At 49.3% G+C, this 69,414-nt stretch overlaps 1 protein-coding gene across 1 annotated transcript; it reads right to left on the reverse strand.

Annotated features, from left to right (window-relative positions):
- Positions 1 to 18,531: 18,531 nt before the first annotated feature.
- Positions 18,532 to 44,214, reverse strand: SH3BP4 (SH3 domain binding protein 4). Its single transcript, XM_004390027.1, has 4 exons — positions 44,097 to 44,214; positions 33,741 to 36,100; positions 20,915 to 21,103; positions 18,532 to 18,756 (listed from the first exon to the last, which is right to left on the reverse strand). The coding sequence occupies exons 1-4, from the start codon at positions 44,212 to 44,214 to the stop codon at positions 18,532 to 18,534; spliced, it is 2,892 nt and encodes a 963-aa protein (XP_004390084.1).
- Between the last annotated feature and the right edge of the window lie 25,200 nt (positions 44,215 to 69,414).

Raw genomic sequence — 69,414 nt, forward strand, 5'->3', positions numbered from 1 at the left:
GGAGACAACTGTATAAATCAAGGAGCACCAAGAGATGCCTGGGGTTACCAGAAGCTAGCAGACAGGCATGGCACAGCTCCTCTCTCTGATCCCAAGAAGAAATCAACACGGCCGATACCCTGTATCAGACTCCCAGCCTCCAGAACTGTGAGACAATAAATTTCTATGCTTTATTGTACTTTGTTACAGCAGCTCTAAGAAACAAATGTAGTAAGTTGCTGCCTTTGGTAAAATATCATGGCAAAAATTTCTTAGAAATATGTCCCTCCCCTCCACAACCTCCACCAGAAGAAAAACAGCTCAATCAAGAAGTTTACTGGTGATTTGCTTGTTTCAGTTCAGACCATCAGCCGTCTGGGTCGTGTGTGAGAGAGATGGGGCTGACAGCTAATAATTTACAGAGAATTCTTTCAGTTAGAATTCAAGACAACATCATCGTATTAACAAGTTGGTATTGCTTCATTAGACCTGAATTCTCTATAAATGGAGATCTATTGCTTTAATGAAGGAGTTCTTGGGTGGCACAAACGGTTAAGCACAAGGCTGCTAACAGAAAGGTTGGTGAATCAAATCCACCCAGAGGCATCTCAGAAGACAGGCCTGGTGCTCTTCTTCCGAAACGCCACCTCTTTGAAAACCCTGTGGAGCAGTTCTACACTGCACACATGGGCTTGCCATGAGTTAGAATCGACTCGAAGGCAGCTGCTAGTGATGGTGGTAGTATTGCTTTATGTACAATTGCTCTTTGTACATTTAAAGATCTGTTTGGCCATTTGATTCAGGACTCCCTCTACAGCTCAACACTTTCATCTCCTACCTTCTTGGATTCAATCACTTCACTGGTCAGTAGTTCTGAGAACTCCTTCCATGTTATTCTGGTGTCCTGATGGTGTCTAGAGAAGGAGTCCAGGGACAAGACACCTTTGTTTTTTCCACCGTGAAGAACCTGGAGAAAAGTCTGCATACGGGCCAGGCTCATGGAATTTTTTATTGATAAGATAAGACGTGAACTGAGAGTCCACACTCAGAATCTGAACCTTGCCTGTGTCTGCAAGTGAATCAAGCACATTTGGTTGTTTTGTTGATTCTTTTCTTGGATGTCAGGTTTATTAAAACGATTGGCCTTTTGTCAGGAACCTCTCCCAGTGTCCCAGTCCTTGGATGCATTTTTATCAGAATTAAAGGGTTAAAAATCATGTCATAATCTTCACCTTTGATTTCAGTGGCACTAATGAAAGTCTGCGAGTTTTAACTCCTGGCTGCATTTACCCAGTGCAGCTATTAGGCCATTTTTTAGACCTATCTGCCTAACGATTCCATGCTTGCCAGCTCACTGGGAAAAAAATACCCACATTGTTGTTGTTGGGTGCCATCGAACGGATTCTAACCCATAGTGGCTTCATGTGACAGAGTAGAACTGCCCCAGAGGGTTTTCTTGGCTGTGATCTTTACGGGAGCAGATTGCCAGGTCTTTCTCCTGCAGAGCCACTGGGTAAGCTTGAACAGCCAACCTTTTGTTTAGCTATCCATATACCTGTTGCTGTCGAGAAGATTCTGACTCATAGTGACCCTATACTTCCGGGCAAATGTGGCAGACTCAACCTGAGGCCTCCACGATCTCCACTGGCCCTTATGCTTCCCTAGTAACAGAACCCCCGATTGCTTTATGATTACATTGTAACCGACTAGTAGAAACAATCCACACCTCAGTCTCCAGCCTCCCTTACAGCCAGGAAGTGACTATGTGACAGGTTGTTGTTGCGGGCCAGGCAGTTGATTCCAACTCATGGTGACCCTGTAGAACTGTGTGACAATAGCTGTAGCTAATGAAAAGCAATAGAATTCTACAGAGCACAGTATCCAGGAGGGCTCTTCTTTCCCTGGTGAAAAGAGACAGACTTAGCTGGTAGACACCATGCCCTTTGCCCTTTGCGCTTTCCCCTTCTTTTTGCCAGGAAAATGGACTGGATGCCTGGAGGTGCAGCAACCATCTCCACTATGGATGAAAGCCACACCCCAAGGATGACTGTGCAGGGAGACAGGAGGCTAGTTCCTGGAGCACCGGCGTCAGCTCCAGACTGCTCACCTCTGGACAACTTGTCACGTGAGAAACGTAAACCCCTTCCTCCATGAAGCCGCTCTGTCAGGTTTCTGCTACATTCAGCTGAGTGCAATCCTGGCGGATTGGTATAACAATGCTGTAATATATAGGATAAGGTTCTTGGGTAGCACAAACGGTTTGCACTCGATTACTAACCTAAAGGTTGATGGTTCAAACCCACCCAGTAGTGCCACGGAAGAAAGGCCTGACAATCTGCTTCCATAAAGATCACAGCCAAGAAAATCCTATGGAGCTCACTTCTACTCTCTAACACACGGGGTCGCCATGAGTTGGAATCGACTTGATGTCCATGCAATTAGTTTTTGTATTTTTTAATATATATGACAGACAAGATACATACTTGCTAAAAATATCTGGGCAAATGTGCCCTGGGCTCAGGCAGGCTGAATTTCATCCCAGCCTGCACCCTCGCCCCTGGCGACCACTCAGCTCATATCCATACCTGACTTCTGTTTGGCTCTTTGCTTTGGGGATCCTTGCTAATGTTCAGTACAACTTTGACTACTATAGTCTTTTATACTTAGATCCTCTTTCTCCTAACATCTAGGCTAGTGGTTGTTAAACTTTTATGGATCATGAACCTGCATGGTGTTAGATGCTCAGTCCTGCACCATCCTCACAATCGTTGTTTGAGCCCATCATTGCAGCCGCTGTGTCAATCCATCTTGTTGAGGGTCTTCCTCTTTTTTGATGACCTCCTACTTTACCAAGCATGACGTCCTTCTGCAGGGTCTGGTCCCTCCTGATAACACGTCCAAAGTGTGTGACACTTCATATGGTGTATTCAATATTCTTCACCAACACCATAATTCAACGGCAGCAATTCTTCTTTAGTCTTCCTTACTCATTGTCCAGCTTTTGCATGAAAATAAGGCGACTGAAAACACCATGGCTTGGGTCAGGCGCACCTTAGTCCTCAAAATGACATTTTTGCTTTTCAACACTTTAAAGAGGTCTTTTGTGGCAGATTTGTGTGGGGGAACCTGGTGGGAATCTAATAAAAAATCGGAATTTCCTCCTTAGAGGGTGCGCAGACAAACACACCTACAAAATACACACACCATTGTGAGGGGTTCACCCCATTACCAGCTACCAGTTGGCATGGCATTGGCCCCAACTTCATGCAGAAAAATGTTGGAGGTTGGAGTCCACCCAAAGGCACCTTGGAAGAAAGGCCTGGTGACATACTTCCAAAAAATCAGCCATTGAAAACCCTAATAAGCACAGTTCTACTCTGACTCACATGAGGGCGCCATGAGGGTTTCACAGACCCCGTAAAAGCCACCCCTGGGCCCTGGCTTGAAAGTCCTGTTCCAGGTATAAACAATCAATTTTGATTAGTAGCTTATATATGCCCACTTGGTTGATTAACTACATGTAAATTATGTGCTAGCTTGATTTTTAATTTTGCAAATTAGGGTATTCGTTCTATCCCTTGGGTGCTTCTATCCAATTCTAAACCGCTCCCATTTCATAAATTATTATCTATAGCAAAAAAGATAGAATTATGGAAATAACAGTAGCACAGAGTAAGAAATTTAAATGCATGAAAGGGGCGCAGTGGAAGCCCAGCCCCTCTCCTAACCCCATAGCTCCAGGCCCAGAGACACCACGGCCAAATTCTTGGGTGTCATTCTGGAAATCTTCGTGCACGTCCTTGTTTTTTTCTCGTCAAGTAAATGCGAGATTTTGTATACTCTCTGCTATTGTTTTTTTCACTCACTGCTTCTTGGAGATGCTTACAGATCCACCTTCTCCATTTGGTGACGGAATGGCGTTCTGTTGCATAAATGTACGGCAATTTATTTAATCGCCCCATTATGGATGGGCATTTATGTTGCAGCACATTTTAAAATCACCCTGGGTTCTTGGGGGCTGTTCAGCAGCCTCTGAGCTGTCTCTGTGCCAGCCCTGGGTGTGTGCAGAGAGAATACAAATTAACTGTATCTGTGTGGCCAAAGGGAATTAAAAACAAAAACCGCCCATTGCAAAGCCTTCCCCACGTCTCATCATTTCCACGTAACACGCTCCAGAATGATGATTTTTGGTATTCACCACTTTGAATAACAGCAGAGTCACATGTCCTTCTCTTGCTGTGGTTTTCACTCACAGCAAACCGTCACCTTGGCGTGGTGGTGAAGGGTTCGAGCAAGGCCCCTTGGGTTTGAGACTCAGCGCCACACTCCCTGGCTGTGTGACCTAGGGAAAGTCACTTAACCTCTCTGTGCCCCAGTTTTGCATCTGCAAAATATGGATAAGAATGGTAGCTACCTCACAGGGATGTAGTGAGGATCAAATGAATTAATATAGTGCTTGAATATACCATGGACTGCCAAAAGAATGAACAAATCTTTCTTGGAAGAAGTACATCCAGAATGCTCCTTAAAAGCAAGGATGGTGAGACTTCATCTCACGTACTTTGGACATGTTCTCAGGAGGGATCAGTCCCTGGAGAAGGGCATCATGCTTGGTAAACTGGAGGGTCGGTGAAAAAGAGGAAGACCCTCAACGAGATGGATCGACACAGTGGCTGCACCAATGGGCTCAAGCATAACAAGGATTGTGAGGATGGCACAGAACTGGGCAGTGTTTTGTTCTGTTGTACATGGGATCGTTGTGAGTCGGAACCCACCTGAGGGCACCTAACAACAACAATGGTGCTTAGGCCGTCGACATCCCAGAGTAAGTGTCGAGTAAACGCTGACTGTTACTGTTAGTCTAGACGGTCTTGGGGCCCATTTGTTCTGCAGTGGTGGTGGTGTGCAAGGCAGAAAAAGCCAGGAGGCTTGTCTCAGAGCCCTCCTTGACCCTTGGTGCAGGCACACACCCAGGTGTGCACACACGTGCATGCATGCACACATCCACGCGTGCACACGGGCATGCACAGGCCCATACACACATCACGTTCACATCTACCAGTTACCAGTTGACATCAAGCTATTCCGACTCACGGTGGCCCCGTAGGTGTCAGAGGAGAACTGTGCTCCGGAGGGTTTTCAATGGCTGATTTTTCAGAAGTAGATCACCAGGCCTTTCTTCCTAGGAGTCTCTGGGTGGAATCGAACCTCCAGCCTTTCAGTTAGCAGTAGAGCATTTAACTATTTGTGCCACCCAGGGACTCTTATGCACTTCCCAGGTACTTACAAAGGCCCATTGGAACTGCAGTGGTGCACGGCCGGACTTGTGCAAAGTCCTGCATGGGGAGAGCATCAACAAGATGTGAGAATCATCCAGCTGCCGACACGGAGCTTTCCACGGGGACAGGACCAGTACCCAGTTGTCAATGAGTCGACCCCATGTGTGTCTGAGTAGAACTGTGCTCCACAGGGCTTTCGATGGCTGATTTTTCTAAAGCAGATCACCAGGGCTTTCTTCCTGGTGGCACTGCTGGGTAGACTCAAACCGCCGACCTTTCAGGCACATTAACAGTTTGCACCACCATCAGGGACTCCACGGAGACAGAGCCAGCTGTAAATCCAAACAGGCGTGGGAATCAGCCCCTGAATAAGGAACTGGTGAGCCCCAAGCTTCCTCCTGGCCGACAGCACACTCTCTCCCGCTGTTTCCAGCTGGAGATAGAAACCGCTCTCCCAAAGAAAGCCGGGGTGGAGACAGGCAAAGAAAGGCACATCTGTTGCTAAGCACCAGCCGGCCCCCTCATCCCTCTCTGCGGGGCAGTTGAACACGGCCCAGTGACACAGTTTGCATCGGGGAAGATTTCCCGAAGACAATCTCCTGGAGTTTTAATTAAAGTTCAGCAGGAGGTGACAAAAAGTGGGACAATGACTGGAAGTTCTTCAGCACATGGAAGAGTCTGGAGCTGTGGCTGCTGAAATAATTAGAAATCCTAACACAGCACCCACACCCAGCCACTCCGCCCCAGAAATGGAGATCTTTTATGCTTATTGTCTCAGACAATTCTTTTCTGCGTGGTGTTTGAGCATAGAATTAAAAATTGAGCTTGTTTGCATCCTTTAGGGCACCTAAGAGTCACATGGGAAGCTTGCTAAAATGCAGATTCCTGGGCTCCACAAGCGTCTGATTCCATCGGCCTTGGAATCTGTATTGTTAGTAAGCTCCCTCTTGGACTCCACTTAAACAGGCCGGTGGCCACAGTAATTATGTTTTTAAAAAATGTTCTTAAATAGTTGAATTATTTCATTTTGTCCAAATCACCTCCTTCCAGAAAGACCTGGTGATCTGCTCCTGTAAAGATTACAGCCCATTAAACCTTACGGGGGCAGTTCTACTCTGTCATATGGGGCCCACATGAGTGGAAAATTGATTTGACAGCATCCAACCAAGAGATGTGAGTAGGAAGAAAGGCCTGGTGATCTACTGCTGAAAATTAGCCAGTGACTACCTTATGGATCACAACAGAACACGGTCTGACTCGCCTGCAGCTGGAAAGTCCAGTCGCTGGAGGGGGATGTCGTGTGTGCCGAAGTAGAAGGCCAGCGAGGGAGACCTTCAGTGAAGTGGATTGGCACCATAGCCATAACAATGGACATGCTGGACATCGTCAGGATGATGCAGGACCAGGCAGTGACTGTTGTCCGTGGGGTCACCATGAGTTGGAACCGACTCGACAACAACAGAGCTATGAGTAGAAGAAACCGTATGAGAATCCAAAATAACACTTACAGTTCAACCAGGGCGCTGTTTTGATCTGAATGACTTGGAAAATCCCCAAAGGAGATCACAGAACATTATACAAATCTGAATAATGCAAAGTAAGCTACTATATTTTGAAGATATTTAAAAAATAATGATATTCCTTAAACTGCCTTGTTTGAAGACAAGCATGAGTTCAATGCAAAACCCTCTCATTTAGGGAGGCAATACCATCAGACTTTACCGAAGGTATCCAGCAATATTGCAAGCAGGCTCCTGGAAAACGTTCCATGTCACAAACAGAAAATGGAGTAGCTTTTCCTTGGGCAGGGGTTTCTGAAGGCAAAACAGATTTATTTTTGCTTTGATACCTTGAGCTATCTCGTGCAGACCAGAATGACATCAGCCACCAGTACATCTCTGTCTATGTTCAAGTCACATAAATCTAGTATTTGAAAAATGATGGCTATTTCCCAGGTCCTGAGAAAAATACATGAATCTTCAAGGTTGGTGTGAATTAGTTTTAACTAGGTCAAGTACCCCAAGTCCCTCAATACACATTCACCACCTTTTCTGTCTTTAAGTTCTCAACTCATCTATCACAGACAGGATGTGATAACTAGGAATAGATAAAGGTGTTTTGCAAAATGCCCTGGAGAAGTGTAATCTGACTTAGCAAAGAGATTTTTAACACATAATTATATTCTCCTGAATTCACCAGTTACACAAAGACTACGTCTTCACCCAGTGCTTCTATACTGTATACACACACAGGGTGCATTTGGGTATTTCCATGTTAAAATTGGTTTTACTACAAATTCCTCACGGTATGTACCTTGAGTCTACCCAGGCTGAGAGTAAAAAATGAAAGTGATTTGCATTAATTTCTTAGTGCTGCTGTAGCCGAAACACCACAGGTAGGTGGTTTAAAGAAGAGAAATTTATTTTCTCACAGTCGAACAGGCTAGAAGTCCTCATTCAGGGGCATCGACTGTGAGGGAAGCTTTCTGTTGTCCCTGGGGGAAGGTCTTTCAGCTTCTGTAGCCCTGGCGTTCCTTGAGTCCTTGGTGATCTCCACATGCATTTATCTTCTTTCCCTGCATTTGACCTGGCTTCTTTGTGTCTCATCTGCTTTTTATATTTTGAAAGTTAGTAGGTTTAAAGTGAGGAATATTGAATATACCATGGACTGTCAGAAGAATGAATAAATCTGTCTTGAAAGAAGTACAACCGGAATGCTCCTTAGGAGCAAGGATGGTGAGACTACATCTCACATACTTTGGACTTGTTATCAGGAGGGACCAGTCCCTGGAGAAGGACTTCATGCTTGGTAAAGTAGAGGGTCAGCGAAAAAGAGGAAGACCCTCAACGAGATGGACTGACATAGTGGCTGCAACAATGGGCACAAGCATAGTAATGATTGTGAGGATGGCGCTGGACCGGGCAGTGTTTCGTTTTGTTGTACACGGGGTTGTTATGAGTCGGAACCGACTTGATGGCACCTAACAACAACAGGTTTAAAACACCCTGTACTGATATGTCTCGTTAACAAAGAAAACGCTATTGCCAAATGGGATTACACTCATAGATACGTTGTTATTTTTGTATGTCATTTGAGTTGATTCCAACTCATAGAGACCCTATAGGACAGAGTAGAACTGCCCCACAGAGTTTTTTTGGCTGTAATCTTGGCAGGTCGCCAGGTCTTTCTCCCAAGGAGTGGCTGGTGGATTCAAACCCCCCATCTTTTGGTAAGCAGCCGAGAGCTTAACCACTGTACAACCAGGGCTCTTTTAAAAGACATAGGGGTTCGGATTTCAACATGCATTTATTGGGGACACCATTCTATCCATAACAGTGACCCGCTCTTCAGATCCTTTCTCTTTGAGGCAAAAAGCGGGGCCCTGTGAGCACTGGGGTTGCCAGGCAACCACCCCACCCATCCCCCGCCTGCCTGCCACTCTCACTTGGCTCAAGGGTCAGAGCAGCTGTCCAGGGAAGACTGTGATCATCGAGGCTACGGACAGACACCCACCCAGTGCACCCACATCTGCTCTTCCCACCTAGGTGGGATAATCTACACCCGGGGTGTGAACTGATTTTGCACTTGGAGTGCAGAAAAATATGTAGATGTGTGAAAAATAAAGCAAGCCCTCGTTATTCCAAAGTGTGAGCTTCAGCTGCGCGAAACATACTCAATCTTATAGTGAAAGACTCGTGAACTAAAAGGGGCAGAGATAGAACTTTCTAGAAAAAACAAACAAACAACAGAATGGATTCTTTCCCCACAAAAAGTACACTTGTTTGATTTATAAAAAATAAATGACTACAATGTACACCCAACAGTATTCGGGTGCTAGTAACTGGCCACCATCCCCCCACATGCATTGCTCTGTGGTAGTCATTAGGATGAGCCCTGGTGGTGCAGTGCTTAAGAGCTCAGGCTGCTAATCAAAAGGTTGGCCGTTCGAATCCACCAGCCGCTCTTTGGAAACCCTATGGGGGCAGTTCTGTTCTGTCCTATAGGGTCTCTATGAATCAGAATCGACACAACAGAATGAAACCCTGCCCAGTCCTGCGCCAGCCTCACCATCATCGTTATTGCTTGAGCCCATTGTTGCAGCCCCTGTGTCAATCCATCTCATCGAGGATCTAACTCTTTCACAGGCCCTCTACTTGACCAAGCATGATGTCCTTCTCCAGGACTGATCCCTCCTGACAACATGTCCAGGTAAAGGGGCGGTGACGTTTTTACAAGGACTTTGGTTCTAAACTGGAGTCCCTGGGTGGTGCAAAGGCTTAATGCGCTCAGCTACTAACCTAAAGGTTGGTGTTCAAATCCCTCCAGAGGGACCACGGAAGAAAGGCCTGGCAATCGACTTCCAAAAAGCACAGCCCGCTCTGCTAACTCAGAACTGAAGCCACTCCCGTAGTCCACCTTTCAGCCAAAGATTAGACAGGCCGCTAAAACAAACAATCACACACGTGAGGAACCTGCTTCTTAGTTCAATCAAGTCTACAAGGCCAAATGGGCAACACGTGCCCAAAAGCAAAGACGAGAAGGCAGAAAGGGACAGGAGAACTGGATGAGTGAACACAGGGAACCCAGGGTGGAAAGGGAAACAGGGAGAGTGTGACAGATTGCGGGGATTGCAACCAATGTCACAAAACAATTTGTGTATAAATTTCTGAATGGAAAACTAATTTGTGCTGTAAACTTTCACCTAAAACACAATAAAAGTAAAACAAACCAAAAAAAAAAGAACCCAGCCATTGAAAACTCTACGGAGCAAAGTTCTACTCCGACACACGCGGGGTCGCCATGCGTCGGAATCGACTTGAGGGCAACTGGTTGGGTTTGGGCGTTGGCTCTAAATAGATGAATTTAAGGTGCAGCTGAAAGATTGTAGCCCCTGAATATGAAGGTCTTTGAAAGAGAGCAAGTGAGAAGAAGAGGTAGACAGTGACAAGCTATAGGGCTCTGAGGCATCATTTACCAATTTCTGCCTTTCCCATTCCAACCTTCTTGATTTTCGCCATACTGCCTACCATCAATATTATTATTTTTTAGATTCATTTTTTAAAAATGTTTAAAAACATTTAGCCTCATTCTACAAAACTGAAATGACAGGTTTACTGCTGGTATTTGCTTCTAATACACGTTAAGAGATGAAAGTTCTAACATAATTTAAAACTCTGCGTCCTTTCACCCCTGAGTCTATCCTGCATATCACGGTTTCGCGGGCACCAGGTTTTGGGAAATGCTGGCTTAGAGGGTGTCATGGATTGAATTGCGTCCCCCAAAAATAGCTGTCAACTTGGCTAGGCCGTGAGTCCCAGCATTGTGTGGTTGTCTACCATTTTGTCATCTGATGTGATTTTCCTGTGTGTTGTAAATTCTATTTCTATGATGTTAATGAGGTGGGATTAGCGGCAGTTATGTTAATGAGGCAGGACTCCATCTACAAGATTAGGTTGTGTCTGAAGCCAATCTCTTTTGAGATGTAAAAGAGAGAAGTGAGCAGAGAGACACGGGAACCTCACACCACCAAGGAAGCAGTGCTGGGAGCAGAACGCATCCTTTGGACCCAGGATCCCTGTGCTGAGAAGCTCCTAGACCAGAGGAAGACCGATGACAAGGACCTTCCTTCAGAGCCGACAGAGAGAGAAAGCCTCCCCCTGGATCTGGTGCCCTGAATTTGGACTTCTAGCCTTCTAGACTGTGAGAGAATAAACTTCTGTTTGATAAAGCCATCCACTTGTGGTATTTCTGTTATAGCAGCACGAGACGACAGAAGGAGAGGCTATGCCTAGAGCAGCGCCATCTGATAGAAATAGAACTTGGCCACAAAAGGGAACCACATATGTGATGTAAACCTTTCCAGCAGCCACATCTTTTCTTTAAAAAAGTAAGTGAACAGCCCAAATCAATCTCTCTTTCCAAAACACGAGGGTCCACTGAACTTCCCCAGGCTCTTGCCTTGGGCATTTGCTCTCATGCACTGGTTCCTATGCTGTGGATTTATATTTGCAATTTCTATTTCTAATTCCTGCTAATGCACAAGGGCACAGGGAGGCAGAGACAGCCCTGGGCTTGGCCACTCCTCCAGCTTGACCCCTCCAGGTAGTGTGACACTGGGCCTCAGTTTCCTCTTCCTGAGCCTCAGTTTCCTCACTTACAAAACCAAGATCATCAGGAAGGTTAAATAGGACAAACCTTTCGTAAACCACAGGCACTAAACAAAGGCTGGGTATCTGGCGGCACCACACTGACTCCCCAAATGCGGGTTATTTCTGATGCTGGAGTCTCTGGATGGTGCAAATGGTAACACTCTCGGCTGCTAACCAAAAGGTTGGAGGTTTGAGTCCACCCACAGTGCCTCAGTTGAAAGGCCTGCCTGTCTACGACTGAAAAATCAGCCACTGAAAACCCTATGAAGCACAGTTCTACTCTGACACATGTGGGGTCGCCATGAGTCAGGGTCCGCGGCTACTGGTCTGACTCTCTAACATGAGGCCATGCCAATCTATTTTATGTAAAACCAAATTGTATTACAGCATAAATCATGGACTGAATTGACAATGTTCCTCTCGTGCCAGGAAATGAAGCACTATGAGATGTAATTGCCCTTGGTGTACACTTCATCTAGTCCCATCCCCGCAACGCGTTCCTCTTTGACTCTTCTTAAAATCAGAGCTGGCATTCATGCATCCATTGGTGAACACGTTTTCACTCATCTTTTACACTGGTGGTAAACACAGCATGATGCCCATTTTATCCACTCCAATAGCCAAGCGATCTCATGTGTTGATAAGCATTTCTACCACGGAGATATGATCAATTCTCTCATGCAGCAGACATTTATCGGACCAGGCCCTTGGCATTCAGAAGTGAGGAAGTCCCTTTTGCTGTTCCCAAGGAGCTCGGGGTGTGATCCCGCCAGGTGGAGAAGGGTGGAAAGGTGTTACATCCAGGGAGCACAGAGCAAACGCAGGGAGGACCAGGAGCTGGAGATGGTGGGCTTAGTCTCCAAGCGCTGCTGTAACAGAAATACCCCAGTGGGTGCTTGAACGAACAGAAGTATATTTTCTCAGTTTGTTGTTGTTTTGGGTGCCATGGAGTCCATTCCAACTCATAGCAACTCTGTAGGACACAGCAGAGTAGACCTGCCCCATACGGTTTTCTAGGCTGTGATCTACGGATGCAGATCACCAGGGCTTTCTCCCACAGAGCCAGTGGGATTGAACCGCTAACCTTTGTGATTAGCAGCCGAACGCTTAACCATTTGTGCCACCAGGGTTCCTTTCTCCCAGCTCAGCAGGCTAGACGCCCAAATGCAGCTGCCTGCTCTGGGGGACATCTTTGTCTCCGCTTCTCTAGTGTTCTTCTCCCCATTGCTTGGCGATCTCCAAGTGACATCTGTCTTTCCCCTTTGCGCTTGTCTCTGTGTCTCATCTGCTTTTTTTACATCTTACAAGTGATTAGGTTTGAGACACACACCACACTGATATGGTATAGAGCCTGGGTGGCGCAATGGTTAAGTGCTTGGCTACTAACCAAAAGGTTGGCGGTTTGAACCCACCCAGCAGAGAAAGACCTACTGATTTGCTTCCGTAAAGATTATTGCCTAGAAAACCCTGTGGGGTAGTTGTACTCTGTCACCTGGGGTCGTTATGAGTAAAAAATTGACTCCATGGCACCTAACAACAACACTGATAGGGCTCATTAACATAACAAAGAAACCCTGTTCCCTAATGGGATCACATCCACAGGTATAGGAGTTGTTGTTGGGTGCCATCGAGCCCGTTCCGACACAGCTACCCCATGTACAACAGGACTTAACACTGCCCAGCCCTGTGCCATGCTCACAATTGTTATGTTTGAGCCCACTGTTGCAGCCACCGTGTCGAGCCATCTCGTTAAGGGTCTTCCTCTTTTTCACTGACCCTCTACTTTGCCAAGCATGAGGTCCTCCAGGGACCGGTCCCTCCTGATAACTTGTCCAAAGAAAGCAAGACAAAGTCTCGCCATCCTCGCTTCTAAGGAGCATTCTGGCTGTACTTCTCCCAAGATTTGCTCATGTAGAGGTTAGAATCCCAACATATATTTTAGGGGACACAATCCAATCCATAACAATGACCAAGGACATGGTGGAGGAAGGCGGTACCTGGTGGGGACATGGGAGGATGCAGGTAAGCCTAGAGCTGGCCATACCCAGGAAGCAGGAAGGCTCTGGATCTTACTCCTGCATCCTTGGATGCGAGAAGAGAGAATGGGTATGAGGATCTGGTGGGAGGGTGTTGGTTTAGTTGGGCAAAAAAATTAAAAAAGCCAGGGGTGGGGGGGATTGGGAGGAAAGGGAGAAAGAAAAATTCTTGAGTCTGGTCATGGCAGGAGGGCCTGTGGGTTGATGGGACCTGGTGACCAATGGTGGGAAGACAAGGGATCCCAGACACCCACCTGGGCTTGGGCACTGGTGACAGATGATGTGACATAACTTGGAAGGTGGGGATTACAGGAAAAGTGACAGGCACATGCCCCATTTGATCTCACAGTCAGGTGGGACAGCTGAGTGGAGACCACGGCAAGAATTCATCAGGGACAAAGCTGTTCTCTCAGGAAATCACAGCAAAATTTTCTCAACTCTTACCTTTTTCCCAAATTTTTGTCCCTAAAGAACACCCACAAATATAAGAACTGTACATGTTAATTGCCATTATCAATAACCTAAAAGCCTTGAGGTTTTAGCTGAGCTTCTCGGGCTGGTCTAGTGAATATTAGGGAGAAAGGTATTCATACTGAGGCTGTGGTTGTTGGGTGCCGTCCTGTTGATTCCGACTCATAGCGACCTCATAGGACAGAGCAGAGCTACCCCATAGGGTTTCCAAGGCTGTAATCCTTACGGAAACAGACTGCCACATCTTTCTGCCACATCTTTCTCCGTTGGAGTGCCTGTTGGGTTTGAACCTCTGACCTTTCGGTTAATATCTGAGTTCTTAACCATTGCAATACCAGGCTGGCACTAACCAGTTCCTGACTTGCACAGGCCAAGAAAATAGTGTGAAAAGGCACGTCTAATCTTCACCTAAAATAACCCGGATGTGGTAGGGATGTTGTCCTTTTAAGAGCCAATACCCAACGAGCCCTGGCAGTGCAATGGTAAAGCACTCGGCTGCTAACCAAAAAAGTTAGCAGTTTGAACCCACCCAGCAGCCCCGCCGGACAAAGACCTGGCAATCTGCTCCCATAAAGATTACAGCCTTGGAAACCCTATGGGGCAGTCCTACTCTGTCCTATGGGGTCACTGAGTCGGAATCGACTCAATGGCACCAAAAATCAACCACCCCTCCTCCACCAGCTGTTTTATTGAAAGAACAATCTGGCTATACTGTGCCTGAGATAAGGAAATGTCAGCTGTTGTAACAAATAAACCCCAAATTCTCAGTGGCCTAATGATGAACGTTCTGGCCAGGGTGTCACTCAGGAGCCTGGGGTCCTTCCATCTGACCCTTCTTCTCTAGGTCCTCGGACTACCTTCTATTCAATTGGAAGAGTGGGGGGTTTGCCTGGAAGGTTCCCATGGGCCAGGGTCGATGGTGGCCTCTTATCACTTGCAGCTACTCTTCACTGGCCAGGACCGAGTCACATGGCCACACTGCATTGCAAGGGAGGCTGGGAAATACCATGCAGTGATGTGATCAGGAAGAAGATGGGTTTTGGTGAACAAAGCATTTTGTCACGAGTGGGTCCAGTTTTCTCCTTTTAAAATTGATCTCCCTGCACCCCTTGTGCTTTTTCATTAAATTGGGCAGGTGGTACCTGAGATCGGTGGGATCGCAGCACTTGGGTTAAGGCCCCCTGCTCTGCTATTAGTGGTGCCATGTTGGCAAGCAGACGGACCTCACTGAACCTTCTTCACCTGCAAAATGGAGATGACTCTTAGCTGGCCGGTGCTGGCAGGCTGTTCGCTGCCATCGAGTTGGCCCCCCAGCTCACAGGGGCCCCGTGCACAATGGACTGAAATACTGTCCAGTGGTCCTGTGTCATCCTCACGACTGGCTGAGGATCAGACCAGTGTGATCCACATGGTTTTCACTGGCTGATTTTTGGAAGTAGATCACCAGGTCTTTCTTCTTAGTCCAGATGGGTGGTGGCTGTGCATGAGGTACATTGGCCAGGAATCGAACCTGGGTCTCCCACACAGAAGGTGAGAAATATACCAGAGCCACCACTGCCCTCAGCTGGTCAGGCTAGAAATAACACGTGCACAGAGGGTAGAGAGGCGCTCACGAAGGCCCTTGCCCACCTGACACTAGCCACGTGGGAGCGTTCAGCCTCGTGTCCCATGCACTGTCCAAATGCCGTGGACATGCTTTTCCCAGGTCCGGTAGGTCTTCGGTTAAGCGGATTCCTACTAAACCTTCAGGCCTTGAATCAAAGTCATTGCCTCAGGAGTCCTTCCATGAGCCCCAGTCCTCCCTCCACAGTCAGGTAGGCTGGTCTCCCTTACGGGATCCCATTTACCCCCTCCCCATTGGTGACACATTATTAGCAGAGCATGGAAATGGCTTAGCCCCTAAAACTGTGTGGTATAGAACTGGGATTTCCAATTCCAGGCAAACACCAAGAAAAAGCTAGGCATCAACCTGCTTCCCTTCAGAAGCTGTGGGCACATGATTCCCATGTGGTCACTGCTGGTGGAACACCCCATGTTTCAAGAGCAATTAAGTTACAAGCAAGAAAACAGACACTTGCTGTCTTAGTTATCTAGCACGGCTATAATAGAAATACCACGAATGGTGGCTTTAACAAACAGTATTTTATTTTCTCACTTTAGGAGGCTAGAAGTCCGAATTCAGGGTGCCGGCTCTAGGGGAAGGCTTTCTCTCTCTGTCAGTTCTGGAGGAAGGTCCTTGTCTCTTTGAGCTTCTGCTCCTGGGTGACCTTCATGCGGCTTGGCATCTCTTCCCCCATCTCTGCTTCTTTAGGCAAGGTGTTTGTTTAATCTCTTTCGTATCTCAAGAGATTGACTCAAGATACACCCTCCACTAACTCTGTCTCGTTGACGTAACAGACAACCCATTCCCAAGCGGGATTAAAACCACAGACCGTGGGAAAACCACAGGCACAGAGGTCAGGATTTACAACACAAATTTTAGGGGGACACAATTCAACCCATAACACCCGCTAAATGGATTGCTGGAGCCCCTGGGTGGTGCAAACAGTTAATGTGTTCGGCTGTTAAGCGAAAGGTTGGAGGTTCGAGTCCACCCAGAGGTGCCTCGGAAGAAAGGCGTGGTGATCTCCTTCCAAAAAAGCAGCCATTGAAAACCCTATGGAGATCAGTTCTACTCGGACACACATGGGGGTGTCATGAGTTGAGGTTGATTCAACGGCAACGGGTTAAACAGATTGTCACACTGTCATCTAGGGGAGTTGTTTAGGGGAGGGATCATCGCTCTATGCACAGATACTTATACTGGGCTTTATCTTTGCTTTATTTAAAGTTTGGTTGGGTACAGAAACACACACACACACTTAACAAGTTAAAATATCCAAATAAAATTTACTGCAACTTTTGTTAGAATTTGTGCTACAAGACATGTTGCATAGGAAACTATTTGAAAGCCCCTGAGGAAAAATATTCATGGTTTAAGGTGCAACTGCTTTTGCTTCTTCTTTGGGGAGAAGGTGAGAGATGATGTCTGGTAAGAACGGCGGTGGAGAGACAAGAAGCAGAATTTAAGGTTGTTTTGTGTGATGACTGGGGAATCGTTTACACACCTTTTTTTTTCTGGTTAGCCTGTTGGTCTACAGTTTCTGAATCAGCAATCGATACGAAACAATGCTTTGGCCCAATAAGGGATTATGCACTGATTATGCTAACTCATTGAAAGCAGATTTGGAGAATGAGACTCAGGGGTCCCCACGGCCCAACGCTACTGTGGACAAACACAGCTGAATCCTTCCAAGTCCCCGGGAATTGCCTCGCTGTGGATTTTTGCCAGATATTTCATCTGTCCAGCCTGCTGTTCCCAATTACAGGAGATTTAGTGTCAATGGAGGGGATTTAGCGTCAGCATGCCCACACACTCCCAAGCTGATCTACAACCCTAGAGGTGACAGTTATTAAAACAACTTGTGACACGTCACTGATTTTACGTGGGGAACAATCTGATTTTAAGAAAACGTTCACCCTGCTCAGATCATCTTTATATTGTGTAGAAAATGGTCTTCCCTTATAAGATGTATTTCCAAGGAGATGTGGGTGTACCAGGAAAAGAGAACAGTTAAGTTTCAGATGAAACAAGTGGAGTTTGGCACCTGGGAGCAGGCACCTGTTGTCAGCATGCGGCACCACTTCTGAGGCCAACCAGTGTGCAGGACAGATGTGAGAAGGGTAGTGGCCACCAGGCTCCAACCTGTGGGCGTCCACCTTGCTCACGAACGGCACTGTTCTTTGAATGACCAATCACAACAGACTGGGGCCACGGTTCTGAGTAGAAACGCCCCTCTGTAAAAAATGTCAACTCTCAGCTGCTTTCTAACCTATTGGCAGGGACATCTCAATGGCACCTAATCACTAACGTTGGAGCTAACTCTGCCCACTAAGCTCACAAAAGATTCACATGTGATGTGGATTATTTCCCACCCCATGAGGAAAAGGTAAGGAACAGACTTAAAACAAGAGGGGAGCACGGCCTTGGGCATTCTTAGAAAGATGAGCAGGAGCAAAACTTATTTACTGAAAACCACTTTTCCTATTTGATGGACCCTTTCACAAGTACTAACTGGAGAAGGTCCAACACCGAACAATTGCCTCCCTGTGCTAATTGCTGAAATGCAAAGTGTGGCTGGGAATCAGAAATGCCCCAAGGACCTTAAATACATATTTACATCTATAACATAATTTAAAAAGGTCTTTATACAACATAAAAACCTCAACAGTATCTGCCCCCATTAATTTTTTTTTTTACCTTTATGCTCCGTTAAAAAATTAGACAACCTTTCTCATGTGTCTCCCCCCCAACCCCATACCTTAAAAAAGTGATTTTAAATTTAAATTTATGCTTAACAAATAGAAAGCTATTTGATTGGCAACAACCTGCAGTAGAAAACCCCCTCAGCCTCCTGGAAGGAGGAGAAGGGCTGAACATGGCGAGTGCTTGGTCCTGGGTGTTGGTCCAGCCTGCAATGACCCTGACATCTGTCTGTGCAGGTGGCTCTGCCTCCCTCCCCAGCTCCACGGTGACCCCGTGGGGACCCAGTGCAGAAGGAGTGGGAGGGAACCTGCTCAAATCACAAAGTCGTCATGGTCAGCAGGGCTGAAAGCGGCCGCTCTCAGAATATCCAAAGAGTTCACCAGGATCAGGGTCCCCGTGAGGTGTTTCCAGCGCTTGGTGATGGGGTTTTTCATCTTGTCCAGGCCGATGTGCAGCTCCTGGATGACATCACGGTAGCTGTCCCCGATCTGGTGGCTCCAGGTGAGTAAGAAGTCGTACGCGGGCTTCCACATGGCCTGGATGTCACAAAAAACAGAAGGGAGAGGGGGAATTAGGGATGGCAAGAGTCTGGTCCCTTTAGCTCCTTCAGTTGCTACGCACGCCATTCTCTCTAGTTTGAAACAGACATACAGAAGAAACGCCCAGAACCATCTCTGACTAGGGCCAATACCGTTTCAGAGGGAAGAAGAATGTTCTGCGTGAGAGCACACACTTAGCAAACGCTGCCTGAGCGAACAAAAAGCATTTCTTTCCTTACAATCCCTGCAGCATTTTCTGTCTGGGCTAATCATTTAGCAATTCCCTGGGTTAATAAAGAACTCCAACAACAACAACCAAAAAATGTGTGTGTGTACATATGTGTGTACATGTAGATATGTAGCTATGTCTATGTATAATACACGCATGTGTGTGAAGGCGCGTATCTTCATTATACAATAAACCACATGGGGGCTCAGTCACTGATACCTCTCAGATAACCAAACACCTCGTGGGACTGGTTTTCTGGGTTTGAAAGAGTAGGACCATAGTCTCATGGGACAACTGGGTCAACTGGCATAACAGAGTTCACAAAGTTTATGTTCCGCTTCCTAGTTTGGCTGAGTAGTGTCTGCAATCTTAAAAGCTGGCAAGTGGCCATCTAAGATACAACTATTGGTCTCTTCCTGTCTGAAGCAAAAGAGAAAGAAGAAATCAAAGACTCAGAGAAGAAACTATTCTACAGGACTAACAGTCTACATGAGCCACGGCCTCATCTACCATGAGCCCAGAAGAACTAGATGGTACCCGGCTACCACTAACTGTTTTAATCAGGGCCACAATAAATGGATCCGGAGACAGTGGGAGAAAAACATGGAGCACAACTCTAATTCTTAAAAAGTCCAGACTTGCTGGACCAACTGAGACTAAAGGAACCCCCGAAACTATCGCCCTGAAATACCCTTTAAATTTTAAACTGAAACTACTCCCGGAGGTCACCTTTCAGCTAAATAACAGATGGGCTTATAAAATGAACAATATCACCTGTGAGGACAGTGCTCCTTTTAAAAAACATCTATATGAGCCCAAGCGGTCAACATTTACCCTAAAGCAAAAATGAGAAGGTAAGGGGGCAGGGAAACTAGATCAATGGAAAGGGAACAACTAGAATGGAAATAATGAGAATGTTGACACACGGTGAAAAATGCAACGCCTGTCACTGAACAATTTATGCGGTAATTTTTAAAAGGGAACCTAATTTGTTGTGCAAACTTTTACTGAAAACACAGTAAAATACTGTTTTAAAATAAATAAATATGCAGCCTTGGGACTTCCTGCTTCCCTTGTTCCGGTGAGCCTGAACCACCTTTCAGGAAGCTTACTATAGTGACCTCCACAAATCAGAATACAAAGAATCTCTGAGCAAGACCCCAACCGCAGCAGCTTTTGCCAACATTATATAACATACCAGGTATTTATCCAACACAGTTCCTGGGCAGAGGCCTGCAGAACTGATGACAATGGGCTCTATTGAGGCACTAATCAATATTACTGAATGTAACTTAAGAACAGAATGCATAAAGGGACAGGTAGTTCCGAGTACACTGTCCCGTCTTCCCATTTCATGGCCGACGGACCTGCCATCTTCAAAGCCAGGCTGGCAACAAACAGTCTCAAGAATGATGAGATTCTGCTCACAATTACTAAGAATTACTGTGTGCCAGGTACAGACTTGCATGTTTTAACTCATTTTAGCCTCATAATAACATCTTTCCCCTGTGAAGCAGCTGGTCAGTTCAAACCGCTGACCTTTGGGTTAGCAGCCGAGCGCTTACCCACTGTACCACCAGGGCTCCTCCATAAGAACATTACCAAGCAGGTATTTTTATGACTGCGTTGTACCAGTTGGGAGCCCCGATGGTGCAGCAGTTAAGCACTTGGCGGCTAACTGAAAGGTCAGTGGTTCGAACCCACCAGCAGCTCTGTAGGAGAAAGATGTGGCAGTCTGCTTCTGTAAAGATTCCAGCCTTGGAAACCCTATGAGTTGGATTCAACTCATAGTAATGGGTTTGGTTTGGCTTGGTGTGGTGTACCAGTTGAGGAAATTGAGGAATGGAGAGTTAGGTAACCCTGGAGCTCAGCCACCACCACGCTGGCTCCCAAGGACCGTGAAGACCCGCTTCCTCCCCTGCTCACCTCACTGTCCACCACCCCATTCTTGTCCCGGTGCGGGGACTCGTACGCATCCATCTGCTGCTTAGAGACCCTGGCGAGCTTTTCAGCCAGCTCCCGCCAGCGTTGGGCCACCTCGACGGCCGTGGTCAGGAGCACGAAGTCCTGGATGAGTCTGACCACCAGCCCCTGGCAGTCCATCTTCAGTAAGGCCTGTGAAGGAAGGAGCAGAGCGTGAGGCCGAGGGACAGGTGGCCCTCTGGGCTCACCTGAATCTCAGCACAGAGATGGTGCAGAACAGGTGACAGGCCCTCAGCCGTGAGAGCTGTGGGACCTGTGAGTGTCCCCTGAACCCGATCACTGCTGAGACTCCCAGGGGAAGAGAAGGGACGATCCACAGGGAGAACGGGGATTACGCGGTCCGCCCCGCTCTCAGCATAGGACCTGTGAGTGTCCCCTGAACCCCAGCACTACTGTGACTCCCGGGGGAAGAGAAGGGACGATCCGCAGGGAGAACGGGGATTACACGGTCCGCCCCACTCTCAGTATAGGACCTGTGAGTGTCCCCTGAACCCCAGCACTGCTGAGACTCCCGGGGGAAGAAAAGGGACGATCCGCAGGGAGAACGGGGATTACACAGTCCACCCCACTCTCAGTATAGGACCTGTGAGTGTTCCCTGAACCCCAGCACTACTGTGACTCCCGGGGGAAGAAAAGGGACGATCCGCAGGGAGAACGGGGATTACACAGTCCACCCCACTCTCAGTATAGGACCTGTGAGTGTCCCCTGAACCCCAGCACTGCTGAGACTCCCGGGGGAAGAGAAGGGACGAGCTACAGGGAGAATGGGGATTACAAGGTCCGCCCCGCTCTCAGCATAGGACCAGTGAGTGTCCCCTGAACCCCAGCACTGCCGAGACTCCCAGGGGAAGAGAAGGGAAAATCCACAGGGAGAACGGGGATTACACGGTCTGCCCCACTCCCACTCCCACTGGGGCACCTGGAGAGAGGGTGCGGCCCTTCACCAAGACAGACAACATGGCATGAGACTTGGGGGAGGGTGTAAGGACAGGCTGGGCATATTGACTTTGCGATGCCAAAGACACTGAGAAGAGGGCAGAGGAGCTGTGACTGCTGGGCTCACACAGGGCCTGGGCCTCAGGCTGGGACCTGGGAGGCTTTGGGTTTGGAGACAGAGTTAGGCATTGTGCGGAGAGGTCGTTCAGGGAGGATGAAGATAACAGGGAGAAGGCCGAGTCTTGGGTGCATATCAAGAACCACACTGATCAGATCAGAAAATGCATAGGTGTTGGCCCTCCCCAGATTGTGAAGTAACAGAACATCCTTTCAATTCTCAACAGGACTGCTCCCTCACCAAGGCTGCAAAGAACCTTCTAGTGTGTCCTCGTTCACAGCACCGGTGTTCCAGTGATGATGGAGGGGCTCAGGAGGACGCAGAAGGCGACGAGAGTCCTGCTTGGAGCGTTCTTGTCCCAGCACAGCCACCAACAACGTGGGCAGGACTTGAAACTCCACTTCTCACCCAGAAATAGGGGCTGGATTCCACAGGCCTTGAACACAGGGCTCAACGACCCTGAGTTCTGCTTGACCCCAGAAATGGGTCAAGCCAAAATTTCTGGTTTTAAGGAAGAATCAAGCTGGCTGGCATGCAGGCCAGCTGGTCTGCAGACGGTGGGAGGTGAACAGCTTGTACCAAATTACATGACTGCTGCTGCTGCGTGTCATGTAAGTGGGTCTGGAGCGACCCATAATTACACACGAGGCCAAACGCAGTTAGCAGCAGGGCTGGGAGCGGATGGCGTCTACGCGGATCAGGATGAGCTCACCCACGGGAGCCTCACTCCCAAGCGTTCTGCAGTCCAGAACGTGCAGATTACAGCCCTGCACTGGGAAAAGACGTGACTTCCCTGGGAAACACGGGTCTGAGAGGCACATCCCAGGCTAAGATCAAAGAGAAACTGAAAGAAAAAACAATCAAAAAACCCAGTTGCCACTGAGTTGATTCCAACTCACGGTGAGCCCTGTGTGTCAGAGTAGAATTGTGCTCCATGGGGTTTTCAGTGGCTGGGGTTTGTTTTTTTTTTCCCAGAAGGAGGTAGCCAATCCTTTCCTTTGAGGTGCCTCTGGGTGGACTCGAACCTCCAACCTTTCCGTTAGCAGATGAGCACATTAACCATCGGTACCACCCAGACTCCAAAGAAAGAATCTAAGAGTAGGAAAAAAAAGTCCCCGGGGACTGTCCTGCCACTCTGCCTAAGCATCTACCTGATCTCAAGTCAGAACCCCAAAGAGAATGTTTCAAAACAAAACAAAAAACCCCAAATTCAGCGAAACACGCAGCTCATGTGAATGCTCTCTGCCAACTGTTTTGTGAGGGCTGACCTGCAGCCTTGAATTCGTGCAAGTTTGCAATCTGCTGGTCTCTTAATTTAAAGAGCGCACAGCTATTCGGGACTGGGTATTCTAACACCCATGCTATGTTTATTTGGGGGCGGGGGGTGGTTGTGATAATAAGAATACACTGAGCAATACAAAGGAATGGTGATTTTTTTGTGACCCGCTAAATGCATCAGCCTGGCGGATGACTCTAAAGCCTTTAGCCAGACAGACGCCTTAGCATCTCCATCTCTGCAATTTAAAACATCCATCACGGATTCATCTGAGGATGTGACCCTGGATTTGAGAGGGCGGTGGGGGTTATCAATGTCGTTTGCCAGAAGGGAGTCTAAGGATCAGCAGGTCTTTTTCTGTTTCTTGTAAGTTAGTATTAACTAAGCCACCCCTTCCTCCCCCGTCTGTCAGTCTGTCATACTATGGTGACTTCCCGTTGCCGTGATGCTGGAAGCTGTGTCACCAGTATTTCAAATACCAGCAGGATCACCCCTGGTGGACAGGTTTCAGTGGCGCTTCCAGATGAAGAGACAGATTTGGAAGAAAGGCCTGGTGATCTACTTCCAAAAATTAGCCAATGAAAACCCTACGGATCACAACAGTATATTGTTCGATACAGTGCTGGAAGATGAACCTCTAGGTTGGAAGGCACTCAGAATACACAGTGGCATCAACAATGGACTCACGCATACCAACGACCGTGAGGACAGCGCAGGACCGGGCAGCATTTTGCTCTGCTGTGTGTGGGGTTGCCGTGAGGCAGAGATAACTTCACTGTAACGAGCAACAACATTCCCTGGCTCCTCAGAGCCCCTCTACAAAGCTGGTTCTGCGGTCACCCCAATTTACAGGGTGAGGTGAGCACAGGTAAGCGATGGGCTCCCCCACCTGGTGAACATCAGAGCCCGCGTTTGCCTGCAGGCAACCAGGCCCCAGCCCCCAGCCCCCACCCGCTACGCCTGTTTCAGAGAGAAGTAGAAAAGACGCCCACAGACACCGGGAAGCTTGTGGGGGCCCCACAGCTCGGGGTGAGGGTCTCTTGGCATGTAGCCCAGCAGCCTCCCCAATCCTGGGAACGCTCCGTTCCGTCAGGAATTGAACCAAATACAACACGGGTCTGGCCTACATTTCATTTCCTCTACTTAAGACATTCCAGAAAATGGCCTGCTTCCATCTGAATTTCTATATACTCGAATGAAACGGTTTTTAAAAATCAAATGTCTAAATGTAGAACAAACACTCAAATTCTTAAAAAGTCCAGACTTACTGGATTGGTTGAGACTATCACCTTGACATACCCTTTGAATTTTACATTGAAACTACTCTCATAGGCTCACCTTTCAGCTAAATAATAGACGGGCTCATCAAATGAACAATGTCACTCATGAAGACTGTGCTCCTTTAAAAAAAAATCTATATGAGATCAAACGGTCAACATTTACCCTAAAGCAAAGATGAGAAGGTAAGGGGGTAGGGAAACTAGATTAATAGAAATGGAACAACCAGAACAGAAGTAATGAGAATGTTGACACACTGTGAAGAAAGCAACCAATGTCACCGAACAAGCTGTGGAGAAATTGTTAAATGGGAACCTACTTGGCTGTGTAAACTCTCATCAAAAACACAATAAAATATATGTATGTATATAAAAAACCATATGTCTACTAGAGGCATGCTTCGGAAGGAAAAAAGAGTGCATACACATATGCTTATATGCATGGCGGGGGGATGTGTGATGAACTGGGGGAATTCCAGATTTTAGCTTTTTTGGCTTTACACCCCGACAGGTTGCGGCAGGAAGGTTCTCCACAGGTTTGCTGTCCTGGGAAGGAATGCGGCTGACCCAGGGTTTGGTAACACGTCCCTCAACGTTCCATCCTGCAAACCCTCCCCACCACACACAAAACAAACACGCGTCTCCGTCTATCCTGCGGTCCAGCTCTGCAGGTGGCCTCTGTTTCTAGGTAACAGAACAAGACGTCACAGTCACCTGCTTCTGATCCGACCCACTCCTGACATGCGTGATTAATTCTGCTCTCTCCTGAGGGGTGCTGAGCTCAGACACAAAGGTCCCCAGAAATGCAAACCGCTCTCCTGGGTCGCTGAATGACCATTCTGGAAGGGAGACTGCCCAGATGCTGCCCAGGAGCACGGCCTCCTTCCATGGAGCTCAGGTGAGTGAGGATGTTGGTGCCCCGATGCCAGGAACGAAGGCGTCTTTCACTCACTCCAGCTCCATTTTTGCTTCTTTGACGGAGCCCAGCATTGGTTTCCGTTTGTTACAAAGCTGCCCAAATCATCGAGAGGTGATTTATACATTTTTATGGATGAAAAATTTGGGGTACCTATCAGGTTTTGGTAAAGAGCCCTGGTGGTGTAATGGTTAATGCATTCAGCTGCTAACCAAAAGGCTGGAGGAGATTCGAGTCCATCGAGGCACCTTGGAAGAAAGGCCTGGTGATGTACTTCAGAAAAATCAGCCATTGAAAACCCTTTAGAGGACAGTTCTACTCTGACACACGTTGCCGTGAGTCGGAGTCAGCTCGACGGCACTGATAGACTGAGTTTAATCAATAGAAATATTCACAGCCGGAAGCTCCAGCTCTGCGCGCATTTTCCCCGTAGCTTCCTCTTTGATTTTTGCACGCACACAGGTACACACAGGTGTACCAGCTAATACCCCATGAAATACAGCACAATGCTAATCCAGCTGGAATTTCTCTTACAAGCGTGAACCATGATTTAAGTCAGGAGTGGCCAAACTTTTTTTTTTTTGTAAAGGGTCAGACAGTCTCTGCCGCAGCCCCTTAACTCTCTGCCCATGTTCCTGGCAGGTGCTGCCAAGTCGATTCCGACTCATGAGGACCTCATCTGTCAGAGTAGAACTGCTCCAAACGGTTTTCACCCTACGTGATCTTCCTAAAGCAGATCGCCAGGTCTGTCTTCTGAGGCACCTCTGGGTTCTAACTGCCAACCTTCAGGCTGGTAGTTGAGCGCTTAACCGTGTTCCAATAAAACCTCATTTACAAAAACCGGTGGCCCCTGGGCCATAGTTTGCTAACCCCTGTTTTAAGACATATTCTTAAGAAAATACAATGACGTACAATTTCGCTTTTTGCAATATGTTCTGTCCAACCATGTTTCCATTCCTAAGATGTTCAAATACCAAAAGAGAAGCCTCCAAGCTCAAAACCACGGCAGACAATGAGTGAACCTGGCCTGTCTTCTCCACTTCCGTACCAACAGCAGCCTGTAATAGAGCCCATCTGCCAGGAATCCCCGGAAACCTATGATACACATGGCCGTTAGTTACTGCCTCTTCCTGAGAGGGTTAGGTGGGTTTTCGCCCACTCACAGCCAATCCCATCACACCGTCCTCCCAGCCCCCACCTCTCTGCTCTCCTGCTTGTTGTCAGCTGCTGCTCAGTCGGCCCAACTCATGGCAACACCATTCACGAGCGAACAAAACGCTACCTGGTCCTGCGCCATCCCCACAATTGGTTGCTGTTTGGACCGTTGTGACCCATAGGGTATTCACTGGCTGATTTTCAGACGCACGTCATCAGGACTTTCCTCCTAGACCATCGGAGTCTGGAAGCTCCGCTGAAACCTGTTTAGCATCCTAGCAACATGCAAGCTTCCACTGACAGGCAGGTGGTGGCTGCATACGAGGGGCATCGGCTGGGAACCGAACCCAGGTCTCCCGCATGGAAGGCAAGGATTCTATTACTGAACCACTGCTGCACCCCAGTTCTCACTACACCCCTTGTTTCCATTAGCTCTCAAGCCTCTCCTGTTTCTTCATTCTTCTCCACCCCTAAAAATAATCGCCCTGTCTTGAGTAACTCTTTCCCTTTTCTTTCTCACAGAAACTTCTCCGAAGAGCTGACAGTGCACCCTACCCGTTTCCCCACCTCCCACATGTTGACCGACTGCCCTTGCTACAGCCTCACAAATGACTCAGAGTCGCCAGACCCAATGGCTCAGGTCCTGGTGGTGGCTGCAGCAGTAGCTGTGACGGCTGGCCTCTAGAAGCTGTGCCCTCGGCTTTTAAGCACCACGGGCTGTCTGCACCCACATCTCTGCTGCTCTCCCTGTCTGGCTGGCTCCCCATCCTTCCCCGCCACGAGAATGGAGCCCATGTGTCTCGCTCGTGACGATATCCTGAGCTCCGGGAAGAGTCTCTGAATACTGAATGAGCCAGCATTGTCGATTCTTAAAATGCTGGGTTCCTCGAGGTTCCTACCACCCTCTTCTTGCCCCTCCAACCGCAGACCCGCACGTGTTCTCCAGAGCTGCCGCGGTCCAGATCCGCACGGTGGTCTACAGCTCCAGCCTCACCCTTCTTTCCCTCACTTAGCGTTTCCATAGCTCACGGCACAAACAAACATCAACATTTATTTCCCACTTGCAGCTTTTGAACGCACTCAGGAAATCCTTTCCCAAACCCAGAAAGCCCATCACGAGTTATGACAGCGCTTGCTGTTGTTCTGACTCATGGCCGGCCTGTGTGTGCAGAGTAGAACTGCTCCACAGGGTTTTCAAGGCTGTGAACCTTTCAGGAGCAGATCACCAGGCCTGTCTTCTGAGGCACCTCTGGGTGGGTTCGAACCACCTGCTTTCCAGCTAGTAGTCGAGCGCTTAACCATTTGCACCACGCAGGGGCCCACCGTTAAAGGACTTAAATCCCCTAAAAACAAAGAATGCACTTTTGTAGTTTTTCCTCTTGGTAAAGACAGGACAAAAATCGCTGACATCAAAACCCAAGGCTTACAAAAGGGAAGAGGGCGTATGTTGTTGTCTGTGGTCCAGTCAATTACAACTTACAGGGACCCTGTAGGACAGAGTAGAACTGTCCCAGAGGGTTTTCTAGGCTGTCATCTTTAAGGAAGGAGCCCTGATGGACAGTAGTTAAGCGCTTGGCTGCTAACCGGAAGGTTGGCAGTTCAAACCCACCAGTGGCTCCTCAGAAGAAAGTTGTGGCAGTCTGCTTCTGTAAAGATTACAGCCTCGGAAACCCTGCAGGCAGGCACTTCTTCTCTGTCCTATAGGGTCGCTGGAGCCGGAATCGACTTGACAGCAACAGGTTTGGTTTGGTAATATTTATAGAAGCACACTGCCAGGTCTTTCTCCCTCAAAGCCGCTGGGTGAGTTCAAACCGCTGACCCTTCTTTTGCTTAGCAGCTGAACGCTTAACCACTGCACCACCAGGGAAGGGTGTGTACACATCAGCAAAGATTCGGTCCTGTCACTTGATGCCACCTCTGGAACTCTGTGTATTTCTGATCATTCTGAGGCCTTGCTCTCCCCAGGGGAACACTTGCTACCATGTACCCAACTGGTAGCTTCTCAGGTCCCTGGAGGGGGCCTACAGCTGCAGAGAATAGTGTCATCGAAAAATACAAACAACCATGCACAGATATAGGTACAAAGGTGTGCCTCGCAGTAGCGATACCTGTAATGGTGAAAACCAGGCAATAATCCAGGGACCTCCAACAGACCCCAAGAACCAGAGGTGCCTTTTGATGCTGGGGTGATGTGGGCCTAGAGGTCACGTACGTTGAAAAAACAGATTATGCCACAGTCCATATGGCAAAACCCTATTTAATTTAACAATAGCAACAAATTTGCAAACACAGGGACAGCCTGGAAGGACACACTCCAAACTGTGAACACAGACCCCTGTGGGAGACGGGGCTAGAGGTGGGGGGCTTCCACTTTCTCCTTTGGCTCTTAAAAAAAAAAAAACAATTCACAAAGAAGCACATGCTGCTTTTATAAATAGAAAAATCAACAAGGACGATTTTCATTCCAGAACAAACGTGGGATGGGCCGAGGCAGCTGTGCAAAGCCAGTGACGCCTGGCGCTGAAGATGGGCCCCGAGGTGGACATGCGGGAAAATAAACGGGGGGCCCTTCACCGAGGCCACGGTGAGGTCTGACCGCAGGCCCGGACATCACCACCCATTGCCTGCCTGCAGGTGTTGTGGGGCACGGCACACTGTGAGCCAGAGATAACGGGGGCTGGCTGCAGACAACACGTGCCCCACTGCCTGTGACGCTGTAGCCCGCAGGGTGAATGTCCAAGAGAACCCGTGAGCCGGCTTGTCTGGGTGTGTTCCCAACTGGGCAGCCTTCCACTAGCCAGTCTCTCCCACCTCTGCTGGAAAGGAACTGCCTGGCGCTGCCTGAACAAGAGTAGAATCCAGGAATCAGAATGAACGCCAGGCCTCCCCTGTGGGCCTCCTGCTACCCTGCAGGGAGGGCACTAAGGGTGATATACTGGACCGTGACTGATGGCTTAGGGATGTGGGAGGCAGCGTGGAGAGGGACAAACACGAGCTGACCCAGCAGCTGACGTGGGCTCCAATCACACCCGATTCCTCATCCCGTCCCCTGAAATACCACCCCCCGCCTGTCAGTCTGTCTGCTGTGGCGGCTTGTGTGTTGCTGTGGTGTTCCCCACATAGCAGCAGGGTCACCCGCAGTGGACAGGTTTCAGCGGAGCTTACAGACTAACACAAACTAGGAAGAAAAGCCTGGTGTGATCTACTTCCGAAAATCAGCCAACGAAAACCCTATGGATCACAGAATACTATCTGAGACTTCGACCAATCCCTGGAAAAGGACATCATGTTTGGTAAAGCAGAGGATCAACAAAAACGAGGAAGACCCTCCATGAGACAGACTGACCCAGTGGCTGCAACAATGGACTCAAACATACCATCCATCATGAAGATGGTGCAGGGTACAACAAAACACTCTAACCCTTCCCAAGACAAAAGAACAAAGCCAAGTGTTACCAGGCCCAGGTGGCTTCATACCATTGTCCCATACCACCATGGCCCCACAGTCACCCTAGACCCCGGCCACCTCACACCTGGGACAGTTTACACCATTCCACACTCTTCCATGCCCCTGGACCCAGCCTGCGCTGTGCCCTCCCATCTAACCATCCTTCACCACTGGGTGGGCTCCCACTCATCTTTCAAGCTTCCCCCACCCCCATTTATCTTTCCTTGATCGCCCATGCTCAGTGGGGTCCTTCTCTCTGGGGCCATTATCATCCTGTCATGCCCTGAACCCTGTTCCCTGAAAGCCCAGTCCCCAGCACCGTCCCCAAGCACACAGGTGGCACCCAAGACAGGCTGAGTGAGGATTAAGTCAGCATACCCACTCCTGGCTCCGTCTTCTGATGCTTCTTCCTGGCTGCTGCCATGAACCTCTCATCCAGCTGTCCCTACTCCGCCTTTGACAACAGAAAACCAAAAAACAAACAAAAAAAGCCCCAAACATGTTGCCATCGAGTCAATTCCAACTCATGGTGCCGCAATGTGTTACAGAGTAGAACTGCTCCACGAAGTTTTCTTGCCTGTAATTTTTATGGAAACAGATCTCCAGGTCTTTCTTCCAACCTTTAGGCAGAACTCACCTTTCAAACGCTTTTCAAATATTTGGGGCCCATTCATCTAATGCCTCTCCAACCCACAAGTCCCACCTCTGGCATCGAGATCCGCAGCGGTTTCCTCAATGGCATTTAAACACCGTTTAAACACCACCTTCACTACAACTCCACAGAAGGCCATCTGAACCATGGCGGGGTGCAGGAGACCTGGTCTGGCTGTGGAGGAGCCGGGGACTTGTGAGTCCCCAACTCCTCAGGGGTCCTGGGATAAATCAGCCTGTGTTTGTGGCCGCCTGGCCATTCACCCGACCTCCCTGCTCACAGTGGTGACGGAGATAGGTGGGAAAGGAGCTGGGAAAAGAGAGGCAACTGCAAAACCAGCTTCACTTTAGTACCACCAGCTCTGACCTCGCCTCTGGGCAACGGGCCTGCCAAAGTCAAGTCTCATTTCCTCCTCTCTGGGGAGTCCTGGGTGTCGAGAAGAGGAGCTAGGGGAGGAGGAGGGAGCTGTCTATGTCTCTCTCTCTCTCTCTCTCTCTCTCACACACACACACACGCACGCACGCACGCACGCACGCACACAACCCCCACACATGCACACACCTGACACCCATTTCTCACACAAAACTAACCAAGAAAGCCACCTGAAAAACTGGTTCAGAGAAACCCCAAGTTGAATGAAAAGAGCGGGATAGCTGAAGTTCTCTGGAAAGAGAAAGAAGAGACGGGCAGGCTCTGAAAGCCCCCTCCTCAATCAGTTGCTGCCTCTCCACAGGTGGCAGGGAGTGACTCCGCTGTCCCCTCTGCGTGTCCCCTCTGTCCACTCAAGGTGAATGTTTCCAGCTGTAACGACGGATGTTCCACAAAAGCCCGGAATTCCAGTGGGGGGACAGCGCCAGTTGAGGGCTCTCGAGGGGAGCACAGCCCCTGCTGTGTGCGGCTCTGTCACCGGGACAGGAGTCATTGCTGTGAGTGAACTGCGGGCAAGACGGGGAGGCTGTGCTGCCTCTGTTGCCCACTCCCTCCCTCCCCAGCTGGGACAACCTGGCCTGTTCCCACTGAAACTGCCCCCAGCAAGGCCCCAGGGTCCTCCGGCTGCCCACCTAACCGCTGTCCACCCCCGGGCAACCTCAGCCTGCTGCCTGCTCTGTGCTTTCTCTCACTGTGTACCCCTCACACACCGACGGGATCTGCCTCCATCACGGAAGTCTTTGGGTACGCCCTGCTCCCCCAGACCCAATGCTTGAGCCCTGTGAGTGGGCCCGGCCGCAGGGCACTTGTCCCTCTGTCCGCCTGGCTCGGGGGCAGAGGGGGTACATCTAGCTGCACACCAAGCGTCTTCAGACCCTCAGACAGACAAGCTGGCTCATGGACTTCCACCCAAGACACACCCGCATGAATGGAATGGCAGATTATGGTGGAAGGTGACCACAAAAGCTGTCCAGAGCTGGCGGGACAAGGAAGAAAAGGGCACGACAGAGTCACAGCCGTGTTCTCATGGGAAGGAAAACCAGTGACACATCTGTATCGGGAGGATGGAGGCTGGTGGGAGGATGGAGGGCTGGTAGGAGGATGGGGGGCTGGTGGGAGGATGGGGGGCTGATGGGAGGATGGGGGCTGGTAGGAGGATGGAGGGCTGGTAGGAGGATGAGGGGCTGGTGGGATGATCGGGGGCTGGTGGGAGGATGGGGGGCTGACAGGAAGATGGCGGACTGTAGGATGGGGAGAGAGTGGAATCTGCCTCTGTCACAGAAGGAAGTGGACAGAGCCTGTCTACAGCCGATACATCCACAGACACCAAGAGAAAGCTGTTACTGGCTTCTCCGAGGTAACTGTCAGAGGCAACAGCCAGAAGGAGGCTGCCTGTGGGCACGGGCCTGGGCAGAGGCCGAGCTGGCCCAGGATTTGCAGCGGGCTCTGTAAATGGCTGCCAGCTGGCTTGCGGACAGGATGCTGGCTCCTGAGCCAGGGTGTCCCTCCTGGGGGGATACCTACTTCCTTCTTTTGCATCTGAAAGTTGCAGTTCTCAGTTGTGCTGGGAAAACAAAGGCCGCCCTCACCCCCAACTCAAACAAAAAGGGGGAAAAAAATACAACACAGGGGTGCTAAAGTGTCAAGTAACACAAGGAGAGAAAACTCACATCCAAACAATATGGTTCCTACAGCGTCTGACCCCAGGCCCTGCGGGCAATCTGACGAAACTACAGATCTTCTCCCCAGAAACACAAACACAGGCAGTTGGAACACAGGCCTGTGCCCTGACCCCCACCCCCACTGGACACTCACGGGTTCACTCACCGACCTTTGAGGAGCCCCCAAATTCAGCGGGGAAAGGTCACTGAGTCACCCTCTCCACAGGGGCCCTTGAGTTTTTGGGGTCCTCTAAGGATCATAAAAGCCCTGGTGGCGCAGTGGTTCAGTGCTCTGCTGCTAACCAAAAGGTCGACAGTTCAAAGCCACCAGCTGCTTCGCAGGGAGAAAGATGTGGCAGTCTACTTCGGTAATGACTACAGTCTTGGAAACCCCATGGGGCAGTTCTACCCTGTCCTACAGGGCCCGAGTTGGAACTGACTCGACAGCAACGGGTATGTATGTATGTAAGTCTCACAAGGAGTCACTGGGTGGTATAAACAGTTAAGCACTTGACCGATAACGGAAAGGCTGGCAGTTCAGACCCACCCTGAGGCACCTGGGAAGAAAGGCCTGGCGATCTGCTTCTGAAAGTTCACAGCCATGAAAACCTCATGGAGTGCAGTTCTACTGACGCACTTGGGGTCACCAGGAGTTGGAGTGGACTTGACAGCAATTGGTTTGGTATTTTTTTTAAGAATCCCATGTAAGCTCTCCCCATGGGCACACTTAAAACTTGGTGCACGTGGTTCCTGCAAGTTCATGGATGCCCTGAAGATCTGCCCAGACACGGCTCCGATCGACGATCTGTTCACCCACCACCCATGTCCACGTGATCGGGGAAGGTGGCCCGGCGCAGTCCACCCCTGTCCTTCCCAAACCCCGACACTGGCCACCACTTACCATTATCAGTTCCTTCTGAAAGGACTTCCTGTCTTTGCTCTCCATGTTGTTACAGTCCTCCTTCAACTTCTCCAGGACAGAAGCCACCCGCTCAGACTCACTATCCAACTCTGCGCGGCAGAAAAAGGTGAGCGGCAGGTTCACGTAGCCCAAGGCATCTGCGAAGGCCCGCCAGCTGCTGATATTCTCCATGAGCAGGGTCCTCACAGAGGCGTAGATGTAGGTTAGGAACTTGCATGGCCTCAGAATCTGCTCCAGCAGCACTGAGGTGCTCAGTTCCGGTCCCGAGAAGAAGCTGGGCTTGACCTTGCCGACCACAAGCACGTTCTTGGTGTGCACGAGCCCGACCTTGCCCTGGTAGTAGCCAATGTACCACTCCTTGGTCCACAGCTGCCCCTTGAGCCGGATCTTCTCCTCACTGAGCAGAGCGATCACATCCCCTTTCTTGTATTCCAGCAGGTAATGGTTCTTACTCTGCCTTACCACCGTCTTGAGCAGCTTGCCGAACTTGAGGCTGGACACTGGGCGGTCCTGAAAAGTTGGGTACTTGGCGGTGGCGGCAAAAGGGGACAAGATTATTTTCCCAACTTCGTTCTTCTTGAGGAACCGCCTTTGCCCTGATGACTTGATGGCACTTTTGGGTGGGGGCTGGGGAGTCTGGACGCAGAACTGGGTCAAGATGGTGTCCTGGTCGTCCTTCACCTGGACCCTCAAGGTGAAGTCTGAGAGCTCGTTGGGGCTGTGGGAGGTGATGGGGAATATGAGGCGGCTCACCTTGCCGAGCTTCATCTGGAACCCTCTCACCACCTTAGCCTGCTCACCGGCCTTGACCTCGTAATTAGTCATGTTGGAAAACATACAAATTTTGAGATCCTGGGGATGGGACAAGATGAACTGGTGCTTACCCCATAGCTGCAATGCCACTGGGGCAGGGCTAGGGGTCTGGTGGGTGACCTCACTGACCAGGAGAGTCTTTGGGGCACAGTCATGTCCAAAAAGGGTCACCACTGTTTTGAAAGATGGATGGATGTGTTTGGGACCATAAAGACCTACTGTGATTTTTTTATGGATGAAGTCCCACACAGTGGATGGGTACAGAATGTTCGGGCTGTGGGCAATGATAGCCAGATACATACAGGGCTCCAGGTTCTCCAGGTGGACCTGGACTGTGTCCCCATAGTTGTAGGTGAGTGGGATGGAGACATAGGGACCCTCCTTGGAGTCGCTCCTCAGGCACTGGAGGTTCACCGAGCTTTTGCTAAAAATGTCGTTTTTCACCTCAGCGGAAACTTTCATCTCCAAGATGAGGAAGGTTCTCACTTCCAGGTTGCTCAGCTTCACCTCCAACACTGGGCTGATGCTGCTGGACTTGTCACTGTTGAGTTCCAACGGAGGGTCCAGCAGAGCCTTCATGGAGATCTGCTGAGTGTCCCCAGGAGCCATGTGACCTTCGGGCACGTGGATGGTGATGCTGGTGTCGGGGAGCTGCACGGCTCCCCCAGAACTATCCAGCTTGCACACGATGTTTGTTTCCACCGCTTGGGTCTGGCCCCACCCCGGGCTCTGGCCAAGCAAGTCCAAGTCGTGGCAAGACCGGGCCAGCTTCCGGTGGTTCAGCCAGGCAGTCCGAAAATCCTCCCTGCTCTGAAACTGTTCTGGAGCAGGGGACTTCAACCCGGTGAAGAAACTCAAGGACGCAGGGGCGTCGGACTTGGCTTGGAGGACGGAGAGCTCCGACAGACTGTAGGAACGTTTGCTTCTAAAGAAGGGGTTGTCGCGCTTGACTGGCTGTTCTGCGTTGTGTCTGTGTGTGGACGAAAGCTCGTCAAAGATGTTGCCGATGCTGTTAGTGGTGGCGGAGCTGGATTCGGTGTAAGAGGGCGGGCCTGTATCAAAAAGTAGCAAATCCACAGTACTTTTGGGGTTCAGTTCATCTAAGCTGGGTGTCACTGGCACGTTTCCATTCAGAAATGGATTTGTTTGGACCCCGTTCCAGAAAGGATTATTACTGTAACCTTTGCTCGGCCCTTTCTTGTCATCTGTCCATCCTCCAAGCAAATCCAACTCCTTGGCGACTTCGTCTGGGCTGTCTGGAAGATTGTCGATCATCCCACTGTCGCTCAGGGTTGAGTTTCGGTAGTTTAAGGGCTGCACGTAGGAGGCAGGGATGTAGCCCATCTCTGTGGTATTGTGGGCGTACCACCACTCACCGCCTGATGTGTCCAGGACGTAGAGATGGTCGCCCTTGGAGAACTTCAGGGTGGTGAAGTTAGTCGGGCAATAGTCCTTGATTGCGATCACTTCCTTCGCGTTTCCGAAAGGTGTGGGATTGTCCACGAGCAAGGCACTGGGGGAAGGCACTGGGCAAAACACAAAGAGAGATGGTGAGAGCAAGTCCAGTGGGGGCTCCCGAATGTCTTCCCCAACCAGGGAGAAGTGATCTAAGAAGTCAGTGTCACGGACGTGCGGACAGCAGCCCAGGCTAGCAAATCACCAGCTCCCGTCAAGTCGATTCTGACTCATGGCGGCCCTATGTGTGTCCGAACAGAAATGTCCCCCATAGGGCTGTCGATGGCTGAGTTTTTGGAAGTAGACCGTCAGGTCTTTCTTCTGAGGTGCCTCTGGGTGGACTCAAATCTCCACCCTTTCAGCTTGCAGCTGAGCACATTAACTGTCTGCACCACCCAGGGACTCCAACTCAGGCAAAACACTCAGCCCTTTTCTAAACAGAAAGAAATCCAAGTGACATGTGGTATGTACTTTATCGTCCAGCGGAGTGACTAAGGACAGCATGTTTCACTACCTTCGACACTTTCCAATTGGACAGCCTAAGTCAGGTAGGAAAGGCCACGAGGAGAATCTCTGGGTCATCCACAGCAATGGGAATAGCACAATGTAATGTCCAACACATCTCATGCTGACCAAATCTCTCCTTCATCTAATGAGGCATTTGCTCGTTCAGTGGTAGAATTCTTGTCCACCACGTGGGAGACGCAGGTTCAATTCCTGGCCAATGCACCTCATGTGCAGTCACCACCTGTCTGTCAGTGGAGGCCTGCGTGCTGCTATGGTGAGGAGCAGGTTTCAGCAGAGTTTCTAGACTTAGACAGACTAGGAAGAAAGGCCTGGTGACTAACTTCCAAAAATCAGCATGAAAAGTCTACAGATCACAGTGGTCCAATCCGCAACCGATCAAGGGGATGGCACAGAACCAGGCAGCGTTTCTTTCCATTGTGGGTGGGGTTGCCATGAATCAGAAGCCGACTCAACAGCTGCTAACAACATTCTTCATCTAACTAACTTCTTACCAGAATTGCTACCAGGAAGAAAACTTGAGTGCGGTTTACCTACAAAACGCACAGTGACATTCTGAGTTAAGTGACCCACTGCATGTAACCAGGGACTGGAAATTAAGAGCCTCAACCACTCTCTCCATCATGCTGATAAGCTGATTCCACGTTCTGACTTCAACGCGAAATACGTAAATACACGGACGGGAAGGTTGCCTTGACAATTGGACCTGTTTCTTAGATTTTCAAAGTTCAACCCCATTCCTCACTAAAATGTTTACTTAGATGAAATAAGATTTGTGAGGTCAGTCTCTTCCACCCTCTTATAAATTATTACTCAAAACAACCACATGGAAACAGGCCCTCGAAAAGACAGGTTTTATTTCTGGTCATAGTTTACGTTATTTTGAACATTGATTTAAGCCATCTGAAGAATGCCACCCCTTTAAAAACGGAATCAAGTGAATTTATGGATGTGTGTTACTGATGCAGATAGAGACGGTAACAGCAAAAATAAGCCATCTAAGCAAAAGGTGTGTAGCTTAAAAAACAATGGATACGATTAAATTCACTTAAGCATTTTCTCTCCCTCCCATACATGAGAAAGTATATTCAGAGGCTGAAGAAAATTCTTTCAGATGGAAATAAATCCAGATACTTCTCCTCAGCACTCCTCCCTACGAACTGATTGTCCCTTGTTCTACACTTCGCTTATATTCCGGCTTCCTGTAACAAGCAATTGAGAGAAAGGAAACTTATTTTAGTTGCCTCCTTAAAGGAGCAAAGCAATGACGGTATTTCTAGACGAACCACACAGGTCTTTCCCAGTCTGTTATTAACGCAACAGGATTCCTGGTCTGGTCTATCAAATTGGCCCTCCCAAAAAATCATCCGCCAGTTTCCCTTGCTTTTGAGGGGAAATCATAAAAATTAGGAAATGAAGTAAAAAACCCGTTGCCATCGAGTCAATTCGTACTCATGGTGACCCTATAGGACAGGGCAGAACTGCCCCATAGGGTTTCCCAGGAGCCCCTTGGTGGATTTGAACTACCAACCTTTTGGTTAGCAGCCAAGCTCTTAAATACTAGGCCACCAGGGCTCCAATATAGTAGGAAATAAAGCAGGAAGTGTCTACTGATTTACTTGACTAGGTTACAGGTGTGCTTGACAGAAAGTATACCTGGGCCTTGACAGCCATCACCTACCACCTGCTTGTGAAAATTACTCTTATGGATTGAACTGTGTTCCCCAAAAAGTTACGCTGAAGTCCTAACCTGTGTACTTGTCAATGTGACCGCATTTGGAAATAGGAGTTTTGTTTTGTTATGTTAATGAGGTCATACCAGAGGAGGGTGGGTCCTAAACCTAATCCCTTCTGAGGGGTGCCTTATAAAAAGGGAAACAGACACAGAGACACGCACAGGGAAGACAGATGCCATGTGACTATGGAGGCAGATGCATACAAGTCCAGGAACGCCAAGGGCTGCTGGCAGCTACCAGCGTTGAAAGAGACGAAGAAGGACCTTCCTCTAGAAGTGGCACCCTGATTTGGACTTCTAGCTTCCAGCACTGTGAGACCATCAATTTCTCTTCTTTAAAGCCACCACTTGTGTATTCTGTTACAGCAGCCATATAAGCTAGGACAATTACACAGAGCTGTCCGTCTGGAGCCCTGGTGGCACAGTGGTTAAGAGCTCGGCTGCTAACCGAAAGATCGGCAGTTCAAATCCACTAGCCGCTCCTTGGAAACCCTATGGGGCAGTTCTACTCTGTCCTAGAGGGTCACTATGAGTCGGAATCAACTTGACGCCAACAGGTTTGGTTTTGGTTTTGACTTGAGAAGAATCTGGATCTGGGAACAGGAAACCTTGACTTGAATCCAGGGCCCTTAAAACTGTGACTTTCGGAGCCTGCTCCTCAACGGGCTGTGGTGAGGATGAAATGAAATGACACCGATAGACTGCTAATAACATTTAGCCCAAGGTAAGGACTCGCCAGCGACTCTCCACTTTTGGAGTTCCTACGTGGTGCAAACAGTTAATGCACTCAGCTGCTAACCAAGAAGTTGGCAGCTCAAGCCCACCCAGATGTGCCTCGGGAGAAAGACCTGGCGATCTACTTCCAAAAAAAAAAAAAAGGAAAACTGACATCTCCAATCCCCTTCCTTGTTTTATTTTTCTCCATAGCACTTATCATCAACCAGTCTATCACACTGGTTTTGACTTTTGGTGGGAGGGCTCCATCTCCCCACTAGAACACACACTAGAACCCCACTAGGAAGTCTGTCGTTCACTGTTATATCCCTGGTACTGGAAGCAGGGCCTGGCACGTAGTAGGTACTCAATAAATACGTACTGATTAGTTGTGCTTACAACCTAGAGAGGCCATATACATGAAACCGAGGGAGGTGTTGGCCAAAGGCAAAGTTAGAATCCCCCCTGGCTCTGCCTGTCTGCTACACAATGACAACAAAGACAAGTGACCCAACAGTGAAGGGCTGCAAGTGAATAAAAACAGGAAAGTAAAAGAAACAGCTTCACTGGAAAGGCAGAAAGAAAGGAGACGGGGAAGACTGAGGTCAGAGCTCTTCCTTCCCACTTCTGGCGTCCCTGGCTGGTGCAGACAATGAACGCGCTCAGCTGCTAACCAAAAGGCTGGCAGTTTGAGTCCACCCAGAGGTGCCTTGGAACAAAGACCTGGCAATCTACTTCCGAAAAATCAGCCATTGAAAACCCTCTGGAGCACAGTTCTACTCTGACACACATGGGGTCGCCATGAGTCGGAATCAACTCAATGGCAACTGGTTGTCTCCCGCTTCTGTTTGCTGGTCACGGTCTCCAGCAATGGAAACTATCTTTTGTTCCTTTGACACATCTACGGAAAATGTCACGTAAAAATTAAAACCTCCAAATGGAGACTGAAAGAAAGCTTGCCAGCCATTAAAATCCCGTTAGAATCCCTCAAAACTTATTAAGTTATTATGTTCCCAGAATAATTCCCTTCCAGTAATATTTTAAAAATTAAAAAACCAAAGCAATTAAGCATGCTTCGGTGCATGATCTAAGAAAATGTATCAATGCAAATGATTGCAGACCGAAATAAAAATGGTTTTAACTTGAAATTGCACACACTGTAGTCAGAACAGAAGCTGCAACATACTTCACTCTGGGATCAGGCTTCGCCAAGGCGAAACAGCCCTCCTCTCCATCAGGACCCCCGTGGAAACAGAATGTGGCAGGAACTCCTCCCGGTCTAATCAAATGCCAGAAAATCTCCATTGAATGCCATCTTAATGAATTCCGAGGAGTACTGCCCAGATTCACGGCTACCTTGACTTTAATACAAAAATCTCCCCGTGTGTCAAGAAGATCAGCACTGAATAATGTATTTCCCATCGCTCTGCCTACGTTCTTATGCAGGCAAAGAAATTAATCACAGGCGGGAGATTTCGCAGCAGATATTCTGGCTGGAATAAATTCCCAAGCCTCTCTATCACCCAGATGTGTGTGAAGCTCCTGGCTGCCTGGGTCACACACTGCCTCTCGGTAGTAGAGCCCAGAGGGTCTCGGCGTACAGACTGAGGCCCTTTGACCTGCTCAAGCTGAGATTCTCAAACACCCACCCCACTTACACACACACACACACACACGCACACACACACACAAACTCACCAGTCCCTGGGTGGGGCAAATGCTTCAGTTTTCAGCTGCTAATCTAAAGGTGGGAGGTTCAAGTCCACCCAGAGGTGCCTCAGAAGAAAGGCCTGTTGATCTACTTCCAAAAAACCAGCCACTGAACCCCTGCCACACCCCTATCTACTATGACACACATGTGGTCACCATGAGTTGGAACTGACTCCACGACAACTGGTTTTGGGGTGTCCCTGGGTGGTGCAAATGGTTACTTGTGGTCAAGGAGCCCTGGTGGTGAACTGGTGAAAGTGCTTGGCTGCTAACTGAACGGTCAGCTATTCAAACCCACAGCTGCTCCATAGGAGAAAGATGTGGCAGTCTGCTTCAGTAAAGATTACAGCCTTGGAACCCCATGGGGCAGTCCTACTCTGTCCTACAGGGTCAGTATGAGTCAGAATCGACTTGACAGCAGTGGGTTTGGTTTTGGTTTTTATAATCCCATTCGGGTTATAATCCCATTTGGGAATGGGTTTTCTTATGTTAATGAGGCAGTATTAGTGTAGAGTCTGTCTTAAATCAATCTCTTTTGAGATTAGACAAGCAAGAGAGAAGCAGAGATGGGGGAGGAGAGATGCCAAGCCACATGAAGACCACCCAGAAGCCGAAGCTCAGAGGAGACAAGGACCTTCCTCCAGAGCCCACAAAAAGAGAAAGCCTTCTCCTGGAGCTGGCACCCTGAATTTGACTTCTAGCCTCCTAGACTGTGAGAGAATAAATCTCTGTTTGTTAAAGCCACCCACCTGTGGTATTTCTGTTATAGTAGCACTAAATAACTGAGACAGTAGGACATGGGTAATTAAAATAAAAAGTGATAAATGCCATGAAAAAGCCAATTAATGACAGTGATGATCATGATAAAAACAGCAAAGGCAAATGGTGCCAGAAGAGCACACAGGATAGACTGAATATGGCCTTCATGAGGAAAATGATCCACCCCAGTGTCCAAACCATAGGTTTCCTCACCAGCCCACTTTTTACGAGGCGATTGGAGAAGCCCAGAGCCCTTGGCTGATTAAACCCTGGGGTCCATCTTTTAGATGAGGGGTTGGAAAACTATACTCCCTGGGCCAAATCTGGAGCCATGGTGGCGCAGTGGTTAAGAGCTAGACTGCTAACCAAAAGGTCAGCAGTTCGAATTCACCACTGCTCCTTGGAAATCCTATGGGGCAATTCTACTCTGTCTTATAGGGTTCCTATGAATTACAATTGACTTGACGACAATGGGTTTGGTTGGTATGGGTTTGGGCCAAATCTGGCTGGTCACCTGATTTTATAAATAAAGTTTTATTGGAACACAGTCAAGCCCATTTGTTTGCTCATTTCTACCGCTACTTTCACACTGTGACAACAGAGTTGAGTAGTTGCAACAGAGACCACATGTCCTGTACAGCTTAAAGCATATTTACTAGGTGTCCTTTTACAGAAAAGAGTTTGCTGACCCTGTCCTAGACCAGCCATTTTTGATTCTCCAAGGAGCCCTGGTGGCTCAGTGGTTAAGCACTTGGCAGCTAACCGAGAAGTCTGTGCTTTGAACCCACCAGCCGCTCCATGTGAGAAAGATGTGGCAGTCTGCTTCCATGAAGATTAAACGTGTTGCCCTTGAGTCAATTCTGACTCATAGCAATCCTATAGGACAGAGCAGAATTGCTTTGTTAGGGTTTCCAAGGAGTGGCTGGTGGATTCAAACTGTAGACCTTTTGGTTAGCAGCCAAACGCTTAACCACTGTGCCACCAGGGCCTCTCTGTAAAGATTCCAGGGTTGATGGACTCACCATACTCTCTTTTCTCTATATTCCGGCTCCCTACTTTATTGTTTAGAATGTAGAAATTATCAAACAATATCATTAATATCACACACAAGTAAAATTTTGCTGAAGAGCATTCAAAAGTGGCTACAGCAGTATATCAACAGGGAACTGCCAGAAATTCAGGCTGGATTTAAAAGAGGCTATCACTGTTGATGTCAGATAGATCCTCGATGAAAGCAGAGAATACCAGAAAGATGTTTACCTGTGTTTTATTGACTATGCAAAGGCATCTGACTCGTGGATCATAACAAATTATGGATAACATTGCGAAGAATGGGAATTCCAGAACACTTAATTGTGCTTATGAGGAACCTATACATAGATCAAGAGGCAGTTGTTCAAACAGAACAAGGACATACGGTGTGGTTTAAAGGCAGGAAAGATGTGCATCAGGGTTGTATCCTTTCACTATACCTCTTCAATCTGTATGCTAAACAAATAATCCTAGAAGCTGGACTATATGAAGAAGAATGGGGCATCAGGATTGGAGGAAGACTCATTAACAACCTTCGTTACGCAGATTACACAACCTTGCTTGCTGAAAGTGAAGAGGACTTCAAGCACTTACTGATAAAATCAAAGACTACAGCCTTCAGTATGGATTATACCTCAACATAAAGAAAACAAAAATCCTAACAACCAGACCAATAAGCAACATCAAGATAAACGGAGAAAAGACTGAAGTTGTCAAGGATTTCATTTTACTTGGATCCACAATCAACACCCGTAGAAGCAGCAGTCAAGAAATCAAAAGACACATTGCATTGGGCGAATCTGCTGCAAAGACTTTTTTAAAGTGTTGAAAAGCAAAGATGTCACCTTAAAGACTAAGGTGAGCCTGACTCAAGCCACAGTGTTTTCAATCACCTCATACGCATGCAAAAGCTGGACAAACGTGTAAGGAAGACCAAAGAATTGACGCCTTTGAATTGTGGTGCTGGCAAAGAATATTGAATATACCATGGACTGCCAAAAGAACAAACAAATTTGTCTTAGAAGAAGTACAACCAGAATGCCCCTTAGAAGCAAGGATGGCGAGACTACGTCTCACGTAGTTTGGACAAACAGCAGGGATCAGTCCCTGGAGAAGGACGCTGGTAAAGTAGAGGGTTAGTGAAAAAGAGGAAGACCCTCAACAAGATGGACTGACACAGTGACTGCAATCATGGGCTCAAGCATAACAACGAGCGTGAGCATGGCACAGTGCCAGGCAGTGTTTCGTTCTGTAGTACACAAGGTTGCCAGGAGTCAGAATGGACTTGACAGCCCCTAACAACCACCACAACAACTTTACTGTTACCAGAACTCAGGAAAAGAGAAAACATATTCCTTATGAAAAAGTGGTTTCCTGACTAAGGAACATTCAAAACACTTCCCAACAAAACAAGACAAGTGGTTATTGTTTTCGGGCGTAATTTATAATACGATGAAGTCTGGAAGCTAAAATTTAATTATCTGAATGCTAAGTTGGCAGCCTCTATGTAGGGAAACTGCTGGGACTCATGGCAATTACAAATCCCAATCATCTTCCTCTGCCACTGTTCTGTGCCCCAGAAGCTCACTCACCTTTGACATCGTTAAAGCTTGTCTCTGAAAACCCTTCACTCAGGTCAATCAAGGTCCCCTCGGACTTGCACCGAGGGAGGCCACTGGAATTTGCAGCTCGGATGCGCTGAGCCGCCATCTTGGAATGCTCTTCCTGGGTGAAGCTGCTACGGTTTCATATTTCTTCCTCCAGTTATTCCAGCGACTGCTGAAGTTTCTGTCTCAAGCAGCCAAGCTTCACTGTGGTGTCAGCTTTGCAATGTGCTTCTTCCTAAAAGTAGAAGGGAGAAAAGCATTTCCTCTGAGCAAGTGAAGCATGGGTTAAACAGTAAACTGATGGGCCGTGGGAACCTCATTTCATTCGTGCAGGCCTAAAACAGGCAGGCGGGGCCCACTCAGCGCGCTGTGCCCACTCTGCCCGTTCACCAGTCACCCGGGCACACACAACCCAGCCGCGATTCCTGGCCTGGAGCCCCTGTCCAGGCTTCCTGGGGCACAATGGGGTTTGTGAAGTTTGCTGTAGCACCTGGTAGGCCCATTCATCACAGTCAGAGAGGAGGACAAAACGGGATTTGTACAGTCCAGCCTGCCAGTTCTAGGGTGCAGGGAAAGAAAAAGAAGCCTTCGTCTTCCTGGATAAATGGCTGGTCTCATTGCAGAAACGGCCTTGACTTGGGCCCCCGGGGGTACCTCTCACCACGGCAACTCTTTCACGGTGTCAGTGCAGGGGTTTGGGGCCTGTCAGGAGACCATGATGCTCCTGCCCACATTCCCCTTAAATCCTCCCTGGAGCCCAAATAAACGCCCAATAGTACATAAACTACACAAGTGACCATCTCAATATATACGGTATTCTTTTTTTTTATAAAAATGTACTTTAAGTGAAAGTTTACTAGTCTCTCATACAAAAATTTATACACATATTGTTATGTGACCCTAGTTGCTCTCCCTATACTGTGACAGCACACTCCTCCTTTCCACCCCGGATTTCCTGTGTCCACTCCTCTCACCTCCGGACAGAAGCTGCCCATTTAGTCTCATGTATCTACTTGAGCCAAGAAGCACTCTCTTCATGAGTATCATTTTATGCCCCATAGTCCAGTCTAATCTTTGTCGGAAGAGTTGGCCTCGGGAATTGTTCTGTATAAGGTATTCCTGATGTGACCTATGCCCATCAAATCCTGGCATATTTAGCTAACCACTGTGCTCTCACTAAGCCAGTGGACGGAAAAAGCAGAATTACACCGCGCCCCCCCCAAACCCTCAGTATTTTCTCAGAGGGGCACAGAGGGCTTAGGCATTTTGAGGGTTCATGGAGAGGAACGGCAGTCCCTGGGTGGTGCAAACAGTTTATGGACTTGGCTGCTAACCCAAAGGTTCAAGGTTCGAGTCCACCTGGAGGCACCTCAGAAGAAAGGCCTGGAGGTCCACTTCTGAAAAATCAGCCATTGAAAACCTTATGGATCACAGTTCTACCCAGACACACATGGGGTCATCATGAGCTGGGGTTGACTCCATGGCAACTGGTTTTTGGTTTGCCGAGTAACGAGGCGGCTGACTTTCAGCAGACGATTCGCGGAGCCCGCAGCCAGGAGACAGGAACAGCTGACAGCTGACTTTCAAGCAGTGAATTTCAAACGCTCTCCAACAGAATTGGGCAGTCACCGGCACAGCTGGCCCCACGTCCCTCAGCACTGGGGGCAAGAGATGTCACCCCAAAATAGCTAGGCTCATCTAACATCACCTGACGTCTTGTATCCCTCCAGCACGCCATCCAAAGGCACCTGGAAATGCGTCCTTCCTGCTCAGAGACCTGGAGGCCCCAGCACACCCACTCACAGGGCCCTGGCGTCCACGGCTCAGAGGGCCACGTGGGCAGTGAGCAGACCCAGGTTTGCGCGGCGCTCCACTGCACGTGAGGATGGTCTATGTGCGGTATTAGTAGGACCCCATGTAGTCTGAGGAGCCTGGGTGGTGCAGTGGTTTGTGATCGGCTGCTCCCCTAAGGGCTGGCGGTTCAAATCTGCCCAGCGGCGATGTGGAAGAAAGGCCTAGTGATCTGCTTCCTCCAAGATTACAGCCAAGAAAACCCTATGGAGCACAGCTCTATTGTGTAACACATGGGTCGTCACGAGTTGGAACCAACTGGACGGCAACGGGTTTGGTTTGGGTTTTTTTTGCTTCATGAAGTAAGGGTTCAATGAATGCTGGCCGCCACGCCTCAGTTGCCAACACCCACAGCTGGGTGGGGTGGCGGTTCTAGGGTTCACTGTCCATTCCAAAGGCTCACACGCTGTGTTCCTCACCTGAGCGCTCTCTGGAGAGAAGGGGTGTGGGTTGTGGAGGGAGGACAGCAATGGCCTTGGGCATCAGGGGCCTGAGCCAGTGGACGCACATGGAGACAAGAGGCACAACAGAGTGGCCGCCTCCCGGGGGACGAGCAAAGCTGCCACCCGGGGACCACCGTGCCTGCCCCTCCCCTCCACCTGGAGTTCTCTGGGCCACCCAGAGCCGAGGTCCCAGCCCCGACACTCATCTGTCTGTGGTTCCTGGATCAGCACTCACAGGCATGCATGGTGTCTGAGGGACAGGACAGATACCTCAGGGGCCTCCCGGCATCCAGGGGGTCACAGCTCATTTCCATTCTTTCCCTGCGAAGTTATGCTGCTATGCTGTTACTCTCTGTGCCTCACTCTCTGGCAGAGAACCGTGCATTGGGGAGTTGACTGGACCCCCAAGAGGAGACGGTGTTGGAGACTGGGTCTGATGCCAGATGGAGACGCCATTTAGCTCCCATCTGTCCGCCCCATATGCCACCCTCCAGCTGGGGCAGAGATGGGCCTGAGGACACAGCAGCTCACCCCCTGGCCCCCGACAGAAGCAGTGGCTTCTGGCCCCTCGGACCGGGGTGGCTCTGCCTGCACAGGGCTGTGTGTGTAGCTGGGTGCAGAGGCTTGGTCAGCACCCCAGAGACGCTCAAGAAACAGCACTCTGCTGTGGACCAGGCAGCTTTGGGGGCATCAAGTCGCCCCAACTCATGGCAACCCCATGTGAGTCAGAGTAGAACCGTGCTCCACAGGGCTTTCAGGGGCTGATTTTTGGAAGTAGATCACCAGGCCTTCCTTCCAAGCTGCCTCTGGGTAGACTCGAACCTCCAACATTTCAAGCACAAAAACCAAGAATCCTGTTGCCATTGAGTCAATTCTGACTCATAGTGACCCTGCAGGACAGAGTAGAACTTGCCCCATAGGGTTTCCAAAGGGATGCTGGTGGATTCGAACTGCTGACCTTCTCATTAGCAGCCAAGCTCTTAACCACTGTGCCACCAGGGCTCCAGCATTAGCAGCCTCCAAATCCGAGGGCCATGTGAGCGAGCCTGCAGACGAGGACTGTCCCCTCGGACTCTGAGAATCGGGAGCCTATAGCTTTAAAAGGAATGGCAATATGTGGAATTCTTGAGATGAGATTACTTGCCATGAAAATCCTTTTGATCCCCAAAGACTACATGTAATTTCCTGGAGAAAATCGACCCTGAGAAAAAAGGGATGCGTCTGTGTGTGGGCATGGGCGGAGGCAGTGGGGGAAAGGGCTTCCGGCAATTTTGTGCTCATAACCGGTGTTTGCTGGCGGACCTGTCAACTTAAACATAAACATTCTTACCTAAGATTCTCAGTCTGGAGACGAGGAGCACCTTAGCAGTCCTACAGAGATCTGAGGGCCTTTTACAAACACAAAGATACCCTCATAGAGGTTCCTTCAGAGGAACAAGAAGTCACTAACTGTGTTTGTGCCCTCCCGCTTGCTCTTCCCAGGACACCCTCCCCGCTTGCTCTCCCCAGGACACCCTCCCCACTCGTTCTCCCCAGAACACCTTCTCCACTCTCTCTCCCCAGGACACTGTCCCCACTCACTCTCCCCAGCACACCCTCCCCGCTCGCTCTCCCCGGCACACCCTCCCAATGTATCAGCAGAGAGAAGCCAAGGCACTCAAGTGCCATCCCGGTGACCCGAGGGCCTGGGTTTCACACTCAGCGTCCACACACTCATTCACTCTTCTGTGGGGCTGGGGGTGGGGTGGCTTTTTTGTCCTCAGTGCTCCAAGTCCCCAAAATGATGAGTTTTCCTCTAGGGACAGTGGACACAGTCCTGGGATGGTGTCCTGACACCCACCAATCATGGACACCACAGTGAGACAGCTCCACAGTACTGTATTAAAAATCCTATTTTCTTGGCTTGGCTTCATCTTCCCCAGCTTTGCATCTGAATTCTGCTTTTATGTAAACTCCACTGCACCTGCGTAGTGTGATTAAGAATGTTGCTGATGTAACTTGTATGAACTCCCTACTTGTAAACCCTTTAAAAGTAACCTGCCTGACGGCCCTTGGTGAGCAGTCTTGGCAGCAGCAGCTCCGACTGACTCCAATTCCTTGTACAACGAAATAAAGATGCCTTTCCTGTTCTCCCACCTTGGTCTCTCGTTTATTGGCCAATACGAGTCACACTGAGTAAGAACCTGGGGTCACCACCAGGTAACCATCTGAACGCCTGGGAACGTCTATAGTGAAGGAGGACAGCCAGTCCCCTTTCGGAACCACGCCTGGCAGGCGCCCTCCTCAAGTCTCCCCAGCCAGATGCAATCAGGGTGCGGGTTCAAAGTGAAGCTGGGTACCACTGCAAGCTCCACTGCTCCTTTGCACTGGAGCTGGCACAGGGCAGAGCGGTAGCCAATGCCTGGCAGAGCTGCCCCTTCCCCTCCACGTGGATACCTGGGGCCCCTTCCTCTCCACCTACAGAAAGACCTGCCTTCCCTACAGTAGGAGCCTCTCCCTCCTCCTCCTCACAGTTCAGTGTGGTGTGGCTTCATGGCCATTGGCTGGTCTGGGTGTGACCTCCAAATCTTTGTCCTGCTGCGAAGACCCCTGTGCCTTGTGGGCCCATCTCTCCACCTGGATACTGCACACCTCTCACACCTGAGAGCCTCTTTTCAGCAGGGCAAACCTGTGTCCACCCATCACCACCCTGCCCCTTCCCACTACCTTTGTTGGACCCTGTTATGGACTGAATGGTGCTCCCACAAAAGATATGGAGTCCTAACCCCTGTCCCCTGGGTGGTGCAAATGGTTAAGCTCTTGGCTGCTAACTAAATGGCTGGCAGTTCAAATCCACCCAGAGATGCCTCAGAAGACAGGCCTGGCAATCTGCTTCCAAAAGGTCACAACCTTGAAAACCCTATGGAGCAGCTCTACTCTGCACACGTGGGGTCTCCATGAGTTGGAATCCACTCAAGGGCAACTGAAAACCACCACCACCCAAACCCAATGAACGGGATCTTGCTTGGAAATAGGGTCTTTGTGGATGTTATCAGGTAAATGAGCATGAAGTCTACCAGAGAAGGGTGGGACCTAATCAGGGGTGGATTACCCAATAAGCAAGGTAATCGTGGGCTTACTTGTGCTTTCTTACTAATCTGTAGTGAACAATTTCACACGGGTCTCACCACATCTTTGATCCTATCTGAGCGGAGTCCTTATAAAAGAGAAGAGACACAGAGAGCACAGGCAGAAGAGGGCCGTGAGAAGGTGGGTCTATGAGCCAAGGACCGCCAAGGAATGCCTGGGGCTACCAGAAGCTGCAGAGACCAGGAAGGAGTTTCCTGCAGCGCTGACAGAGCGTGGACCACCCTGCCATGCCCTGAATTCAGACTCCCAGACTCTGAGAGAGTAGATGTGTGTTGTTTAAAGCCAGCCACTGTATGGGATGGACTTTGTTACAGCAGCCCGAGGCAACTCTTAAGGAGCCCCGGTGATACAATGGTTAAGCACTCAGCTGCTAACCGAAAGACTGGCAGTTTGAACCCACCCCACAGCTGTGCAGGAGGAAAGACCTGGCGATCTGCTCCTGGAAAGATTACAGCCTAGGAAACCTTACTGGGGCCGTTCCACTCTGTCACACGGGGTTGGTGTGAGTTGGAATCCATTCGACAGCACACAACAGTCAACTCACACAGCTCCTGTAGATTTCACCCCCAGTAGCATAGTGGTTAAGAGCTCGACTGCTCATCAAAAGGTCAGTGGTTCGAATCTACCAGCTGCTCCTTGGAAACCCTATGGGGCAGTTCTACTATGTCCTATAGGGTCGCTATGAGTCAGAATCAACTTGACGGCAACGGGTTGGGTTTTTGGTCTTAGGGTCTCCTGCGTCTACTAGAACTAGCAGCCGAACAGTTACAGACCTTTGCCGCGTACCACTCCACCCTACATTGTGCCATCAAGCCCTTCTACGGGTCCGGGTCCGGGTCTGTGAGGCAGGTGTGGTGATCAGCCACCTCTCAGATGCAAACACAGGCCCAGAGCACTCACTGCAGACACCTGCCCGAAGTCAGGCAGCCAGCAGGCAGTGGACTCAGCACAATGCTCTCTACTTCTCCAACCATTTCTTTCCAAACCCACGGAGTTTGACAGGCCCTGTTATTAGTGGCTGTTGGGGCTCTGATCCTTCTGCCACCCACCTCCTATGGCCCTCAATTTTCCTAACGCAGTTTCTGCCAGTCACATCACTCCCCTGGCCCCCAAATCTCCCAGTGTTACTCACACTTCTAAACAACCAAGTGCAAATTCCCCAACCTGGTATACCCAGCCCTCCACTACCCGGGTTTCACCTGAATTTGCAGGTGTGTCACTTACCTCCACCCCCAGGTAAATCAATGACCGCATTGTTAACTTGCTGCTTCTCAAACGTGCCCGGCACTTCTCAGCTTCTGCACTTTCCATTCAACGACTCCCTGGAGCACCCTTCCGCGCACCCTTAGCACTGCCTCCAGGAACACCCAGGTCTCTCTCTCCCGCCCTGATACCTCCACCCCACTCCTGCAGCGCTCCAATTCCTAGAGTGACTCAGGGAGGCTGGCCTGGGCTTCGCAGAGCCAATGTCCTGGAGCCTCAAATTCAAGTGGCTGGAGTTCAAGTCCGACACCCTGTGAGTTAGTTATTCCTTCCTGTGCCAGAAAAGCAGCATTGGAGTACATGACGCGGTGCTCCTGCCTGCTGGACCTGAGTTCGTGAAGGCCCATTACACTGTTGTCCCTACTTCCGTGTATGCTTGGAAATGTCCACAAGAAAAAGCATTTGTTGTTTTATAGTGGTGGAAAATTTGGCAAAGGATATCGGGAATGGTTGCACAACATGATTAAAGTAATTGGTGTCACTAAATTGTACCTGTGAAAAATCTTGGGTTGGCAAATGCTGGGTTATCTGTATCTTTACAACTAAAAATCGTTGTTAGCTGCAGTCAAGTTGGCCCCCGACTCACGGCAACGCTAAGTATAATGGGACAAAACGCCACCCGGTCCTGCGCCATCCCCATGATTGGTTGTGGACGGGACCATTGTGATCCACAGGGTTTTCACTGGTTGACTTTCAGAAGTAGATTGCCAGACCTTTCTACCTAGTCCGTTTTGGTCTGGAAGCTCCGCTGAAACCTGTTCAGCATCATAGCCACATGCAAGCCTCCGCTGACAGATGGGTGGTCGCTGCGCATGAGGTGCACCGGCCGGGAATCGAACATGGATCTCTCGTGTAGGAGGCGAGGATTCTACCACTGAAACCACCACTGCCCCTAGGAAAGCAGACGACTGTGAAATATTAACTAAAACAGTCAAATGAGCAAAAGTCTTAAACTTCAGTTAGCTAAAAACAGTTCTGTCTAAGAACTCCTAATGAACTCTCCCATCTTTTACTTCCAGCAAGGGGAAGTTTGTGATTGGTTGCTATCCTAAAGGTTGGCGGTTCTAATCCACCCAGAGCCTCCACGGAAGAAAGGCCTGGCGATCTGCTTGTGTACTTCCGGAAAGATTACCCAAACGAAAAAAAAACAAACAAACCCACTGCCTTTGAGTTGATTCCAACTCATAGCGGCCCCATAGGATTTCCAAGGCTGTCACTTTACGGAAGCAGACTGCCACATTTTTCTCCATCAGAGCCAGCTGCTGGTGGTTTCGAACCACCGACCTTTCGGTTAGCAGCGATCACTTTAACCGCTCCGCTACCAGGGCTCTGTAAAGATTACAGCCAAGAAAACCTTATGGAGAACAGTTCTACTCTGACACACATGGGTTGGCCTTGAGTTGGAATGACTCAACTGCAGTGAGTTTTTTACCTGCGGCTGGAGACTGGGCTAACAGAGCCTGCAGACACCCCGTTGCCGATCCTGACTCACAGTGACCCTAGAGGACACAGCAGAACTGCCCCATGGGTTTTCCAAGAAGCGGCTAGTGGATTTGAACTGCCGACCCCTTGGTTAGCAGCCAAATGCTTAACCACTAGCACCACCAGGGCTCCAGCCTGCAGATAAAAAAACCAAACCAAACCCATTGCCATCGAGTTGATTCCGACTCATAGCAACCCTACAGGACAGAGGAGAACTGCCCTAAATGGTTTCCAAGGAGTGGCGGGTGGATTCGAGCTGCTGACCTTTGGGTTAGCAGCTGAGCGCTTAACCACTGTGCCACCAGTGTTTCCTATTAATTAGCCTACCCTTGACCATCAGAAAATAGGTCATAGGACAGGCCCTAGCGAGGTTTGCAGTCCAGGTAGTCTCCGACTTATGATGGGGTTCTGTTCCAATGACTTTGGTTCTGAAGTTAGTTGAATATCTTTTATTTAGTTTTTATTATCATTGCCTTTTATTATCAGTAACTTTGTAAATTTGATTTTTTAACCATCTGCGAGTGTACCTCTGAGAATGACAACATCCACGAATTACGTGCTGCAACATTGTATGTAGTATGTATTACTAACGATAAGACGAAAAAAAGAAACAGACGGTCTTAAGTGCCTCTGTCATGACTTGAATACTTGTAAATCGGGGACTACCTGTAGCAGGAGGTGTAACAATGTAATGTTAATAACTAAATACGAATAATACCTTAACAGTACTTAAGGACAACGGCTGGTTAACATTTACACTGTATTTTGTGGCAGGCACTGCTCTAAGCGTATTTCCTACAGACAACGCTGGGAGGTGGGCACTCTCATCCCTAATTTATCGAGGACAACACTGAGACTCGGAGGAGTAAGGACGACGAAAAATGTGGAAACCGATAGTGGTGACGGCTGTACGACATGGTTAACGTCGTTAACGTTACGGAACTGTACAGGTAAAGATGGCTGAACTGTTTTGTTGCATATATTTCACCACAATAGAAGTTAAACACAAACAGCAGCCTCACTCCTGGGAACTGTGCTATAAGAGCATCCGTTCTAAAAATAAAAGAGCTGTGCCCAAGCACACGGGAAGTGCGTTGAAAGGGCTTTGCGCTGCAGGACTCTAATTGAGTGAACGAACTTTAACCAGATCACGCATTTGCTCACTCAGCCAATAAACGCTTATCCTGGCCTCCCCAAAACTCCTCTGGGTGAGGATGGGTGCTCACAGGGCACTTACGGGGTGTCGTTACAGAGCTCACAGGCTCATTTCAAGGCTGCCCCCTCTACCCCCCAATTCCCAGGTCCAACACAGAGAGTCCCTGGAGAGAGCTGGAGCCCATGACATTTACCACGGTGATGAGAGACCTACGCAGGCTCTGGGGATTGTCAAAAAAGAAGAAAAGACCCAAGAATCAGAACTAGGCAGGGGGAGGGCGCGGCGCCTCTCTGGCACTGCCCTCACCCTTTCTCCCCGGACCCCTTGGATCAGAGTCCTCGCTGGCCTGGTCTGCCCCTGGCTCACCAGCCATTGTCGGCGTCTGCCCTGCAGACTGTCTCCTCTGAAGCTCGGTCTGCCCAGTCGGAGACTCCCTTTCCTTGGTTCCTCTCCTGCCTCAGGGCCGCCCAACCCACCCTTCTGTGCTGGCCTCTCCAAATCTCCTGACCTCTAACTGCTGCTGCAACCCTGTTGCTCACCATGTTTCTTCTCCGTCGGCCCCTCCCCAGGTGAGACACCAGTCACGGGCTTGAAACAGCATGTGGGCACTCGATTCTGGCCTTGGAGACCGACTGCCCACTGTTGGCTCCCCTCCTGAGCCTAACGAGCACCTCAAACTTCCATGTCCAAACCCCACTCCAGACCATGCCTGAGTCTTTACCAGTCAGCCGATGGCAGCTCCATTCAACCAGCCCAAAAGGTCTGATCTCTCTCATGATACAGACACCCATTTACACCCCTGCACCCACTCACACCCCTACACCCTCTGGAAAGCTCGACCTTCAAACACACCCTCCATCCGACCTCTTCTCCCCACCTCCAAGCCACCATCATCTATGCCCTAACTCAGTTACAGTAATTGCTCCCACCATGGCTGCCTGCTTCCAGGTCGGCCCTCCGGTAGTCCACTCTCAAGTCAAACGCCATCAGGACTCAGTTCAAAGCCCTCCAGAGGCTTCTTCATCCTGACAAAGACCCCAGGGCCCTACTTCATCCAGCCCTGCTATCTCTCTGATCCCATCACCTGAGTTCTCTCCCTCCCTCCACCTGTTCTCTAGATACCAAGCCCTTCCCACCACAGGGCCTTTGCACACGCAGTTCCCGCAGCCTGGAAGCCCCCCTCCCCCCATCTCATGATTCCTGGTTGTCCTCCATTTTGTGATCTGATGTTAATGTAAATCCTAACCTCTGCTTGTGGTTAGATTACAAAGTACAGGATTGGATTATGTTAAAGAGGACTGAGTTACGTTTGTTATGTTAATGAGGCAGGATTAGGGCGGACTCAGGTCACAACCCAGATCCAGACATAAGGGGAGTTTCCTGGGGTGTGGCCGGCATTACCTTTTATCTTAAAAACAGAGAAGCTAGCAGAGAGGAATCTGACTACCACCAAAGAAGAAACGCTGGCAACAGGGGCACATCCTTTGGGGCTGGGCTCCCTGTACTGTGAACCTCCTGGGCCCAGGGGAAGGCTGATGCCGAGACATCTGTAGATCTCCAAGGAACACCTGACCCAGAAATGCTGAACGGAAACAAGGACTCTCCCCCAGAGCCAAAACAGAGAGGAAAGCCTTTCCCTGGAGGTGGCACCCTGAATTCCGACTTTCAGCCTCCTGAGCTACGAAAGAATAAATTTATGTTTGTGAAAGCCATCCACCTACTGTATTTCGGTTACAGCAGCACTAGATAACTAAGACAGAAATTTGGAATTCATGTCCTTGACACATGAAAAACACTGTCACCCCATCATAGCATCCAAAAAATCTTAAATCAATTCCAAGTCGAAATTCCATCCTGGGGCAAAAATTCCTCTTTATCTGGGAACCTGTGAAATCTAGACTACAAGTCACCTGCTTCCAAAGTACAAGGTGGGACAGGCACAAGGTAGACATTGCCATTCCACATGGGAGAAATCGGAAGGAAAGAAGGGATAACAAGCACCAAGCAAGTCCAAAACCCAGCAGAACAAATTACATTAGCCCTCAAGGCTTGAAAATGATCCTCTGTTCAATGAGACCATCTGGGCAATGGCCCTGGCCCTGCAGATGCTGGGTGTTGGCTATGCCCGCTGGATTCTGGGTGGAGGCCCCTGTGCTTTGGGCAGCTGAGCAGCGACCACACCCCTTCTCTTTCCTTACCTCCTTATCACTACCTGATACATCACAAACTTGTTTGTTTCCAGTCTGATTCCTCCAGGAGAACAAAGGCTTTATGAGGACAAAGGACTCCTGGCTGAGCTGCTATGAACTTGGACGTAAGCAGGCTCTCAAATAGGAATGGAAGAGTGAATTCTCCTTGTTGTTGTTGGGTGACGTCAAGTCACTTCCGACTCACAGCAACCCTGTGTGCAACAGAAAGAAACACTGCCTGGTCGTGCACCATCCTCACAATCCTTGCTATGTCTGAGCCCACTGTCGCAGTCACTGCGTAACTCTACTTAAAGACTAATTATTCGGAGATATCTTGGTAGGCACCCCTAGGATCATCTTTACGGAGCCAAAATCCCCACCAGATGCCAGCTGTCCCCTCAGACGGCTGATGTGACCTGATTATAACACGACAGGATGAACTTAGGAATAAACATATTGTATTCTTGGAGTCCCTGGGTGGTGCAAAAGGTTAACATATTCAGCTGCTAATCAAAAGGTTGGTAGTTCACATCTACCCAGAGATGCCTCGGAACAAAGGCCTGGCAATTTACTTCCAAAAAACCAGCCATTGAAAACTCTATGGAGCTCTGTTCTACTCCGACACATGTGGGGTCGCCATGAGTCGGAATCGACATATGACAACTGGTTTATTCTATTCTGGAAATCTACACTTCACATTCTTAAAACACTGATGGGTTAGTGGAGAGGGGGCACCTCGGATGTACCTTGACAGCCTGGCCCTACAAGCCTGGCCCCTAAACTACGGACTGGATTCCACCCAGCAGGCTCAGTGGTCACCCCTCCAGTGCAGCCTACAGCCACATGGCCCAACTTTGGCAGGACAGCCAGCACCAGCAGGAAAGTCACCCCTACTTCCCTGGGGGTGGGGGTAGGGGGTGGTGCACTGGACCTGGGAAGACAGGAAGGGGCATTACAGCTTACTTATGTCTTGCTCATAACCTTTTTGGTGGAACTAGGCTACCTCTGAACAGACAACATCACTTTACACAGACAGTATTTACAGACTGAGGGTGAACTTGGGGCCCTGCCCCCAACCCCTCTACCCCCACTCAGCTGCAGTCACTGACTCGCCACCCCATGATTCCAAAATCACAGAATATTCTCGTGGTCTCTCTGCCAACATTCTGCCCTAAGGAGCATTTAAAAAGCAAACAAAGAAACAAGTCAACACAAAGCAATGTAACAGTGGCATCTCGGGGTGAAGAAGGCCTTACACGGGGCTCCAGGGTGTATGGACAACATTCTACGTTCTTCCCGTGGCCTCAGATCTTGCAGAAGGAACCCACCAGGCGCGAGGTCTGTGGCTCTGAGTGCCCGCCTCGGGGCAGCGGGAGGGGACCCGCCTGGAGGAAGGCCGGAGAACAAACACCAGGCTGGCTTCCTCCCTGGTGATTTCTGAATGCCACGTTTAGGATGACTCACTCTCCCCGCTGCTGATAATTTCTGGAGCATCAGGTGATTTCATCAGCTTTCCTCCAGGTTAAAAAAGTGAGTCTCCTGCCCCTCTGTGACTCTGTCATCAGGTCAGCCCACCCTGCTCCTCAGGACGCAGGAAGTCTCAACAGCCCTGAAAATCCAAAGGCGCCCCCCACCCCCAGAAGATCTGTCTTCCTGAAACCTGACACCCTGGGCTTCTCCTAAAAGTTGGTGTGGCTTGGAGAAACACCTTGCTTTCCTGCGGTCCCCTGGTGGGGCTTCCAGCAGGATGTGAGGGGACTCTAGGACGGGGAGGGTGAGGGTGAGGGTGAGGGTGCACGTGGCTCTCCATGTCTAGAACACTTTTTTCCTCCAATGCCAGCAGCCCTGAGGGAGGCTCACCCCTGCAGCAAGCTGTCCACGGACACCCCCCAGTTCCATCTGAACCCCAAAAGCAAAGCCACCACAAGTTTCCCTCTGTGTCTGAGCCAGTACGGCTAGTGGAGGCCACCCTGTGACCGGTGTCCCCTTCTGGGCACTCCCTTTCCCCTCACAGCGTTTCCAGGAGTGGCCTAGCAGGGACAAGCTGGCTCTTATTACAGCGAAGGCCAGCTTGTGGAATGAAATTCCCAACTTCCCGGCCACCCTGGAGAAGGTTTCGCCCACGTCACAGAACTCTGGTGGCCACAGACTTTCCTTAGCTACTGGGAGCAGAGATGGACAGGCTATGCTGTGATCTCCTGGGTGGGCTGCCTCCTCTGACGGGGAAGAAAGCATGGTCCTGTCGGAGGGGTACGGCGGGCAAAGGCCAGCCCGACACCAAACAAAAAGTTGCCGTCAAGCCGATTCAGACTCATGGTGACGCCACATGTGTCCGAGGAGAACTGGGCTCCACAGGGTTTGCAATGGCTGATTTTTCAGAAGCACATCACCAGGCCTTTCTTCCAAGGCACCTCTGGGTGGACTGGAACCTCCAACCTCTCGCTTAGCAGCAGAGTGCGTTCGCCGTTTTGCACCACACAAGGACTCCAAACCCTCTGCAAAGGGCTCCCTCCAGTAGCGCGTCTCCTGATGCACTGCCGCCGGAAGTCCAAGGCTCGGCTGCGCTCTCCTCGGCTCCTGCAGTCCCCTCTGAGCAGGGACAGGAAGAGGCCCAGCATCACAGCTGTTACACTGCATCTGGCGTCCTAGCCCCCGAAATGCACCCAGTTTCTTGAAAGCTAGATTCTTGGCTGCTCTGTTGTTGCAACTCCCTCAGCACCAAAGTGTTAGCCCAAGGTGGCGTTTGGTGCTATCTGTCCAACGGATGAACTGTCTGCTCAAATTCTGTCATAGATTGAAGTTTGTCCTCCCAAAATACGTGTTGTAAACCCTAACCCGTATCCCTGAGCAGCCCTGGTGGCACTTGGCAGCACTTGGCTGTTAACCTAAAGGTCGGCAGTTCGAATCCACCAGCCGCTCCTTGGAAACCCTAGGAGCAGTTCTACTCTGCCCTATGGGGTCGCTATGAGGCGGAGTAGACGGCAACAGGTGTTTTTTTTAAAATACCTTGGATGCAATCCCATTTGGGAACAGGGTATTTTTTTGTTGTCAGTGAGGCCATATCTGTGCAGGGTGGGCCTGAAACCTAACCACTTTTGAGATACAATAAAACCTGCGAAACCCAGAACGTGTGTAAAGGTGGAAACCTGCCAGAGAAGGAAAACGCAGCTATTTTTCACTAAAACCAGTGATAGAAAAGTGGTTTAGACTGCACCCTGTCAAAGGCAGAAAACTTGAGAGACCTGGAAAAAAAGGCAGCCCAGAATTCCAGCTCTCACAGGCTTCAATGTATAAAACAGCAGATGAGACACAAAGAGAAGCAAGAATGGGGGAAGACAGATGCTACGTGGAGACCTCCGAGGACACTGAGAAGAACAGTAGAGAAGCTGAGACAAGGACCTTCCCCAGAGAGACAGAGACAGCCTTCCCCAAGAGCCCACGCTCTCAGTTCGGACTTCTAGCCTCCTGGACGGTGAGAAAATAAATCTCTGTTCTTTAAAGCCATCCACTTGTGGTGTTTCTGTTATAGCAGCACTAGATAACTAAGACAGAAACTAAGACACCTTTGTTTGGCACCACAGTATACAGTGCTAGGTGGGTACCATCAGACACAAAGGAATGCAGGGCTGGGTCGCTTCATTCTGCCTGCTTGTAATTTACCCAAGAAGGCCAGTGACCACATGGAGCCCAGTGGGTCTCCAGGGTGGGGTGGTGAGTGCCACACTCAGCAGGAGAGAAGGCCGGTCTTCTGGAAGCCCACACAGATCGCAGTTTGTGTCATATCAGTGGGCTATGGGGGATGTTCCTTACCTGGACTTCCTTCTCCTGTCCCCTCACCCTGCCACTGGAAACCACAACAGAACAAACGGCGTGTGGCTCATCAAGGGCTCCTCAAACATGGGGGTTTGTGGTCGGCCTGTCAGTCACATGGGAAGGCCACCCCACCCGTGTGACACAGCCCCAAGCAGACGGGCTGTGAAGTCAGATCTTGTGACTAGCCCAGGCTAGAAATACTTCCAAACGCTGGTCCGCGGCCAGAGACCAGAAAGGAAACTGGCTGTTATCTGTGAAGATGTTCTAATAGCGATGAGCAGAGGGGTCCCTTCACCTGACTGGGGCTGGGGAAGAGCGATGAACTTGGACCCCAGACTCCCGTCTGACACATCACATTGCACATCAGCACCAGAGGGGCCTGAGATTTCCAAACAGTGGCCACTGAGGTGCTCCTTGCTCTTTTTTTAAATCGCATTCAAATACCTCTCTTTAAATCAATCCACTTCCCGGGTGGTGTAAGTGGTTAGTGCGCTCACTGCTAACCAAAAGGTCGGAGGTTCAAGTTCACCCAGAGGTGCCTCAGAAGAAAGGACTGGTGATCTACTTCTGAAAAATCAGCCACTGAAAACCCGATGGAGCACAGTTCTACTCTGACACAGGTGGGGTCGCCATGAGTCGGAGTTGACTTGATGCCAACTAGTTTTCTTTTTTTTGCAAATGGGGTTGCCGTGAGTTGAAGTTGAGTCAATGCTAACTGGTGTTTTGACAACTTAAATTTTAAAGAAAAAAGCTTTATAGCTACCCAAGATACACTGTTCTATCTTTCAATATATTCACAGCACATATTAACTTAAAATTAAAACAAGAAAAGGTCACCTTAGCTACAGACAGCACTTTGGGCCTGTCTCACCCATTTTACAGACAAGAAAACTGAGGCTTGTTTGGTTTTTACAGAAAAGGGTTTTCCCTTTTATGAGGTCCAGGTTAAAATGCCAGACTCAGACAAGGTGGTGGGGCAGGGGGCAGCTTCTAGGGTTTAGTGGCTGTTCCCAATTCTATAGATTGTTCTCATTAATGACACACACATTCCGCCTCTGACAGGAATTATGGCGGAGAAACGGCAGGAGCCAGAAACTAAAGGGGACGTGGGGAGGAGTGACAACCCTGCACAAACATTGGCTCAAATGGCCCCGCTGGAAAATAAGCAACAAATAGGCCTATTGTCTGACATCTTAATACAGGGCCATTTACAGACGCACCCTCGGGGTGCTGGTCAGGAGAGATGACTAGGTGATAAAAAGACTTGTTTCCTGAGATGTTATACCTTAGTTTGCGGGTTTCTGGTCTGTCTTGGCAGCCACATGGAAGGGAACCATTTCTATTTTATCCATCCATTCAGGATTACCTAGTATTGCCGTAACAAAAAATGCCACACGTGGGTGCCTCTAAATTAACAGAAATTTATTTTCTCACATTCAGGGCCCAGGATGAAGCCAGAGACCCACGGCATGGAACAAATGCCAGGCCAGAGCGGCCATCAGACATGGAGGAATCCACCCCCTTCCCCCCTAGCCTTTACTGAAAGCAGAATATAAAAAATTAAAAAAGGTTAGGTAGCCCCGTCTGAACACACTCACCAACAACTGAACTGGGGTGTTTACATCCTAGTTATTTTTTTCCTGCAATAAAACAACCATCTATAAAGTACAGAAATACTATCAAGAAATAAGGGGAAGAAAAACCTGTCGTTAATATTCTGATCTGCTGTCAGTATTCTGGCTTGCTTTCAGTCACATTTGTTTTTTCTTTTGTTTTCCAAATAGCTTGGTTATTACCGTTTATATACCAAAATAGGAAACAAATCAGTATTTTTATCTTATGCATTTTTCCAATGTCACTAAGAAATTCTCCACAGTCAGAGTTTTAATACACATTTTACCCCACTGAAGGGACGTTTACGATTCTCACAACTATTCTTCTATGTAACGCATCCATGTTTCCACATTTTTGCTACTATAAATGGCTGGGTAATGATCATCTTTCGGCCTGATCTTCCTCAGCATTTCGGATTATTTTCTTAGGCGGATTCTCTAGTACAGTAGGAAGCACCGCCGAGAGCGTCCCTGGAAGGCTGCAGCAATTTATCCTCTCCACGGCAGCAGGGGGTCTGCTTCCCGTCCCTCACCAGCAGTGCAAGAAAAGTTTTGCTAATCTGACAAGTGGGGAATGGAGTTCACGTTCAAATTTACATTCCTCTGACCATGAGTCAAAATTTTATCAGATGTTTGTTGTTGTTATTAGTTGCTATCAAGTCGGCTCTGATTCACTGTGACCTTACGGATAACAGAACAAATCGCTGCCAAGGTCCTGCACCACCTTCGCCATCACCGGTATGTATGAGTCCACTGTCATGGCTACTATGTCAATCCATCTCATGGAGGGTCTCCCTCATTTTCGCTGACCCTCCACTTTACCAAACGTTCACTACGTATCATTTCCTACTTTGTGGACGATCATATGCACCCTTTGCTCAGCTGTATTCTCAAATGTTGTATCGGTTGCAAGTATCTCCTCCCCTGTTGCTTGCACGAATCCACTAGCTAACTTGATAAAGTCTCAATTAGGGAACCAATCAATCTTTCCTCTGTTTTCTTCTGCTGCCGTGAAGCACAGAAATGCCTCCCCACATGAAATAGTTGATGAATATGCGCATCTATTTTCCTTTACTCAAAAAAAAAGGGGGGAGGTGTATTGACATTAATGTAGGAAGGACTTATTTTGCTGCTCAGTGAAGGACAAAATTAATCAGCAAACAGCTAAGCAACTACTCCTGCGTCACTTCCTGAGCTTCTCGACCCTCCTAACAGATGCGATGTCTTAATTCATTTTAGATGTGCCTATACACTGGGGTCTGAATCTGGGCTATTCTGTGTCACTAGCCGGCCTATTTTTATAAGGACATCAACCCTTACTTAACTATGACGGTCTTACTATGTTTCGCTATATGGAATGACCAGTTTCCATGCACCATTCTATTCCAAATTCCTATCAGTTATTTTGGGGCCTTGGTGACACAGTGCTTAAGCGCTCGAATGCTAACCGAAAGGTTGGCGGCTCAAACCCACCAGCCACAACGAGGGAGAAAAGACCTGGCGATCTGCTTCTGTAAAGATCACAGCCTAGGAAACCCTAGGGGGCAGTTCTACTCTGTCCTGCTGCCCCTCACCCCGTTCCTAGCTAAGCACACCATCTCTTACCTGGATCATCGCAGCCTCCCCACACCTGGTCTCCCTGCCCGCCTCCCCCACACCATAGCTAAGCTGTTCTTCTTAGAGAGCAGCTGAGGGTCTTTTAATAAAATCAAGTGTGTCCAGTGGCATCTAGCTTGCCCTTTGAATAAAACCCAACCTCCTTCCTGTGGCCATGGGTCCCTTGAGAATCTGCCCCACCTAGCCATGAACGGGCCCTCCATGACCTCCTAGCCCGCCGTGACCTCCTAGCCCCCCATGATCTCCTAGCCTTCCACCACCACCTAGCCCGCCATAACCATGTCTCCGCTGGGACAGCACAGTTTAACTCACTGCTGCCCCAGGGCCTTTGCACTGGCTTTTCCCTCTGGTTGGTAGGCTTTGTCCCTGGAATTTCACTTGACAGACAACTTTTGCCACTCAGGTCTCAGAAGTCAATGTCACCCCTTCAGAAAGACCCCTCTGACTGGTGAACAACATGGCCACCCTCCCCTTATTTTGTTTTCTTTATAGCACCTGCCTTTACCTGGACTCCTATTTTTGTCTCTAGGTCTCTTCTTGTTTATTCTCTGGCTCCCTCCTGGAAGGTAAATTCCACGGACAAGCTCCACCTTGTCCCCAGATGTCTCCGGAACAGTGCCAGAGATGAACCGATCACTCAAGAAAGTGGGTTACATAAAGCAATCCCGCAGCAGGGGAGGCTTCCAGTGTGCCTCGCTCCGACCGGCCTCTCTCCCAGAAGTGACTCTCCTCTCTTTCCTTTTTGCTTAAAGTCTTCAGGAACTTTTGTTTGTAAAGATCACGGGAGTGGAGGCATGATTCTCCTATTCAAGAAGGGCTGGTGGAAAGCAAGTTTATTCCAGACTCGTATTAGAAGCCCGGCATTTTTTAAGAGGAAAGGAAGGGGCAGCTTACCTGACCCATCGACCCAGAGGCTGACGCTGCTCCCGTAGGTTTATCTGCCTCAGTCCTCTACTCACTGTCTGTTCTCATCACTGCTGCACCTGCCCCCAACAGCACCTTTCTAGAACCCCACTTACAGTAAGTAGCTAGATTCTTGGAGACTGAACGAACACACGGACGTGATCACACTTGAGAACTGCAGGGTAATAAAAATCCCTCTTCTCATCCAGCCGTCTCCCTCACCTAGGGTTTGATAATCTTACAAGCAACCCCCAACTTTGAAAACATACATCTTTACTCAGACACTCGTGACCCACAGTGCTGCGCACACTGGTGTGCCTCCACCCTCCCTGGGCGATGGTAATCTATCCCGGCCCCCAGCATTACAGCCTGAACCTCAATCTGCCACAGAACTACTTCCACGTACAGTGTTTCTATTCGATAGGGTCTAAGATGTGAGGGGTGCCCTGGTGGCACAGTGGTTAAGAGCTCAGCTGCTAACTAAAAAGTCGGCAATTCCAACCCACCAGCCGCTCCTTGGAAACCCTATGAGAAGTTCCACTCTGTCGTACAGGGTCGCTATGAGTCAGAATCAAGTTGACAGCAACGCATTTTTTTTGTTTTTTGCTTATTTAAGATGTGAGGAGAGGTCACTGGTGGTTCGGTGGCACAATTCTCGCCTTCCATGCAGGAGAGCCGGGTTCCCAGCCAGTCCACCTCGTGTGAGGTCACCACCCGTCTGTCAGTGGAGGCTTGCATGTTGCTATGATGCAGAACAAATGCTCAGCAGAGCTTCCAGATTAAGATGGACTAAGAATAAAGGCCTGGTGGTCGACTTCTGAAAATCGGCCAATGAAAACCCTATGGGTCACAATGGACCGATCACGGGGATGGTGCAGAATGGGGTGGCATTTTGTTCTGCTGTGCATCGGGTCGTCATGAGTCCGGGTCCAACCTGACAACAACTAACGACAACGATAGCTCAGCAAGTGCTCTATACTTTCCATCAGCAAGTCCTTAAGTCAGTGCAAAATGCACTTACCGTCACAGGGCTTTGCTGCTTCTCAGGTGTACCTCGGTGGTCTGGGGATACCACGATCTTTGCAGCCACAAAGAAACAAACCAGGCTGGATTTATGGGTGCTTTATTAAATAATGGAATATAATTTTCTTTATAAGCCACTAATCACATCTTAAATTTTACTTCCACTGGTAATTATTGCAACATGGGCTGCGTGTGGAGAAGGTCTAAAAATGCTCACTGCACCTTATTTTCGCTCATTTGAGCTATTTAAGGCCTGACCAAGGCGGGGGTGGGGGGGTGGGGGCGGGGATGCTCAGAAAGTTATGCTTGTAAACAAGCACTTATTGGCCAAAATCTAAATGCCACCAGGCTTTGAAATTAAAGTGCTGGCTGAGGAAAGGATTATACTGAAAATTTTTATTAAATGTTCACATTTCTAATACGTTCACATTTTTCTAACGCTCTCTCAGGATGCCGTAACTGACTAACTTTGGACACAGGTTCTTCTTTATGGAACCTCATTGCTCCTTCTCTAGCTGACGAGGCCTCCCCTTCCCAGCATGCCCCTCCCCATGTGTTTCTCTCTCATACCCAACAGAACTGGAACCCCAAGAAGCAAACAAAAGTCAGGCTCCCAAAACAGAAGGTCATGGCCTTTATCGCAAGAATTAGTCTTGCCTCCACATTTCCTGAACACACTTTCCTCGGATCCAAAACCACCAGGCCACACACATTCCTAAGGGATGAGTGTGATGCTGGCAGTCAGCGGGTAATTATACCTCTACATCCAAGTGTTATTCAAGAAATCTTGCTAAGTCACCTCAAGGGCCACACAAAGGCATTTCTTGACGATAACCAAGTAGAAACACAAATGACTGGTACTTTCAAGCAGGCGACTTTTCACTAAGATACTGGTGCTATCTGAACATGGTGATTAACTAAGAACACTCCAGAACCGTTAGAAACTAGGAGGGGAGGGACGTGGAACTTGTTGAATGAAACTGAACTGTGACTCCTGAAGTGATTTTTGGCAAAAACCAGAGAGGTTCTCCTCCTCACAAAGCTACCTCAGGAGCTTCTGAGGTAATGTCGGTCGACCCTGACAGGAAGTCAAGTTCCTTCTGGTATGACCCAACCAGTCTGCAGCAGTATGCATCAACTAAAAAATGTTTAGTAATACAAATCAGAGCCCTAAAATCAAATGTAGAGGTAAAACCCTGAATAGAAATTTCCGGCAGCTGGTAGAAGCTGAGTGGAAAACCAGCTGAGGGGGAGAGATAAGGCTGTATGAAGGCTGGGGGCTACCAGAGATGTGAGGGAATGAACAAGAGCAGGAAAGAACACGGGGTTCATGCTGAATGGCAATAAAGGAGCAATCCTCCTTTCTCCACAGAAAAGAGAAAGGGCGGCAGGAGGTGAACACGCAGGTGCAGGAGAAAGCCGCTCAGATAGGCAGCACCTGAAGATTTCATCTTCTCCCTGGCTGGCCAGGCATTCCCGTTTAAATCAACACTCAGGGTTTTAATGCGTCTTTTGGCACAAACTGAATCCCCCCTTTAGTGATATATCAAGAGATAATAATTTTGGAAAAAGACTAGGAGGAGAAAGCCTTGTTTGAAAATATTTATTTTTATCGTGAGCTACAGACATCTTGGTCTTCTCCCAATAGACTGACTTTCTCTGCAGCCTATGAGATAAGCAGGTCGAATCACCACCGACATTTAAAGGAGGAAAAACCGCAAGGTTTGCACGTTCGGTAAGTCGCCTCCAGCCCCAGAGCTAGAACACAGAAAGGTGAGGCTCAATCGGGGTTCCCTAACCCACTGCCAGGTCTTCTGGTGTGGTCCTTGGTTTTCTAACCTGACCCTTAGTTTCCTTGTCTGTAAAATACGATCGATATCTTCTTCCTCTTTGCACTGCTGCTGTGTTAGCTGTCCCGACTCATGGGGACCCCATGCCCAGCGGAATGAAATGCGGCCTGGTCCTGCGCCATCTCCACGGTCAGCTGAGGATCAGATGGTTGGTGCCAAACTTGTTTATCCTTCAAGACCCTGCCCTCCAACCAATCCTCTCTGGCCCACTCAGCTCTCACTGACCACCAATCCTGTCTCTACCACAAAACCACCCAAAGGCCACAGCACTTTCTGGGTGTTACACAAGATACTACATTCATACACCCACGGCGCTAAACTCTGCGGCAAAGCTCTTTCACAGGCTTCACACAGGCTCTATAGAACGTACTCTGGAAATAACGATTCCCCCAAAGCAAACTCGTTGCCGTTGAGTCGATTCTGACTCATAGCGACGCTACAGGACAGAGTAGAACTGCCCTATAGGGTTTCCAAGGAGCAGCTGGTGGATTTGAACTGCAGACCTTTTAGTTAGCAGCTGAGCTCTTAACCACTGAGCCACCAGGGCTCCTAATGATACTCCCAACAGGCTGCAAATCCGAAATGCCCACGTGCTGTGAGCTCTGCTCGCTGGCGGCTGACTGACTTTGTGCTAAAGAACATTTTAACCTTGAAGAGACCAGCCTGTTTACTGGGGCTCACGGATCACTGGAGAGCAACCTGCCTTTACCCATCCATGTGGCCCCGAGAAATCCAGGACACTTGGATGACCTGGAAGTCTTTCAGCCCCAAGGTCTAGGGGGCTGTCGCTTGTGTGCAAGAAGGCTTACAGTTCCTGCCTACAGAGCACCTTGCTGGGGCATGAGGTCTAAACCGACATTCTTCCTGAGATGGTTTATCAACTGGACCACGTAAACTCGGTCAGGCGCTTGGAAAAACTCACCTGAGAAGCCTGGAGAACGCAGAAGCCTGCAAACTTTACTCTTCACCAGAAACCTGGGCAGAAACTCCAAACAAAAAACTAGGTGAAGAGGAAGCAGCTCGGCTCGAAGGGAGGAAAGGGGAGATGTGGGAACATGTCTGATGGGAAGCCAGGACCCCAGCCATGTGCCCACCTGCTGGCCCTGCCTGGCCTTGCACCCCCCACTCCTCACCCCAGATGGAGGAACAATTTCCACCTGACTGGGGGTGTACAAGGAGCCCTGGGGGCACACTGGTTAAAGTCCTCGGCTGCTAACTGAAAGGTCGGTGGTTGGAACCCACCCACCACCCCTCGGGAGAAAGATCTGGCAGTCCTGGAAACCGTGTGGGGAAGTTCTACTCTGTCCTATAGGGTCGCCATAAGTCAGCATCTACTCGGCGGCAATGGTGTTGGCTGGTTTTGGTTCCGAGTGTACAAGAAGATCACCACTTTGGAACACTTAACACACACCAGATCCAGCAAGTCCACCCCTAGGTATATATACCCAAGAAAAAAGAAAATATATGTTCCTAGAGAGACTTGTGTAAGAATGATTGTATTTGGTTTTATTCATAATGTCCCCAAGCTGGATGTCCACCAGCAGGGGACTCAATCAGCACGTGGTGGTACGTTCATACAATACTAAAATACAAACAAACTCCTGGCGACCCCATTACATCCGGTTTTCAACGGCAGATCTTTTGAAAGTAGATCGCTAGGCCTTTCTACTGAGCCATAAAAAGGAATGAACTACTGACCCATGCAACAACGGGCACTGAAGTGAATAAAAAGAAGCCAAACACAAGAGAGCAAAGACCCTATGATTCTATAAGTTGTTCAAGAACAGGCCAACTTAATCTCCAGAAATCAGAATAGTGGCTGCAAAGATTGACTAGAATGGGCACAAGAGAATTTTTCTGGGTGATGAGAACATGCCATTACAGCTTGATGGAAGTCTGGGTTACACAGGTGGAAGGCTCTATCTTATGCATAAGGTATGTGACTGCAATAGCAACAAAAACAACAATAATAATGGATCTATCCGACCCAGCACGCTTCTCTTCACAGTGAACTGAAGCAATCAAAACGGAAATGCGGGCTTCTGCTCAGCCTCACAGAGCTGGGCCTGGAACCCGCGTCTCCGGACATCCAGCTTGAGGCCCTTTCAGAGGGAGGTAAATCCCACTGCAGCTCTGAGGACTGAAGGGTTCCCTCTCTGGGACAGATGGAATCACCCAGAATCATCTGCAGCTGATGCCCCAGCCCGCCCCAAAGGTACCCAGCGCTGAGCCTCCCTCCTGGTTAAAGCTGACGGGAGCAAGGCCTCCTAACCACCGCAGACAAAGGCTCACCCCCACCCCACAAACACCCCACATGCCCACCCGGTCTTCTCTGGGAGCCCCTGGATACCTCCAATGCCCAGTGCCTCCCCAGAGTGCCCAGGGCTCCTGACTCAGCAGCTGTAAGGCAGATGGGGAACAAAGCAAGCGAGGTGGCTGGAACAGAGGCTGGTGACAGCAGGGGCCGCCCAGCTGGCGCCAGGGCCAGAGCAGCTCCACGGCTCGGGGTCGGCAGCTGAGTGGTCCGAAACAGGAAAACCACCAGTGTGGCTGGGATGAAGCCAGGTCTGCAGGCACCCCGGATCACCACCGGCAGTAAAAAGAAAAGCCTCCTTCCCAGTGAAGTGCATCACACTCCCCGCTGAGATGCAAGAGGGGTCAGCACGACTCCCTGCTTTCCTTAGGTACCAAAAGGTGCCATCATCAACTCACGATGACCCGTGTGTGTCAGCGTAGAACTGTGCTCCACAGGGTTTTCAGTGGCTGATTTTTTGGACAGAGATGGCCAGGCCTTTCTCCCGAGGCACCTTGCGGCCAGCAGCTGAGCATGTTAACCATCCACACCACTCTTCTTTAGATAACACAGTAACAACAAGGAAGCACACTTTCCAGGTAACACAAGTGTCACCCTGAGCTCCCGGTTCCAGAATGCTATGGAATGTGTTCATAAACTTCACCCTTCTCTGCCGGC

This window comes from Trichechus manatus, unplaced genomic scaffold (assembly GCF_000243295.1).
Source record: "Trichechus manatus latirostris isolate Lorelei unplaced genomic scaffold, TriManLat1.0 scaffold00277, whole genome shotgun sequence".
Taxonomy (NCBI): domain Eukaryota; kingdom Metazoa; phylum Chordata; class Mammalia; order Sirenia; family Trichechidae; genus Trichechus; species Trichechus manatus.

What these genes read in the sequence shown, in the direction of transcription:
- SH3BP4 (XM_004390027.1), bottom strand. Translation starts at nt 44,214, where the DNA reads ATGGCGGCTCAGCGCATCCGAGCTGCAAATTCCAGTGGCCTCCCTCGG. An exon ending in AAGCTTTAACGATGTCAAAG is followed by an intron (nt 36,101 to 44,096) that starts GTGAGTGAGCTT and finishes TGTTTTGCCCAG; the next exon opens with TGCCTTCCCCCAGTGCCTTG. An exon ending in TTCAGAAGGAACTGATAATG is followed by an intron (nt 21,104 to 33,740) that starts GTAAGTGGTGGC and finishes CTTCCTTCACAG; the next exon opens with GCCTTACTGAAGATGGACTG.